We start from the raw sequence: 72,089 nt of genomic DNA on the forward strand, positions 1-72,089 counted from the left end.
TGTCTAATAAACCAGTTCAAAAGGTGACATTCCAATGGCCTTCTTGATTGTTACTCTATCAGCCCACAAGGCTAACTTCAACTTTTGATCCCAAGACCTCTTATTCTCTTCTAGGATTTTCTTGATGATGTTCAAGAGGCTTTTATTACTAGATTCAGCTTGTCCATTTCCCTGAGGATGATAAGGTGAAGAGTAAGACATGATTATTCCATGAGTGGTACAAAATACAACAAACTCTTTTGACTTGAAACTCATGGCATTGTCCATTACTAATTTTGCAGGTATTCCAAATCTAGTTATAACAATGTCCATCAGGAAGTCAATGACAACCTTACTCATAGCTCTTCTTGTGGAATAGCTTCAATCCATTTATTTAAATAATCAATGGCTACTATGATCCATCTATGACCTCTTCCTGATCTCTCAACAATCTTCCCAATAAAATCAATGCCCCATTGGACAAAAGGGGCTTCCACTATGACTGGATTTAGCGGTAAAGGTCCTTCATACTTCAATTTAGATGAAATTTTTTGACATGGGTCACATTTCCTGACATGTTCATGAGCATCCTTGAATAAGGTAGGCCAATAGTACCCATCCCAGATTATCCTACCAGTAGTGGTCTTAGCAGAGTAGTGGCCTCCACATACTCCATCATGCATTTCAATCAACACCCTTTTAGCCTGGAATTCATCCAAACACATTAGCAGTTCTCCATCTCTTTTTCTCCAAAACAGATTACCTTGAATGAGAACATACTTTTGTGACTTGAGTTTCAGATTCCTTCTCTGATTATGTGTCATTCCTTCTAAAAATATAGCATCTCTTAAAAATCGGACTATCTCTGAATACCAAGGTTGCCTTTCAATACTAGTGACTAAAGTACTTTTGATTTCAACTTTATGTATCTCAACATTCAGAAGATTAGATTCAGTCATGAGCTTGGCCAGACCTAAGCCTCTCACCAATTTGGTGATCTTTATTTCCAGGTCAAATTCTTGGATTCTATTGATCCATCTGCACCTTTTTCTAGTAACCTCAGACTGGGACAAAATATCCTTAACTGCAGCATGTGGGACATAAGCAGTGATTTTTGCATTCACTAGGTATGGCCTGAAAGCCTTAACAACTTTAACTAAAGCATAAGCTTGTTTCTCCATGGTTTCATACTTCAATTCTGCTGCTTGCAAAGACTTGCTATAAAAGGCTATGGGATGTTCATATCCCTCATTATCTTTTTGTAACAACACTGCAGCTACTGTATGGTATGAAGCAAAAGAGAATAGAGAAAAGGGCTTACTGTAATCAGGAGATTTCAGCACTGGTGCTTCCTAAATGACCCTTTTAATTTCAGCAAAAGACTTCGAGGCCTCTTGATCCCAACAAAACTTGGTATCCTTCTTGAGCAACTTGACAATGGGCTTCACTATCTCTGCAAAGTTTGCCATGAATCTTCTACTAAAAAAATTTATTTTGCCTAAAAAGGATTGAATACCTTTAACATTCTTCGGTTTAGACACATTGTTTATTGCTTCAATTCTTTCAAGGTCTATTCTTACCCCTTCCTTGGAAACAATATGCCCCAATAATTTTCCTTCGGTGACCCCAAAATGACACTTCTTGGGATTTGATGACACACCAAATTTCAAAGCCTTATTGAACACCTTTTCCAAATGTCCATAGTGGTCATCAGTCCTTTTAGAGAAGCAAGTTAGATCATCTTGATAAACCACCATGATGATATTGATGAATTCTTTGAAGGCTACATCCATAGCTCTTTGAAATGTAGCTCTAGCATTTTTTAATCCAAATGGCATTCTTACATAGACATATGTTCCCCATGGAGTAGTGAAAGCAGTTTTAAATTGTTTAGATTCTCTCACTAACACTTGATTGTATCCTAAAAAACCATCCATCATGGACAAAAGATCACAACCTATTACTCTCTACAGCATAGCTTCCATATTGGGAGAAGAGTAATTGTCTTTTAAAGAAGCAACATTCAAATTTCTAAAATCCACACACAATCTAATGTCCCCTTTTTTCTTTCTTACTGGGACCAAATTGGAGACCCATGAAGAATGTCTTATAGGTTTAATAATCCCCCCTTCTCTTAACTTAGTCAATTCTTGTTGCATCTTAGTTTCTAACAGGGGATTAATAGGTCTCTGCTTCTCTGAAAGGCTTAGCATCTGGAAGTAAAGGAACTTCATGCTGAAAAACGTCTTGTCTATATGCCTTTAGGTCTTCATAAGACCAAGCAAAAACATGTTTATATCTTTTCAATAAATTAATAAGATTAGTTTTGACATGAGGGGGTAATTTCTTCCCAATGTATACTAGCTTAGGGGATGATTCAGTCCCCAGGTTTACCTCCTCCAACTCTTCTAACTTGGTGGTAGACTGCTGATGTAGGTGACTGTCATTGTAACTAAACATGCTCTCTAGCTCTACCAATCCTTTAGGTATCTCATTTGTTTCCAACTGGACCAACTCATTTCCAAACACTGTTTCCTTATTTTCAACCACCTCCACCAGTGCATTGCAATCAATCTTTTGTCCATCATAATCATCAACACATTGGATGAACCTAAGAATATCTTCATCATCAGCAAAAACTTGCCAATTATACACATTATCAGGGATGGCAGGCCTAGATTTTATTTCCATAGTGGAGATGCCAATTAGTGTTACATCATCATTTTTCAATGCAATATTAGCCAGAAAGTCTGCCATAATATTCTTTGATCGCTCTATCCACTTAATAGAAAATGCACTAAAATGCTTAATGACATCCCAAACTGCATGTTTATATCTCTTTAATCTATCATTTTTGGATGTATATTTGGATCTTACCTGAGAGATAACCAATTCTGAGTCCCCTAGAACTTTCAATAGCTAGATTCCATGCCTTTTTGCAACTTCAAGCCCCAATAATAGGGCTTCATATTCTATAGTATTATTTGTGCACTGGAAAGCCAGTAAGAAAGAATACTTAAAAGTTATACCTAATGGGGATACAAAAAGAACCCCTGCTCCAGATCCTTCTTTGGAGCAAGCTCCATCAAAATACATCTTCCATAAACCATGTTGTTGTGATTGTAATTCGACCAAAATGGGGTCAGTATTCTTCAATTGAGGTAAAATTGGTTGTAACCTGAAATTATCAAGATCCACATCAATCATACAATTGAGCATACTAGGATCTACATTTTCAATTACCCTAGGAGCACGTGGTTCTCTGTACAACTTGACCTAATTCCCATTGATTGGAATGGTGGCATAAGATAAATCCAGTTGGATGTTTCCTCCTACTACTGCTGCCCATTGCCTGGACAACAACATACCATAATGGGGTTTAGTGTCAGTAACAATAACATCCATTTTATAAGTTGCCTCAGGGAATGTTGCTATTTTTACCTCAACATCTCTCACTGTCCCTATCATAGGTACTTCCCTATTATCCATAGCATAGCATTTTCCATATATAGTGGTTACCGACAGTCCTAATTCTTTCATAACACCATAGGGCATCACATTAGCAACAACTCCTGAATCTATCATGCAGTTTTTTATCAACCGGTTGTTCACTAGCAAAGTAACATAAAAAGGATCTACCTATGAAGGCTCTTGAGTGATAGAGGTTCCAACATAAACCTCTAGGGTTTGGAGTTCTTGATCCTTTCTAATTTTAGCTGAACTGGTGGGTAGGACTATGTCACTATCAGATATATTAGAAAACAAAGACAAAGCTACATCCCTATGTTCCTTTATTTTCAATAATTCTACTAATGGGATAGTAACCTTCATTTGTGTAAGAGCTTGAGCCATGTCAAATGTGGAACTACTGCTTAAATCAGTATTAGCTCTAACTCTTTCTGCCTTAAGCTGACTTGCCCTTTTTGTTGTGGCAACTCCTTATATATCACTGGTATTTCTATCATCTATACTCTTGGGTACATCTTTAACCTATTCCTTCTTTTCTTGACCGATTTTAGGGAAAGTAGTATCACTACTTGTTGCCCCTTTTTGAGTAACCTCTTTTATGAACATGGAACCAGGTTCACCCTGATCAGTGTCCTTCTTGGTGCTCCTTAAGTTGTAATTGTGTTTTGCTTTAGCAATAGTAGCTTTGGTGAGACTTTTAACTTCTTCCTCACTAGGCCTTCTAAGATGAACTTCTTCATCTTCAATTGTTACCACATTCAAGGTAGGATACCATTCCAGTGTTAGTTGTCCTTGAATAAACCTTTCATTATCCAACACATCACTATATTCACTTTGTATAGATTCCTCATCACTTTCTATAATAGTCTCAAACATGTTAATGTCAGGCTCAGCTTCTTGTCTCATGGACTCTTCAAGGGCTTGAGCTATTGCACACTGATGAGGAGAATGTGGCCCATCACAAGAAATACACCAAGGAGTATTTTCTATATTATGGACATTTTTCCCTTTTAAGGGATTTGGGGTATCCTGATTTTGAGAAATTTTAGGCTTCTCATTTTGGGGTTTGCCATCTTTCTAGTTGGTATTATAAGGCATGTCATGCAGTCTAGGGGGTCTATCTTGCCAGTTATAATGAGGCTTATCATTTTTGTTCACCTTGGTAGTCAGATCCTTCATAGAAATGACCAACTTTTCTATCTTGTCTTCCTCCTTAGCAGCTTTGCTAGGTTGCTATTTTGTTTCTTGCCATAACCTACCATCTGTTCTCCTTCCTAACTTCCCAGATGCTTTTCTATTGCTTTCCACACTAATGGCAATCCTAAATGCATCCCTCAAGTTATGTGGATTTTTATCCCTCAAGATGTAGGCCATCTTAGAATCAAATGCATTATAATAGGTGTTCAAACACATGTTATCATCTAACCTCATCACCTGATATAATCTATGCATGGCCTTTTGAAATCTAGCATTGAAATCAATGACCATTTCATTATCAGATTTTCTGATGTTATTAAATTCATTGAGCATAAAGGTCACATTTTTTTTGTCACTGTATTGTTCTTGAAAACAATTCTTAAAGTCCTCCCATGACACAATGCTATTAACTAGAAGACCTCTATACCAATCTCTTGCATCATCAACCAGGGACTAAACAAACAATTTCACTATGACATCTTCATCCACTATCTCATAATCATTTATTAGGTCCCCAAAAGATTTTAAATGTTCTTCAGCACTAATTGCATTATTTCTAGCAAACTTATGGAGTTTGTCCCTTAACTCAGTAGGAACATGGTTGGGATATCTTGGGATCCCATCAAAGAACAATTGTCTATACTGCTCCAAATTGATAGGTCTCCTTTGAAAAGGGTTGGTAACATTATTGTTTCCCATGTTCATTCTGACTTTTGGAATTGGGGACTAAGATATTTGGCTATACTGATTGTTCACAAGGATTTGACTCATCGATGTTGTATTATAGGCACAGTAGGCTGAATTTTAACTAGGGGAAGGGAAATTTGCTGAGGATCAGGCTTACTAAGATCTTCTGATGGAAAAATGATAGAGGGACCTTTTAGGTAACTAATTTTTCTTTTAACTTCTTGATTAGCTGCTTCCAACTCATCTTTCTCTAGCTCCATTTGTAGATCCTCCTTTTCCCTCCTCATTCTTTCCATCTCTCTCTCATGTGCTGATAGCCTATGAGAAATCTCTTCTATATTTCTAGATCCAATTCCATCATCCACCCATTTTTGTTTCCCTTTATCAACATTATTCCTAGGAGGCTGTGAATCACTAGGCATTTCTCTATTTGGTTGGACTACTGACCTATATGCTGGCTTGGCCTTAGGGATCAGAATTTCTCTGATCACAGGGCCTTCCTCATCACTCTTTTCTTTTTCCTTAGCCAATACTTCAAGATCAGCTATCTGTCTAAGAAGCCTATCTCTCTCCATTAGTTTTGCTTTGACTTCCTTCTCCTTATTTGCTTCCTTTTGGGCTCTTAAAGAGATTAAGTGGCAAACCCTCCTATTTAAATCTTCTATTTCTTGTGACACTTTATCTTCATCAGGGAAATTTTCCTCAAAGTCAGATATATTGACTTGATCTATATCAATCAAGTGGATATTTCCATCAATTGTTCTAGGAATAGAATGTCTGATTGCATTTGAACTAGTCCTATCTCTCACAGACACACTAACATGACATATATCTTGATTTAAATCATGAGAATTATCTATATTTCCAAACAATCTAGAATGGAAACCTAATATATCATGTTCAGAATTTGTGGAAGAAGATTTAGACTTAGCATAAACAACTCAATCAGGTATCTTACCGGTATTATTATTCTTTTGCACCCAAGCAGCATTTGATGGTTCATGAAGCACTGACCTCTTCTGACCTCTTCATGACTATTCAGGAAAACCTTCTTGCAAAGTTTCATGAGGATGCTTCTTCATGAATGATCTGGTGTTTTTTCCTCCTTGCATTATGCTTTTCTTCCCTTTTAGAATTTTATGTATTTCACAAGGACTGGTTCCAAGATAACAGAGTCGCCACCCACAAGACTATGGGAATTATGAAAACAAGCTTAGAATAAAACGTTGCACAACTTCAGACCAAATCAAATATCAATAGAAAATAGAGGGAACTTCCAAAAGGGACCTCCAGACACCACTTCTATATTTACCGAAGCACCAATTGATTTCACAAAAACACAATGATTTTTCCTTATAAATCTAAGCACAAATCTACATTTGGATCCTTATTGTGACTCTCCCCATTCTCAAAATCTGATTCACTTTAAAATCCTTATAATGATATGATAACTCTGTATGCAGAAAAGAGATTAAAGAGAAGGAAACTTTTAGGAAAACATATGACAAGGTTTGATTAACCTTCTACACTTCGAACTTATCCAAAGCTCGGGCGGGTATACCTTTGTGAACTAAATTCACAGTTTTAAAAGATAAATCCATAGCAAACCAGTCCAAAAAATAGTGGATCTAATCACCTTAAAACTAATTGAAACAAAGGAATGAAAATTGTACTCATGTTTAGTATTGATCTACAAGATGTGTAATAGACAACCTTGATCTACACTAGTGCCTTATCCAAGGTCACAGAGTCTCTAAGTTCAAACAATACTTCCACAATCAAACATCTCTACATATTCCATTAATTTGGCTTCTACAGATCCCTATACATGCATGACACACATAAGAATTTATTCATACCATACTAATTTGTATTCATCAAAATTCAAAGTATCCCACAAAGAATTTACTGGTAGAAAACGATTCTTGCGTATTTAATTCCCCTCCTGAAGAGAAAAGCTAAGAAACATATCTACTGAAAGTTGCCTTACAACCCATATTCAAATGAAATAACCCTAGATTACTCAAAATGAAATAGTAAACACTTGCAAACATACTTGAAGATAACACAAAGTTTAAACTCAAAACCAATGGTCTATATATTGATATTTTCTGCAAAAAACATTACAAAAACCTTCGAATATTCTCCATTAAAACTTGGAAAAGCTTAGATAAATTTCTGCAGTGTTTTCTTGCAATTCCTTGTGATCCTTTCTTTTTTAGTCCTGGTATCCATTTATAACAATATGGATGCAAACATAGCTTTGGACTTTCCTAGGAGAGTTTGTTACAATCATTACTTCTTAAAAAGAAGTTACAAAACCTTATACAAATGCAGTTACAAGTCTCTTTCAACATTTGCGGCTTCTTCCTCTTGTTTTTCTGTTGCAACATTTTCTAACTACTCAACATCAAGCACTGCATACTTTCTTGTCCATTCCCGATACACCTCATCAGTCGGCCATGAGAAGTTAATCACTCTTATTTTTGTCTTGGCTAATCTTTTCCAAGAATTCCTCATTTTATTGACCTCTGAATTCAGGAAACCATAATGAGATTTGATTTTCTCAATCTCTTCAATTGTTTTGACAAATATGGAGGCATCCTCTGACATAACAATTCCTTTTATTCTTACAATTCCTTTTATTCTTAGTGACAATTTGGCTTCCAATTCCTTAAGCCATATTTGTTTGTCCTTTAATTGGGTTGGGCTGACAAAACCTCCTGGGAGTAATTCAAAAACTTGATCAATGTACTGTTTCTTGTACAAGTTGATCTTTCTAATTGCATCATCTACTCCTTCTGCCAACTTTACTAAATCCTTTGTCATATCATTTGTAGATTTAATAATGGGGTCAGCCCCTACCTCATCATAGGATACACAAATCAGTTCTATATCCTACTCTCTGGGTCTCCATTTATCAAAAATAGGCATTAAAACAACCTTATCCCCATTTAACTCATTCCACATTTCCAAAATTTTACTCATGTTGTTATGCATTAATGAAGACCCTATAGTGTCAGCAAAACTTAAAATTGTAGCCTTTACTCTCTCTTCATATTTATTTGCATATAGGACCTAAGCCTGTTTTAAATTCTCCAACTCATGGGGAGTGATCTCTACCGACTAAGAACTAGAAAGTGTTGGAGATGGTGGGAACTCAATAATTGGGCTGGTAGGTGGAGGTCTTGCAGGAGAAGAGGAGATCATCAATGTTGAGGACTCACCTTGATGGTATTGTCCTGCCAACTGGCTTTGTAGCTTGGCGATGATGCTATCTTTACCCCTTACTCTTCCTTGGCACTATTGTAAGCTTTTAAAATTGTCTCCAACTTAACTTGGAGATCTGCCTTTTCCTTAGCCTCTCTTTCTACTACTGCAACACTAAACTTTGCAGTCTCGAGAATAGTGCTAGCAGCTTCCACTACCCCAGTGCTCTACACTCTTCTCACTATCATTCCTCCAAGGTAACTTGACCCTGGGGTGTCCTTATTCCTTTTATTTTCATCTCTTTTAAGAGACTGCATGACCAGTGCAACATTATCTTTGCTGCCACATTAGTTGGCATTGTCAACTGTTCAAGGAAATCATCACAGATAGCCCTCTCCTGGTAATTAACCTTTCCTGAGAATTCTCTTTTACGTGCCATCTTAAAAACTATGCAAGCAATTTAATTACTAACCCCAACTGTTCTGTGACAAATCAAGACCCCAATTAAAACACACTGTTAAGTAATTGCCAAACAAGAGTATAAGAGAACCTATTTTTTTCTTGAAGAAATTTGCTCTGCAACTGAAGAAATTCGCTTTGCAAGTGCTTCTCTACAACTACTCTTCAAAATGATGCCTTCATTCAATGGATGTGAAATCATATACGGTAGTCAAGCTCTTAACTGCAACATTGGTACCGCATGCTTCGATCGTCTCTTCAGAATTGAATTCATAGAAGAATTCAAAAATTTCTCTCCGACAGGTCATAACATGCCTGTGTATTTTCCTTTTCGCTCTTTCGCTATTTCATAGAGCATAACATCCTCGCAATTTCACTCAATGAAATCATGCCAGCCATCCCATTCAGATGAGACTTGGTTGGTCTTTACACTGTTTTAATGTCTTTGCCTTTGCATGTGGGCCCTACCTCCTTTTCACCATTTCACAAGCTTTATCCCCCAAGTATTTTCCTTTCACAAAGCTACACCAAGCATTAAATGGAACTCTAACTGCCTGGCCTTTAACCCCTACTCGGACTGTCAACTTTCACTATCCATGCCTCATCTTGACGGCTAACGGTTTTTCACTATTTCGCAAAGGTTAATCCACTTACACCTTCGGGCCACGAAACAACGAGAAGTGTTGGATCAATCTTGAGAAGAACATCTTTTAAGCAAGCCCTTCATTACTTACCCCACTTATTTATTGGTTAACAAATGCCACATGGCACTCAGCCATTAGCTCTGGGAAACCCTTCGGGTTTAGTTTAGAGTCAACCATGTGTCTTACTTCCTGCATAACCGGTAGTTACACCTTGGCGGGTCCTTAAATCACCCTTTGGAAATATGTGTCAATCGACACATCACCATCAAGCTTTACAAGAAGTAACAATTGTCACTCCACATTGTGCCGAGAAGAACCTCTTTTTCTCTTTTGCCATTTCGTAGGCCTTAATATTCATTTGATTTGCAGCCAAGAAACAATGAGAACCCTTGGATCAAAACAGAGTTGATCCTTTTTTACCTTTATGATTTATCTGTTCTTCGGGCCCACTAGCTCTTTCGCCATTTTGCACGCTTTAAAACACAAGCATTTTACCTTCACAAACACATGTGGACTGTTAGATTATATCAAACTTGTTTGATGCTTAACAACCTACTTGAATCCAATAGATGTGGGTTATCTGACTCAGATTTATCCACCTGGTGTCTAGTCATTCCTGAACTAACATGTCAACTTTCTATTCACTGAGAGAAAACATCAGGATCCACCTCATCCTTGCCACCTGTATCTGCTAGGTCACTTCTTATCCCACAGCATGACTCATCTTCTTGGACCCACCTTTTAATCCTTAAATCTGATTCGTTGACCACTTTGATTTTCGGCCACGTGTCATTATCTTACTTGCCATCTCAACTAGCTGGACTGCTTGCTTGGAACACCATGTCATTTTGCTATTTCGTGAAAGCTATCTTTCGAGCATCTTTCTCCCACAAAACTATGTTAGCCATTGGATCTTTGAGAACCTGTGCATCCGTTATGCTTTCTTATAAACCTCTTTTTCCCGGGCCAAAAAAAAACCTTTTGCTGTTTCACATAGGATAACATGTGAGCATCTATTAGCCACGAAACAACGTGAGCCGTCGATTTCTTTTGAACTTGATCACCTTTTAGCCATGGAAAAGTCTTCACCGCTAGGTCCCGCAAAACCTTTTTGCCATTTCATGAAAGGTAATTTACTCACTTGTTTCGGTTGTGAATCAATGCCAGCTATTAGATCTTGAGCGAGATGGAGTCTTATTAAACCAAATCAAATGCACACAGTTGAACATGTTTTTCCTTTCGCTATTTCACATAGCTTAACACACCCACAACTTCGCCTAACGAAATGTCAAAAGCCGTAGATTTGTCTGGAAGGTTCGCAACACTTACTAGACCCGACAACATTAGAAGGCAAAAGACATAAGGCATAGATTTTTTATGATTATTTAGTGACCGTCTAGGTAGATAACAATGGGGGAGACTTCACATGACCCCAAGACTCATTACTTAAGTGAATAAAGTAATGCAAGAATAGAAACCAGAGGGTTTTGATTAGACATTCAAGCGATTTAAAACTAAAACCCTTAGCCCTTAAAGACCTAACACAAATTTGAAGTAGTTAAAAGCATACCTGACACAAAATTTCAAAAACCTAGCCAATCATGGGGAAAGAAAACCCATTTCTTAAACATTGATAACATCAGCTATGCAAAAAGATAAACATATTAAAATTCAAGAGCTATTATCTATCTATGTTACTATTGCTCCAGATGAAATGGATAAGACACTTGAGGTGGCAGACATAAAAAATTTCAATAGAAAACATAGGATAACTAGTCTGATGCTAGGAAGAGTAAATGAAATAATAAAGGAGACTCAAAAAGCATGGGTTAAATTTCTTAGAGAAAATAGGAGATTCTTTTCTTCACCAAAAACCAAGACAAACATTGTAGATACCCCAGTTGAAGGAAAAGGAAAGGGGATTATGGGTATTTCAACCTCATTTTTGAAAAATGTTAAGATAGTGAAAATTGAGCCCCTGATAAATACAGATATACAGACAAATATTGAGATACCGGTTAATACAAAGAGTGAACAAGGTAATATTTTACATGATACTAATATTGAGAATAATTGTCCTCCACTTAAAAATGTACAAGTTGAGGTTACAATTCCTATGGAGGAACCGATAGTTACAAAGACTACACCAAGTGGTGAAGCCACCAGTGCAAGTGAGGAGGTTACAAAGGATAAATATTCAGAGGAGAAGGTAGGGGAATCCAACAAGGAATTAGTTGTTGGTCCATCATTGTTGTCAATTGATACTTCTCAGGTCAAAAAAAAAACATCATAGATATGAGTCCCACTGAACTGATGATGATGACAACACAAAAAATAATGAAGGAGGGATCCATAGATAAAGGGATTATAGATCAATCAATCATTGTTTTACATAGATTGATCCTAAAGGGTAAGATTTAAAATGAAGCAAGCCCATCCGATAAGTTTAAAATAATCACTGAGCATATTTCATAGGATTTTTCAATCGTTATAGCAAATCTCAAACCGGCAAGCACTAGAAAGGTTTACTCAAGCTAAGAGAGTTGCATTTGATTAGGTAATTGAAACTGAGAAGAAAAAGACTGAGGAGAAGCTGATCCTAATAGAAAATTATTTGAAGCAATGTAAAAATATATATAGGGTATGTTGTAACACTGAAATACTTATAGCTAATGTGGATAAAAAGATAAAAGAAATTCAGTAGAATATTGCAAGTATAGCTAATTCCTTTGACGAACTAATTTCATTGACTATATCAATTGATGGTCAAATTTTGATTTTGGAGAACCAAATTTATGTTCTTGAGAAGCAAGGAGACAAAATAATAAAAAGAGCTAGAAGTCTAAGAGGCTTGGTGAGTCCCCAGTTGGATTCACTCAGTGTACATAAGAAAGAATGCATGGATATGGTGGGAAAGCCCACACCGGCAAAGGTAAATGAGAAAGAGTCTTTTTCACATTTATTGAATGGACTTGTATCTATTTTAGACACATTCAAAACTATTTGGGATACTTATCTTGAGTTACTAGAGAAGGCTTATCTAGAAATTTTGAAATTTGTCAAGCTTCGGTAAGACATTTTGGGATATTCATTGTACAGTTCTTTTTCTTTGACATTCTTTTTTTTTTGAATTTTTGGATGGCTTTGATGTCAAAGGGGGAGTAATATATATGTGAAAAAGAATAAAAGGAGTCGTATACATTAGGGGGAGTCATGGAGTTTTGGAGATATGGAGTATTTTGCATATTCAACTCAAGGGGAGCAGGGCAGGATGAAATCAGTAGATGAAACCTTGACCATTTTTCACATGAGTGTTGCCATCAATGCCAAAGGGGGAGATTGTTGGCAATTGACACTCAATTGGTTGGTTTCACTATGTTGTCATGGATGGAAACATGGTATTTTGTTCTAGCTTCATATTTTGGTTCTATGGTGTACCAACAAGCACTTCATAGATACTTCACCGGCACTAGCACCAACACCGACAGGGAAGGAGGATTTCTTTGGTTGCCGGCAATGTAGGCCAACATGGTTTAGTAAATTTTATCAGTATTGGAGGCCAAGATATCTTGGATCCGGCAATGGAAATTGATTTTAACATTTATACATTTATATTATCTGGCCGATGTGTAATTTGATATTGTATATATCCTTGTAAGCCAACATAAGACATGAAAATTTGTATAGGGTATATAGGATAGTTTGATAGATCATTTTGATATAGATAGAGAAATAGACAAGAGACATATGATAGGAGATTATGGATATGCGAATTTAATATGATGCAAAATATATCAGAGAGATCATGTATGTGAGGAAATTATTTTAAGGGTTATTCTGGTAAAGGGTTTAGGGTTTTAGACTGAAACAAATAGAGCTTAAACCAAAACTCTATCCTAGTATAGAAGATGTTATCTCAATAGTTCAGATTTCTTTGAATTGTAGTCTGGAATTTTATGTAGTCAGTGAGGCTCCTTTTGTGATTGAGCAGTGTGCTCTAGGCTGTAAGCCTTCCTGCAAGTGCAAGCCCCTCATATTTTGTATTATCTCTTCATATGGCTAGTGGATTGATATTGTGGGTCACAAATCCCACCATGGTTTTTCCTCTTTGAGGTTTTCCACATATAAATCTTGTGTTATGTTTCTCATTTATGTGATTGGCTTATTGGTTGCTTTACTTCTTTCAATTTTGTATGTACCAGTATATCGGTTGGTGTATGCATGTTTTACTAAGGTTAAAACTTATCATTAGTGTATAACATTGATTCACACCCCCCCTATTAGTGTTATTGGTTTCCATCAATCATTTTTTACAATGGTATTCTTTTATGATTAATCCCCCTTGGGGAATATATGAGGCTTTTTCTCTCTTCCTTTCGAAGATTACCACTTCTTGAGACATGTATTTTATATTTACTAATGTCTTTTCTTGCATCTGTTCATGTAATCTCATTGCACATTTTCTTATTTTTAATCTCTCTCTAGTAGATTTTGTAATATCTTCTCATTGTCCCTTAGCTTGGGGGGAAATGATCCTTCTCTCTCTCTTTTTCTAGGGATCCACTTTGCCCTATTAAGTAGATGGTGTGAGTTATATTACTTGATGTCATTCCTTGTGCACAGTTGTTGGTTGCTGGCTTAGGGATCTCCTCTTATACAAGAGGTGTCAGTCCTTGACTATGAACTCTTTTACACTTGGTAATGTACATCTATGATAAATTCACCCATCCCTTTGGGAGCTAAAAGTGAGCCATCCGTCATCAAGAATCCCTTTCACCTAGGAATAGGAGGAAGGATTGCATTCTTGTTCTCTCCTTTGATTTGTTCTAAAAGATGTTATGTTTATCTAAGACAATTCCTCTTAGGGGTAGATATCTTTTGAACAAGGATCTCTTCTCCTCCAAGGATCTCCTTTACACTTACAACAAGATATCTCTTTTCAACTATATTATCCTTGTTTGAAGAGCATTCCCTCTCTTGCTTGGATTTATGACATTGTTGCATAGAGGATATCTTCTTTGTGATTTTTTTAGGTATCCTTGTTTTGTTTTCCTTAAGATATCAATATCAACCTATGTTTACATCTTAAGGGGGGGGGGCACCCATGCTGTTCCTTTGTACTATACTTCTCTCATGCACTGTATAGTGAGACATTCTTGGAACTAGAGGGTGACCTCTTATGTTAGAGAGTTCAAATAATTGGAAGACAACTGAGACGGGGGGTGAATCAATTATCACAGATTACCAAAACTATTAGAAATTTAAAACTTTAATACTGGAACCCAAAACATTAATACCCGAATAGAAGTTAAACCAATTAAGCATAAATAATAATCATAGAATAAAAACCATCCACATGACACCAATATTTATATGTGGAACACCTGATAAAGGAAAAAAACCATGGTGGGAAGCCTACCAACGGTCAGATAATACTTTTACAGTAAGTATGTGAATTACAATTGAGGGTCCTGCACTTACAGGAAGGCCAACAATCTAGGGTGCATTGCTCATCACAAAAGGAGCCTCACTAACAACATAGAAATTTAAACTACAATCCGGAGAAGTGTTGAACTACAAAAGATACCATCTCCTATGCCTGAGTACAATTTTGGTTAAGCTCAATACCAAAGGACTGACTCCTCTTATATAAACCCAATTCGATCTCCAATGAGTGACCAAATCCTCTGCCTGAATGATATTACATTATTCACACATTACATTCCTTGATCATGACCTCTAACATAACCATGATGACCTACAATGAGATCTTACATCTATATATACAAACCCTCGACCATAAACAATTAGGTCAGACACCAGATAATAAACCAATTACATAATTACAAACTATTTCATCCTTAGACCAAACAAATAATATCCAACACATAAGACATCTTGGAAACACATCAAGAGGTCCAATCCACATGTTACATTAAAGTCAGTCCATAACCTAGATCAACCGGGACCCAGTATAGGTCCACATGCTACAACAATGATCTCCATCTGCCAAGTCTCTAACATAATCACCAACAACATCCTCAAACTCCACCAGAAGCTACACCAATACCACATGCAATTCATCAAAGATCTTCATCAAAAGCTCTGACGGTGAAACCCTCGCTGGAACCAGAAACTAAGCTTCTAAGAAAGAAGGATAGCATCCGATCACAAGACCAAAACCAACTAACCAAAAATGAGCATGAGTATCATGAACAAGCCAATTCCATCACCAACCTATACCAGAGCCTACCAGATCATGTCGGATCCAAAACAACTAGAATCCACTCAACCTACCGGGACCAAAAGGGTGTTGGTAAAGAATCCAAACAACTAGTGTTGGCATCAATGACAAAACATCAATGCAACACATAATCAATTCCACCAAATGGCCAACAATCTCCTCCTTTGGCATTGATGGCAATACTAGATGTGAAAAACATCTAAGCACCAATAAATGCCAAATAAGTCTCCCCTAATGTAAGATAACCAACAATCTCCCACATACAGCTCTGAATGTCAATATCTCTCCCCTTTACTTTTCTTATTCATATCTCTCCCCCTTTGACTTTTTCACATCAATGCCAAAAATCTGACAAAAATATCAAAGAAAAACATAAACCACTGAATCACAAAGTTGACTACTCCCCCTAAGCAGTAGCATCCCACATCAGTGCCAGAGTGGATATTATCTATGATAATGCATGTCAGACTGATGCTAAACCACATTAATCAAATCTCTATCAGAGGGGAAAAACTCTCAATCTATCTCTCAGGTACTCAAATGATTCCTTGGGCAAAGGTTTAGTGAAAATATCTACAATCTGCTTTTTAGTGTTCACATAAACCAGTCTAGCTTCATTTGCTTCCACCTTTTCCTTCAAAAAGTTATAATTGATAGATATGTGCTTTGTTTTAGAATGAAATACTAGATTCTTTGATATATCAATAGTAGCAAAGTTATCACAGTGAATAACTACTGGTGCATCACAATCCACCTTTATATCCTTCATTTGCTTCATCCATAAAACTTGTGTATAGTTAGCAGCAGCAGAAACATACTCAGCTTTAGCAATAGATAAATAAGTACATGACCGTTTCTTGCTGATCCATGAAACCAACTTCCTTCCAAGAAATAAAGCTCCATCAGAAGTGCTTTTCTGGTCATTAATATCTCCAACCCAATCAACATCTATATATGCACATAAAGTAAAGTTATCATCCTTAGGGTACCACAAACCATATTATGTTGTACCTTGCAAGTATATAAAAATCATTTTCACCACAATCTCATGATTTTCTCTGGGATCACTCTGACATATTGAAACAATAGAAACAACATTCATAATGTCAGGCCTAGTCTGAGTCAAATAAAGAAGACCTCCAATCATAGATTTATATCTTGTAGGATTTACCGGTGTAGAAACATCTTTTCTTGTTAATTTATCACTTGTAACCATAGGAGTACGTACCAGTTTAGAACATCCCATACCAAATTTCTTCAATAGTTCTTTAGCATATTTAGTTTGACAAATTAAAATACCTTTGTCAGTCTGAGCAATCTGTAAACCTAAGAAAACTTTAATCTCACCAATCATAGACATCAAAAATTCTTTCTCCATATTCTTAGAGAATTCTATGCATAACTTATCTTCACCTCCAAAAATAATGTCATCAACAAATACTTCAATAATCAGTATATCATCATCAGTGATCATATAATATAAATTACTGTCAACACTTCCCTTAGTAAAACCAAGCTTTAAAATATATCTATCCAACCTTGCATACCAGGCTCTAGGTGCTTGTTTCAATCCATATAGAGCTTTTTTTAACCTAAAAACCATATTTGTATCATCTGATAGTGAAAAACCATCAGGTTGCTCAATATAAACTTCCTCATCAAGATCCCCATTCAAAAATGCACATTTAACATCCATGTGATAAACCTTGTAGTTTTTATAAGCAGCATAGGCAAGAAATAATCTTACAAATTCAATCCTAGCTACAGGTGCAAAAGTATCCATAATCAATTCATTCATTTTGAGAATATCCTTTACAAACCAATCTAGCCTTATTCCTTATAACTTGACCATCCTCATTCAATTTATTCCTAAAAACTCATTTAGTTCCAATAACATTTTTTATTTTTAGGCTAGGGATCCAAGGTCCATGTGTTATTTTTCTCAATCTGATCTAATTCTTCTTCCATAGCTTTCAACCAATAGTCATCTTTACATGCCTCAATTACTGATACCGGTTTGACTTGTGAAATTAAACATACCTCATTAGTTGTTAGTCTTCTTCTTGTAATCATTCCATTTCTCTTATCCCCAATGATTTGATCTTTTGAATGATTCAATCTCATGTACCTAGGAGTCTTCTGACTTTCGGTTCCTCTTCCATATTCTTCAATTACTATAGAATTCTCTAATACTTCCAGAGTAACTAGTTCAACACTCTCTTCTGGTAAAGGTTCTACTAGATCATATATAATCATTTCCACTGCCGATTCCTTCTCATAAACTCTTATTTGACTTTTGTTCATCTCATTTACTTTGACATTAGCACTCTCCACAATTCTATGCAATCTCTTATTATAACATCTATATGCTTTGCTTTCATTATAGTAACCAAGAAATATGCCTTCATCACATCTAGGATCAAATTGCCCAATTATATCATCTCTCTTAATATAACATTTACTACCAAAAATTCTAAAATAATTAACTGTAGGTGTATTGCCAAACCATAATTCATAAGGTGTCTTACTGATTTCTCATTTGATATGTACTCCATTGAATGCATAAACTGTTGTGCTCACTGATTCTCTCCAGTAGATATGAGGTAGACTAGCTTCCATCATCATTGTTCTAGTAGCATCCAAGATAATTTTGTTCTTCCTTTCCACAACTCCTTTCTACTGAGGTGTCCAGGGAGCAGAAAATTGTCTTCTCATACCATGCTTCTCACAAAATTTATTAAACTCATCAGATGTTAATTCTCCACCATGATCTAACCTCAAACATTTAATCTTCAATCCTACCTCAGTTTCCACTTTAGCCTTAAAGATTTTAAACTTTTCAAATGCTTTAGATTTCTCTTTTAGAAAAGTAACCCACATCATTCTAGAATAATCATCAATGGTTAGCATGAAATATCTATCACCTTGAAAACTTTTAACTCTAATAGGGCCACACAAATCAGTATGAATAAGATCAAGAACATCATTTTATTTATCTTGTATACTCCTAAAAGAGGTTTTGAACTGTTTACCCATTTGACATTCTTTACATACTAGCTTATAGGGCCCCATAATCTTAGGTATATCCCTAACTGCCTTAGTTGAACTGATCTTCACAATGCAATCAAAATTCACATGACACGACCTTTTATGCCATAGCCAACTCTCATCAATCTATGTAATCAAACATGTCTTCTCACCAGAGTTCAAATGAAATATATTACATTTTGTCTGTGTATCGGTTGCAATCTCTAAACCAGATCTATTAATGATTTTTTCATTTTCCATCCTTGAACTGTAATTGAAATCCCTTATCTACCAATTGTCCTACACTCAAAAGATTATGCCTCAAGCCTTCAACATGATAAACATTGTCAGTATTGTTCTTACCATTCAATGATATAGTTCCTTTTCTTTTGATCATACATGCTTTGTCATCTCCAAATATAACTAGATTGTTAGAATCAATGATCATCCCATAGACACTGAGAGGGGGGTGAATCAATGTCTAACCAGTTAGCAGAAGATTTAACCTTATTAAGAACTTTGCATCCCAAAACAATGTACCGATAAATAAGAATTAATGCAACAAATAAGAATAATAGAGACAGCATAGAAAACACACCATAACACAAGATATTTAATGAGGAAACCCAGTGTGGGAAAAACCTTTGTGGGATTTGTGACCCACAATATTCACTCACTGGCCAATGAATAAATATTACTTATAATGAGGGGCCCGCACATGCAGGAAGGCTAGCAGCCTAAAGCTCACTACTCAATCACAAAATAGAAGTCTCACTGACTTACAAAATGGATTATCAAAATCCAATACAATGTACTGCTTAAGATTAGCGTCAACTATGCCAGGTTTAGTACTGGTTTAAGCTCAGTCCACTACTAAAACCTTCACTGTCAACTATATCACCTTGTACAAAAGTATCAACTATCATGTATCATCCTCTTTCATATATTACATACAAAATGACCTATAAGATTTCATAGATATATATGAGTCTTTTACAATATGCCATGTCGACTTTTACAAAAGATAATAACAATATAAATAGTAAACAAAAGTTTATTCCATGTCGGCTTGAGTGTCGGTATCCATTATTGTCGTTGTCGGTGAAGTGCCTGCTGGTGTCGGTAATTGCCAGTGGGCTGACAGATAATTTATAGTTGGTTGCTAGTTGGTTTCCATCAATGAAAACATCAACTATTCTTATAAAAGTGTAGAATGCTAACAATCTCCCCCTTTGGCATTGATGGCAACACTCATGAGAAAAATCCAAAACTATTCCAAAAATTGAAGTCCAAAAAGTTTCCAAAAAGATGTGCTCCCCCTGAGAAAATGATCTCCTTTGAATAATCATTTTTCTCTCCACTACTCCCCTTTGACATCAATGACAAAGGTTGTCAAAAATTGTCAAATGAGTGCAAAAATAAATAAATAAATAAAATTCACCTCAAGGTCTATAACCGGTTGGTTACAATCTGAAAGATATCTGCTAAAACCAAATTAAGACTTTGCATAAACCTTTTCCTTTCATTTAAGGTTGCCTCAGTCTGTTGGATCATGTTGGTGAGATGATGCATGCACTCTTCCGGTGATCGTTCTCCTTGAACTAATGCCTTGGATATTTCAATTCTTTGAGATATAAGATTGTCCAGTTTTTGACCAAGTTTATTTTTCAATTCTTTGATTTGAGACCTTATCCTTGCCTTTTCTTTCTCAAGTTTCTCTAGTTTTTCTTCAAAGCCTGCCATTTCTTGCTCAATAACTGATATGTGGCCGAATGAGCCAATTATGTTATCAGCTATGTCTTCAATTTCTTTTTGCATTTTACTGATTTCCTTGTCAATATCCTCTGTTAGAATGTGTGGTTTGTATGTTTCTCTATAAGTCTCTTATATTCCAAAATTGTAGAGTTCAGTGTCGGTAATAATGTATTCAGGTGTTCAGTGCACTTCTTTATGGTGTCATCAAATAATTTGTTCTTCTCCTTTTCAACTCTATCCTTTATTGTGTCCTCATTCACTTTACCAGCCATTATTACATTATCAACAATGAATTTGGACAATGTGTCCAATTTACCTAAATAATCCTTTACATGATCTATGTTACATTTCGGTGCAATCAATTTAAGAATTGGTATAGTGTCATCAATTGATTGTAGGCCAAAGCATTGAAATCTATTATCTTGTTGATTGAATCCAGGAGTACCTCTGTTACATTAGTAGGTCTGAATTCACTTGATGATTTTCCAAATGTCTGACCAATTGCCTTTAATACCTTTGTGATTCCATCAGTAGTAGCCATTTTTCTTGTGTTTACCTCTGGTGGATTAGTTCGTGTTTGCATCTCAACTAATAAGGGTTTCTCATACTGCCTTGATGTCATAGTGACTATCAGTTTCTCTGCCATAGTATGTACCTTTGCCTCATTAGGTTTCTCTGTATGCTCAACTGTCAGTATCTCAGTCTCCGGTGGCCTTGTGCCAGCATCTGTTCCTTTAGTAGGTTTCTTTGTTTCTAATGATTGCTCTGTTTTGGTTGGGATCTCAACCTCAACAGTCTCTATCAGTTTCCCAACCATGTTGCCACAGTCAACATTGTCATCCTTAACCTCTGCACTATTCTTGTCTACAACAATATTCACTTTATGAGTGTCCACATTCATGGTGAATAGTATCTTAGATTCAGGATTAGTGTCATCATGTGTGACACCTTCAATGTCAATAACCGGTGGATCATCAGTATGTACTGATGCAGTATCCAAAGGTGGTGGTAAATTTTTAGTGATCTTGATGTTTGGAATACCACCAACTTTACCTTTCCCCTTGTCCTTATCCTTCTGATACACTTTGAATGTTTTCTTTGGCCGGTTCATTTACTCTTGTTTTTCCTTCTCCACAAAGAATATATCCCAGTTATCAGCAATTTCATCTGTAATCTCTGTTACTCTACCTGCCATTAAACTTACTTATCGGTGATGACTAGCAAAAATAGATTAGTTAGCCTCTAAGATTAGTTCATCAATTTTCTCTTTTGAGTTTACCGGATGTACATCTAGAATTTTTTCAACTTTTAGTTTCTTATCTAATTTCATCACTGCAATCCTTTTTGCCTCCAATCTCCTATATAGATCATTGGGTAAGTCGTCCACTACTTCAATTAAAACCTTTTTGTATATATCCAGATGTAAAATTATATTGTTCTCAATGCTTTCTTTGTCTAAATCATTAAATGTGTTATACAGTTTGTGTACATTGGTCAAGTTTCCATCATCAATTATTTCACTTAGTAAATCATTTAAAGGGGTGACAAGTTGTTGTTTCTTCTTTGGTGTTAATTTCTTTAGTGGTCCCCTTACTGCCTGTTGTTTCTTCCTTAAAGTCCTTGTTCTCTTGGGTGAAGGAGAGGGTACCGGTGAAGGTTTTCTCTTCCTCTCAACTCTTCAGTACCTAGTTCTTCTATATTGCAATGTATGTAAATCCTAGGGTCTTCAACATAAGCTACATCTTTAGGAATCTTTGAAAATGCTCCTGTGGAATCATCTTGCTTAGCTACTTTGGGAATTATTTTAAATACGGGCCTAAGGCATTTTATGATTTCCACAATAGTAGGGTTCACAATAAACTTGGGAGAAAAAGAAGAAGCCATTGAAAAATACCTTTAGCTACCTTAAAGTATTCTGAATGCTTGAAAAGATCACTTCACACCTTCGCCTTGAATGCCTTTGCTCTTTTTTGCACTCTCTACTAATTTGAATGCTTGTTGAATCAAAAATGAGGGAAATCCGATGATTTATAATGACATTTCTCTTACCAACCACATTAAATGCTCGTTAGTTAAGTGAAAACTTAACACATCTACCAGTAAAGAAGAAATCTATCTTCTCACCATCGACCAAGGGTAATCTGCATGAAATTCAATTTACTGCAATACTCCCAAAGGGTTACTTCTTAGTTGGATGAAGAATCTCCTACAAGTAGAGGGTTACTATGTTCTACTGGTATTGAGATAGTCTCATCAACATTCTGATCTCTCTTCCTAACCCATTGTTTTGAAAATTCTTGCTTTACCTCATCTACCTTTTCTTTGCCTTTCAAACTGGATCCTTTATTATTTATCGATGAAGTCTTTCTTCTACAAAATTTTGTAGTATGTCCAATTTTGTTACAAGCATAACAAGTCACATTATTCCTCTGAATAGATTTTCCATATCCTATGCTAGTTTGTGTTCTGCATTGATTAGATAAATGTCCATATCTTCCACAAACATAACATTTCACATTCATTCTGCAGTTTTCTAAATTATGACCAACTTTGTTGCATTTGGAACATTGATTGGTGGGTGCATTAATATTTTGATTGTTTCTAAATCTACATTGATTTTCTTTATGACCATATTTGTTGCAATTGAAATATTTTCCATTAAATTTATAAGCATTAGGTTGTCTTACCGATTTGTCCTGATCTATATTGTTTGCAGTATCGAAACTTTCTCCAACTTCAAATTCAATTCCATTTGTATATCCATTAGGTTTCTGACTTTTTAGCATGTTATCAAGCTCCTCTAAACTTTTCTTGAATATCACTTTGTGTTGATTTGCAGTAGCCAACTCATCTTCCAGAATTTCCTTTTGTCTCATAAGCTCAATTTTATCATGTTGCATGTGAAACAGATCAGTCTTCAACATATAATTTTCATGACTAAGTCTTAGATTTTCATTTCCAACATCATTGAGTCTCCTAGTCAAGTCATCTTCATTTTTCTTTCTGTCTTCAATGTCTTTATAAAACCTCATAGTCATATCTTGCATTTCATTCTTCATAGTACTATTTTCTTGTCTCAACTTCTTTGCAAGTTCTCTAAGAGTTTCTTTTTTATCATCCTCATTTTGCATCTGCATATGAAGTTCTTTTCTTTTGTTCTTTGCAATAACTAGGTTATTTTGAAGTGCCAAAAGAAATTCTTGAGCAATTTTAAGTTCTTCCTCCAATATGTTGTTCTTCACTTTTTCTGCATCATAATCTACAAGAGATCCTTCCAATTGTTTCCTTAAGTTCTCCATCTATACTAGTGTCAGAACCTTCCTCAAGCTATTAGGATTTTGAAAATAGAGGACCATGCTCTGATACCAATTGTTAGAATCAATGACAGTCCCAAAGACACTAAGAGGGGGGGTGAACTAGTGTCTGACCGGTTAGCAGAAGATTTAACCTTATTAAGAACTTTGCATCCCAAAATAGTGTATCGGTAAATAAGAATTAATGCATCAAATAAGAATAATAGAGACAACATAGAAAAAACACCATAACACAAGATATTCAATGAGGAAACCTAGTGTGGGAAAAACCTCGGTGGGATTTGTGACCCACAATATTTAGTCACTGGCCAATGAATAAATATTACTTACAATGAGGGGCTTGCACATGCAGGAAGGCTAGCAACCTAGAGCTCAATGCTCAATCACAAAACATAAGTCTCATTGACTTACAAAATGGATTATCAAAATCTAATACAATGTACTGCTTAAGATCAACATCAACTATGCCAAGTTCAGTATCGTTTAAGCTCAGTCCAATACCAAAACCTTCATTGTCAACTATATCACCTTATACAAAAGTATCAACTATCATGTATCATCCTCTTTCATATATTACATACAAAATGACTTATGAGATCTCATAGATATATATGAGTCTTTTACAATATGCCATGTCAGCTTTTACAAAAGATAATTACAATATAAATAGTAAACAAAATTTTATTCCATGTTGGCTTGAGTGCTAATATCCATTATTGCCGTTGTTGGTGAAGTGCTTGCCGATGAATGTACAAGTCTATTGCCGGTGCCGATAATTGTTGGTGGGTTGATAGATGATTGCCAGTTGGTTTCCAATTGGTTGCCATCAATGACAACATCAAATATTCTCATAAGAGCTTAGAATGCCAACATAGACCTCCATCAAATTCTTGTAAAGATAGAAACTTCCTTTTATCTCCAGTCATATGTTGTGAACAACCACTGTCAATTGCCCATTCATCCTTGTATTCAATTTTAGAAACAAGTGCCTTCTCTTAAGGTACATTTACTTCTAGTGCCAGATAATCTTCCTTGATAGCTAGGAGCACTGATTCCTTCCCATTGCTGAAACCACTAGTAGAGTCTTATGTCGGTTCATCATCAGAATGAGTAATGCCTTCCCCATCCGCTATGTAGCATGATTTGTCTCTATTTTTCTTGTGCTTATACTTGTTCTAATATCTAGGGTTAGGCTTAAATGATCTTCTATCTCTTTCTTCAAATCTTGAATTCCTTTCAGGACATCTAGATGCAAAATGACCAATCGTATTACATGAAAAGCATTTAAACATGTTTCTCCTTCATACTTACTTCCTATCAGTCCTTTAGGTAACCTTATAGCAAATAGTGCTTCAAGTTTCTCAAACTCATCATCTTCTCTCTTCATATCTTCTAATTTATTTGCATACAAATCTTTCCAGTCTTTCTTACCGGTTGTAGATGTCGATGCATGAAAAGAAGGTTTAGACTTCAGAGCTTCAGAAGGTCCAAATTCTTCAAGCTCAAAATAAGATAGTTTCCAAACCAAAGTATCTTTGTTGAAAGATGTATTAGCCATTGTTCTCAACTCATTAATAGCAGTAGCCTTCATTTTGTAAGCCAATGGTAAGGATCTTAGAACTTTAGACACAATTTCATCTTCGCTCAGAGTTCCACCACAACATTGAATTCCCATAACAATCTCATTTACCATTTCCATGAATGCAATAACCCTCTCATCTTCTTCCATCTTTAGGTTTTCATATCTCACCCAGTAACCATCATGTTTAACAATCTTCACTATAGGGTCACCTTCATTAAGAGTCTCCAACTTATCCCATATATGTTAGGATTCCCACAGATACTGAGAGGGGGGGGTGAATCAGTATCTAACCAGTGATAATAATTTTATAAGTTAAAACATGTCTAACATAAAATAACAATATACCAATATGCAAGAATTAATGCAATAAACAGAATCAGAAACATCCACATGAAAAGAACACCATAACACAAGATGTTTAACAAGGAAACCCAGTGTGGGAAAAACCTCGATGGGCTTTGTGACCCACAATATTCACTCACTGGCCAATAAGAGAATATTACTTACAATAGGGGCCTGCACATGTAGGAAGGCCAACTGCCTAGAGCTCATTGCTCAATGAGAAGTCACACTGACTTACAATAAGGATTATACTAATCTAATGACTTGTACTGCTTTACAATAGCATCTCCAATGCCAGATTCAGTACCGGTTCTTGCTCTATTCTTTACATATACCCTTGACCTATAATTCGCACATTAGGTTTGCCTAGTAATTTTATTTTTGCTTGCTACATTACCTCTCTAAATGTCTACAATGATCTCCTTTATATACAAGAGTCATTTTACAATTTTCCAAGTCGGCTTACAATAATAAACAAAATATTACATATCAAAAATCTTGTCAGCCTCTATGCCGGTATACATCTTTTCTTCTATGCTGGTGCCAGTGTCGGTGTAGAGTGATCTTGTTGATGTCGGTGCATTGTCTTGCTTGTGTAATGCTTTGTCGGTATGATGTCTTGCCGGTGCCATAGGATTGCAAGGTTGCCATCAATGACAAAACCTTCAATCACATACAATGTCTCATTGGAGTGTCCATATGCCAACAATCTCCCCCTTTGGCATTGATGGCAACACTCCTGAGAAATTTCAAAAAGTGTCCAAAATGTGTAGTCCGAAAATGTCTACCAAAAATATGAGGGCTCCCCCTGAGCATATGATTCCTGTCTTTGAACTTTCTCATCCTACTACTCCCCCTTTGGCATCAATGACAAAGGTTGTCAAGATGTTAGTAGAGTTTGTAGTTACATCTATCCATATTCTCAACCCTATAGTTGCGTATTTATTATCTAAAAAAGATTTCCCAAAATTAAGTTTATACTATCCATAAAATTTTTGCTATCTTGTATTGTCATTTCAGTCCTCTTCATAGTACCGGTGAGATGCTATAAATGCTTTGCCGGTGTTTTTCTTCCCTATGCTAATGCCTCTGAGATTTCCTTCTGCAGAGATGCTAAATAGTCCAATCTTGGACTCAGTTTATATCTCAAGTGTTTTGCCTTGTTTATTATTCTTTCTTTCTCTCTTTCCTGTTTGAGCAATTCTTCCTCAAAATTTGCTAACTTTTCTTCAAAAACAGATATTGAATCCGGTGAGTTGACAAAATTGTCTACAAGTTTATTTATCTCATCCTGTGTCTTGCTTATTTTCTTGTCAATATCTACAGTCAAGAAGTTTGTTTTACATGTATCTTTATACAGATTTTTATACTGTTTCAACAAACTACATAGTTCTGGTAGAAGTGTGTCAAAGTCTCTGTTACACTTCTTTATTTCTTCATCAAAGAATTTTTGTTTCTCCTTTCCTACCATGTCCTTTACTAATTCTTCCTTTATTTTCTCAATATTTCTAGAAATGTATTTACATAATGTATCTAATTGTCCTAAAGAATCTTTATTATCTATATTACAATTAGGAGAAACTAACTTCAAAATTGGTATTGAATCATCTATTGCTTTATAAGCCTGTGAACTGCAGTCAGTTATTTTCTTAATGGATTCAAGTAATACCTCAGTCACATTTGTTGACTTGAATGTTGATGATGACCCCACAAACTAAGTACCGGTGGAAGTGACCCTGCTTGTATTGACCTCTGGTAGGTTAGTTTGTGTTTGCATTTCTTTTAGCACTGGTTTCCCTGCTTCACTTCTTACCGATGGCACTATTTCCTTGTGAACCTATTCCGGAGCCTTTAGCTCTATTGGTTTCTCTATATGTGCCTTAGATTCCATCTTTTTCCCTGTATCCTCTGTCGGTTTGTCTGTATCTCCTATTACTGGAGGCTCTTTAGCCATATCTAATTTGTCAGTTGTATTTTTATCAACTATTATGTTGATCTTTTGGGTATCAACATTTATAGTGTATATGACTTTAGGATTTGGATTGCTATCCTCTACATCCATACTTTCAGCTATTGGTTGTTCTTCAGTGGTTGTAATTTTCACAGGTGGGGGTAGGTTGTATTTAACCTTTATGCTTGGAGGTCCACCAACTTTGCCTTTCCCTTTGTCCTTATCCTTTTGATATACTTTAATAGGCTTAGGGTTCCTATATTCTTCTTGTTTTTCCTTTTCAACTAGGAATATGTCCCAACTATCTTCTTATTCTTCTGTAACTTCAGTAACTCTTCCTGCCATTAGTGAAATATGCTAGTGTGTAGTAGAGAATACTATCCAGTTTGCTTGAGCAATCAAATCATCAATTTCCTTGGGAGAGTTTACCGAATATACAGCAAGTATTTTTTCTATTTTTATTTTCTTGTCTAATTCAATCACTGCTTGCCTTCTGGCCTTAAGTCTTTTGTACAAATCATCAAGAATTTCATTGACTACTTCCATCAAAAATGTTTTGTACATGTCCATATGTAGTATTACACTTTCCTCAACTTGCCCTTTCTCATCAATAGATAGAGTGTCATAAATTTTCTCTATGTTTTTCAGTTTTCCTTCCTCTGTGATCTCATTTAGCAATATGTCTAGAGGTGCCAAGTCAGTTTTTGTCTTTTTCTTTTTCTTAGGGGTTAGCTTTTTCTTTGGTGTGACCTTTCTAACTGGAGATCTCATAGCTTGTTGATTCTTCCTCATCCTTCTAGGTGAAGGAGTGGTTGCCGGTGAGGGATCTCTTTTCCTAACAACTCTTTTAAAAGTTGCTGGCATGTCACCTTCCAAAGAAGTACCTATCAGTGATAGATGAGCTTTAGGTTGTGGGGCTACCAACTCATCTTCTGTTATGTTGGTTTTCTTTAATACATCTTCCTTAATGGCCTTTGCTTGTCTAGATCCTTTCCTCACAAATGCCTCTACCTTCTTTACTCTTTTCTTAGACTGTATTTGGCTTTCTATGGTCTCAGCACTACCAAATACTTCATTTGTCTCATAGCCCATTTCGGTTACCCAGATTGTCCTTGGGATGACTGCTTCCATACATGTTTCATCTTTCTTAATAACAAAGCATATGTCATCTTTGTATTTGTCTACTATTTTCTAAGATAACCTTATTCTTTTCTTCATTTTTGTCTTCAATGCTTGGAAAAAGTCATGAATGTTGTTTTCCTTATTCTCACCCATGGTATTAAATAGTTCTATCAATTGCTTTCCTACCGATATGTCATATCCTAGTTCTTTATATCCTATACCGGGAATCGATTTTGTTATATGAAGCATTAGGCATACTAACAGATTTCCAAATCTGAAAGTTCCTTTCTTATCCTTCTTTATCTTTCCAAGGTTGTCTATCAGTTCATCTTTTAACCATTCACAAATGTCAATTTTTGCATTGTCTATCACCATATCATACGCACTCTTAATGCATAAACTTGAAACTGAGTTAAGTCTATTAGCATGAGTGGCTTTGTAACCTAATATCATACTTATGAATCTCACATTGATATCTTTTACATCGTTAACCCTTAGAGATCTATTATCGAATGTTGCACCTATTAGGTCTATGACTAAATCATTGGAAACCTTCTTGTTTTTGTCTGGTCTCTTACCGGTGGTCGATAACCCCGTGACAGCTTTTACCGCTTCCTTGGTGATCTTATGAATTGCATCTAGCCAGAAAAATTCTCCATGAGCTCTGCTTAATACTATCCTAATCACATCCTTAGGAAATTCAGGAATGCTAAGGATTTTTGTGAATCCTAGGGTTTCAATAACCTTGTGTTCAGCTTTAACATTGCCAGTATCATCACATATCTCGGTTTTATACATGGTTTTGATTTCCTCATCTCCTAACTCTTGAATGTTGCAGTGGATGTACATTCTAGGGTCTTTAGCATATACAACACCTTTAGGAATTTGAGAAAATGCACCTAAGGTATCATCCTTCTTTGCTATCTTGGGGACTAATTGAAATATGGGCCTAGGTCTTTTAATTACTTCCACAATAGTAGGGTTTGCTATGTATTCAATTGCAGAGGTGGATGCCATGATTAAATACCTTTTTCTATCTTGGATGGATGAATTCTTGGAGTGTGCTTTCTTCTTTCTTGAAATTCCTTAGCTTAGAATCTTCACGCTCTCTAAAAGTTTGAAATCACGGTGAAATGAAATGGAGCCAAAACCTTATTTTTATAATGTCTTTTTTGCCATCTACCACATTAATTACATGACAGTTAAGTATTCACTTAACATTATTTTCTAGTAATAAGTAATTTTCAACTTCTTATTTCTAACCAAGGGAATAATAGCACATGTCATTAGATTGCCAAACCCTCAAGGAAATTTTCTTCAATTAGATGAAGAACTTCCTACTGGTGGAGCACTGCTCTGTCCTGTCGGTGAAGCATCACTCTGTCCTGCCGGTGGAGCATTTGTTGGTTCTATCGGTGGAGGAGTATTCCCAATATTTAGATCAGCTTTTCTAAACCATTGCTTTGAGAATTTTTGCTTAACCTCTTCAACCTTTTCTTTACCTTTCAAGCTAGCACTTTTGTTGTCTACTAGTGTACCTTTACTTCTACAAAATTTAGCAATATGCCCAACCTTGTTACATGCATAACAAGTTACAGTATTTTTCTGAATAGCTTTCCCATAACCTATGCTGATTTGTGTTTTGCATTGATTAGATAAATGTCCAAATCTTCCACAAACATAACATCACACATTCATTATGCAGTTTTCAGAGTTATGACCAATTTTGTTGCATTTTGAACATTGACCGATGGATGTATTGATATTCTGATAATTCCTAGATCTACATTCATTTGCCCTATGACCATACTTATTACAGTTAAAGCATTTTCTATTGAATTTATAAGCATTAGGTGGTCTTACCAGTTTGCTGTGATCCTTAGTATTTGTAGTATCAGAGCTTTCACCAACTTCAAAGCCAATTCCAGAAGTGACACCTTTAGGTTTTTTATTCTTCAATAAGGTACCAAGTTCTTCTGAGTTTTTCTTGAATTTTTCTTTGTGTTGATTTGTAGTTTCCAATTCCCTTTCCAAGATTTCTTTTTGTCTCATCAGTTCATTTGAGTCATTCTAAGTATGCATCAGATCTATCTTCAACATGTCATTTTCATAGCTAAGTCTTGTGTTCTCATTTGCTGCATCACTTAGTCTTCTGGTCAATTCTTCTTCATTCTTCTTCCTATCCTCAATCTCTTTGCAAAATCTCATAGTCATATCCTGCATTTCATTTTTTGTTGTCATGTTCTCTTGTTTCAGCTTGCTTATCATTTCATTAAGTGATTCCTTTTCATCATTCTCATTTTGCAATTTTTCACAAAGTTCTCTTCTCTTATTTCTTGCAACAATAAGATTTTCTTGAAGTGCCTGAATGATATCTTGAGCTACTCTTAAATCATCTTCTAATTTGATATTTTTCAACTTCTCTGCATCATAGTCTGTAAGAGCTCCTTCAAGTTGCTTCATCAGATTTTCCATCTTTATCAGTGTCAAGATCTTCCTCAAGCTGTTAGGCTTGTAAAAATAGAGGACCAAGCTCTGAAACCAATTGTTAGGATTCCCACAGATACTGAGAGTGGGGGGTGATTCAGTATCTAATCGGTGATAAGAATTTTCTAACTTAAACCATGTAGAACATAAAATAACACTATACCAGTATGTAAGAATTAATGCAATAAACAAAATCAGAAACATCCACATGAAAAGAACACCATAACACAGGATGTTTAATGAGGAAACCCAGTGTGGGAAAAATCTCAGTGGGCTTTGTGACCCACAATATTCACTCACTAGCCAATAAGATAATATTACTTACAATAGGGGCCTACACATGCAGGAAGGCCAACTGCCTAGAGCTCACTGCTCAATGAGAAGTCACACTAACTTACAATAAGGATTATATTAGTCCAATTACTTGTACTGCTTTACAATAGCATCTCTAATGTGTACAGGTTCTTGCTCTATTCTTTACATATACCCTTGACCTATAATTCACACATTAGGTCTACCTAATAATTTTCTTTTTGCTTGCTACATTACCTCTCTAAATGTCTACAATGATCTCCTTTATATACAAGAGTCATTTTACAATTTGCCAAGTCGGCTTACAATAATAAACAAAATATTACATATCAAAAATCCTATCGGCCTCTATGCCGGTATACATCTTTTCTTCTGCGCCGGTGCCGGTGCCAGTGTAGAGTGATCTTATTGATGTCAGTGCACTGTCTTGCCTGTGTAATGCTTTTCAGGTATGATGTCTTGTCGGTGCCATAGGATTGCAAGGTTGCCATCAATGAAAAAACCTTCAATCACATACAATGTCTCATTGGAGTGTCCATATGCCAACAATATATCCTTCCTAGATGATTTGTCAGTTAATCCCATTATTTGGTAATCAGAGAGTGCACATAAGAGGGCTTCTCTTGCTCTACAATCATTCTCAAGATCCTTGTCCAGGTTTGCCAGAGGAGGATTTCCAAATCCTGGATTATAAGGTGTGATACCATTCTATGTGATCTCCTAAAACTCCTTGCCAAGACATCTCAGATGAGTCTCCATCCGAATCTTCCATACTATGTAATTTTTTCCATCAAGCCTCAGAATATCCCTCCAAAATATATCTCCAGGAGAACTAGATGAACTTGAACTATTGGTCACCATAGGATCTTCCTCAAGTGGTTAAGATTTTTGCAGAGAGGACCAAAACTCTAATACCAATTGTTAGACAGTTCAAATAACTGGAAGACAACTAAGACGAGGGAGGGGGTGAATCAATTGTCATAGATTACCAGAAGTATTAGCAATTTAAAACATTAATACCAGAGCCAAAAACATTAATACCCAAATAAAAGTTAAACCAATTAATCATAAAAAATAGTCACAAAATAAAAACCATCAACATGATACCAAGATTTATATGTGGAAAACCTGGTAAAGGGAAAAACCATGGGGGGAAGCCTACCCACACTTAGATAATACTTCTACAGTAAGTATTTGAATTACAATTGAGGGGCTTTCACTTGCAAGAAAGCTAACAGCCTAGAGTGGACTACTCATCACAAAAGGAGCCTCACTTACTACATAGAAATCTAGACTACAATCCAGAGAAGTGTTGAACTACAAAAGATAACATCTCCTATTCCTGAGTATAGTTCTGATTAAGATCAATACTAGAGGATTGAATCCTCCTAAATAAACCCAATTCAATCTCTAATGATCAACCAAATCCTCTGTCTGAATGATATTACATTATTTGCACATTAAATTCCTTGATCATGACCTCTAACATAACCATGATGATCTACAATGAGATCTTACATCTATATATACAAACCCTCGACCATAAACAATTAGGTTGGCCACCAGATAATAAACCAATTACATAAATACAAACCATGTCGGCCTTAGACCAAACAAATAATATCCAACACATAAGACATCCTGAAAACATGTCGAGAGGCCCAGTCCACATGTTAAATTAAAGCCGGTTCATAACCTATATCAAGCGGGACCCAGTATAGGTCCACACGTTACAACATTGATCTCCATCCACCAAGTCTATAACATGATCACCAACAACATCCTAAAATTCCACTAGAAGATGCACCAGCACCACTTATGCAATTCATTAAAGATCTTCATTAAAAGCTCTACCATTGATACCCTCGTCGGAACCAGAAACTAAGCTTTTAAGAAAGCAGGATAACATCTGATCACTAGACCAAAACCAACTGACCGAATGTGAGCATGAGTATCATGAACAAGCTAATTCCATCATCAAACTATACCTGAGCCTACCAGATCATGCTAGATCCAAAACAACCAGAATCCACTCAACCTATTGGGACCAGAAGGGTGTCGACAAAGCATCCAAATAACTAGTAGTGGCATTAATGATAAAACATCAATGAAACACATAATCAATTCCACCAAATGGCCAACATCTTAGAGAAAGATGTCATCACTTTTCTTGTATAGTGAGACATTCTTGGAACTAGAGGGAAGCCTCTTAGAAAAAGATGTTGTCACTTTTCTCTTGAACATTGGATCATTCCTAGAACTAGAGCATAGACTCTTAGAGCAAGATGATGCCACTTTTTCTCCTATGTAGGGTGATTATTCTTAGAACCAAAGCATAGACTCCTAAAGCAGGATGTCACACCTCTCTTGACACTTGTACTATACATTCTAGACAGGTTGTAGCATACTTGGGCATAAAATCCTATGAGGCCCTACGAACCTCACTTGCACACACACGTGCTTGGGGTTGGGTGGAACTAATGATCCTTACATGGATCACCTAGACAAGCTCTAGCGGTGAGATTTTCCTTGTCCTATCTCCATGGATCACCTAGTTATAGGGGCGAGACATCCATGGTTTCTTTCTTCTTTGCCTTTCTTCTCATGGATCACCAAAGTGTATATTCATGTTATCTCTCTTCTTCCTCTCACAAACTCATAGTTTTACTATTGATGGTTCTTGGATGATGTTATCTTTTCTCTCATGAACTTATAGTTATGTGAGTTCTTGTGTTTATGTGATGGCATTGGTCTTTGTGTCTTGATTAGTTGTTGAGACATCTGAATATCGAGGTCTCTTCGGCTAGTTGGTTTGTCATCTTGTATCTTGTTCTTATCGTGTGTCTTTTGTACTTTGTCTTTGTTTTGTGTGTCTTGTTACTTTTTGTTTTGTGTTCTCTTGCATATTTGGTGTGAGTTGAGACCCTAAGATTGGGGGATTTTTGCTCCTCAATATTAGTGATGTCTTATACTCCTTGAGGTATTTCTCCACATCCCTCATCTTCATCTTTGCTTTTCTTCTACTTTACCGGCGGTATTGGCATAGGCCATACTCCCGCTAAAGTGGGAGCTAAATGTAGTATCATAAAATTGCAACCCCTACAATTTTAACCACATTTTAGGTCCTCACCTCGACAACGATATCTTCTTCCCCAACCAAGACCTATTTAAGTATTCTCGCCCCTTCACCCTTCCTCCTGTAAGACATGTGGCTTCTTTAGACCCTGTCCAGGCCCCAAAATAGGGAAAGATAGGGGCATTGCCCCACTGTCCCCCTAGGATAGGGGCATGGCACCCCTATCCCCACCCCTTAGCATGGCCCTAAGTTAGGTTTTCTTGGTCTCCTATGCTTAATTTGCCTTTGGGTTTGTAATTCCTCTTTTTGGGCCTTTGGCGGTTGTAAATTAATCCTTGATGCATGTATAAAAGGGGATTCAATTCCCTCATTAAGGGAGGATGATAGGCATAAGTATAAGATATGGGATTTCAAGGTTGTCATCAAGCATTCAAGAATTCAAGTCTTCTTCATTCATCCATTAGAGAAACATTACAACATTCATTTGCAAGCATGTGTGTGTTAGGGTTTTGTCATGTTACATGCTATTTCATGCAACATTTGTGGTTACATTCAAGAAGCAAAGCAGTCATCATCAACAGGTTGCAGATCTACAAGGTATACATTTCCATTGTTTACATTCAAGAATTTGCAATTACTTTCTTTCAAGGTTGATTCCTCAACTGGGGTTTGACTAAGGAAAACCCCTATCCACAAACATTCTCTCTCTATTTTATGTGGGTATGTTGCATATGTGCAACTGTAATTGCAGGTATGGGCTTCATTTGTAGAGATGGAAGAAACCTTTTCATTTCGTGGATTTTGCGGAGGACCATGTACATTCCCGCCACAGTCCCGACGACTTTTCTCCAAATTTGCAGGGCAGATCCTTATCAATCTATTTATCTTACATTTGAAGTTATAGTGTGATCCCAAACTAGTAGCTCCTCATTTCACTCATTTCCTCTCTTTTCCATATAGTCAACAAGTCAACTTTCTCATTTACAAAAGAGGGTAAATTCACTTCAACCATTGCAATCGACTTGGAATTCACATCCTTGTTTCCCTTGGATTTAGATCTAGTAGATTCAAGCCCCTCTTTTGAATGTAAAGTTCCTCCAAGTGAAAATAATCCTAGTGACTTCCTTTCTCTCTCCTAGGTGGGGAGTCACTAGGGTCCAATTTTCCACTTTACAAATAGAAAGTTCATAAACTGGATAAAACGCTTCCTCTGCAACTATACATATTTTGGCTTGGGGTTGTCGATTTCATTCATGATGCTGTCGATATACAGATCAATAATATCTTTTGTGTTGTTTTCTTCGATCTCATAGTGAATATTGGCCCATAGATCATCTACATGCAAAACTCTGTATGAAATGAAAGAGAAATCTCCAACCCAGTCGACCTACATGCATTTCTAGGGGTGCTTCTTGAACATAGGATGGGTTCTATCCTTGACCTCAACAACCAGCGGAGTAGAAATGGAAGAAGAAGATGCCATTTTCAATTTTCAAAAAATTGAACTTAGAAATGCTCTTCAAGAAATACCTCAACTGATTAATGAGTGCCCTAGCTCTCTTGCGGGATCGCTTCTAGCTCTCGGATCACTTGGAAGTCTTGGTCTCCTTATTCTGCAACTTGAAAACTCTATTCGTAATGTAAAAAATAACTCTATTATTTTCCCTTTTAACTTCGCAAACCCTTATTTCTCTTTGAAATAAATGCACCCCAGATATCCAATCAGATGCCTTATGAAACTACCGGATGCCAAAATCAGCCATCTGAATCCTGGAATCAATTGAAATTCGATTCCTACCATCTATAATCTATCAACTATAAATCTCATCAAGGGGTAATGAAATATTTGCATGAGTTTTCCTCCCCCTAAGGCCAAAGGCCCTAGTTATCGGATGAAGGTTCTGCACTGGATTCAGGTATAGATCCACCATCTTCCTTAGATTCATCCTTCTTTACCTACATCTTCTTATGTTGATCTCTAATCTCTTCTACTTTTTCTTTTCCCTTTTCATATAATTTGTTTTTGTTCTTGCTTCTGCAGTACTTTGCAATGTGACTGGTTTTGTTGCATGCTCTGAAAACAACATTATTCTACATAGGTATGAAGTTCATTTGATTTGGTCTTGTCCTATGTTGATTAGAGATATATCCAAACATTCCACAAGCATAACATGTTTTGTTCTGAAAGTTATTCATTACTTCTCTACACATATTTGACTTATGACCAAAATTGTTGCATTTGAAACACTGACCGATAAAGGTAGGAACATTATTCATTTTGTTCATCATATTGTTATTGTTCATCATTCCATTATTCATCCTACTTCTGCATTGACTCACCATATGACCAATCTTATTGCAAGTAAAAAATATACCATTGAAAATTAAGAGCATTACGTTGTCTTACAAAAGGATTCTTGCCTTGTCCAGTTCCGGAGGATTCACCTTTCTCAAATCCTAGGCCTTGCATATCCTTTCCATGTCTCTGACTTTCCAACATCTCATCAAGCCTTGCTGAACTAATTTTGAATTTGTCTTTGTATTCATTGGTAGTAGAAATTTCATCTCTCAAGGTAGCAATATGTCTTTCAATTTCTTTACCATTATTCCTTGATTGTGTCAACTCAAGCTTTAACTAATCATTCTCACAGGTAAGACTAAAGATTTCATTAGCTCTCTCCTTCAATGATTGTGCTAGATTCTCTTCATTCTTCTTTCGGTCCTCAATCTCCTTACTGAGCTTCATCACAATGGATTGCATCTCATTCTTCAAAGTAGCATTCTCTCTCTCTCAAGCTTGTTAACTTCATCATCTTTATCCTAGTGTTCCATGATTTGATCTTCTTTCTCCTTCAACTTGTCCATTAATTCCTTCCTCTTCTCTCTACAAACGCTTGCTTGATTCTTTAGGTCATTAATAAAATCATCAAAATCATTTAGGTTCTTCTTGAAGGCACAAATATCATTTCTAGTGGCATCAAGATCATCAAGTGCCCTATTAAGTTATCTCTGCAAACTGAATCCATTGAATCAACCTCTCGGATCTTCCTCAAGTGGTTAAGCTTTCTCAGATAAACTAGGCTCTGATACCAATTGTTAGAATCAAGGATCACTGGGAGGGGGAGGTGAATCAGTGATCTTCCAGAAATCAAATGCACAAACTTATTCTGTATCTATTAGTTATCAATGCATAACAAAAAAGAACATAAAAAAGCAATAAATAAACCACAGATCCACAACACTAGAATTTTTAAGTGGAAACCCAAAAAGGGAAAAATCATGGTGGGGCTAGAACCCACAATATTCATATACTATGACCAGGAGTATATAAATATTATATAGATGGGGAATGTGCTTGCATTCAGGATCACTGCCTAGAGCTTACTACTCAAAATATATTTGTCCAGAAGGCTACAACCTTCAGGGAAGTCTCACTAACTTACAATTTGAATACAATGAGGAAATACAGTGAAATGAACTCTGAAGTAGCATTTGACAATGCAATAATGAGTTTTGGTTAAGAACAAGATATCTGACTATACTCCCTCTTCAAAGACTCTTTTTTTGTCTCAGTCAACTACCAGATTATCTATGAGCCAAATACGCATGTGAAACTGCACTCAATCACACCAAAACAGATTGCCACAAGAGTAAGTGTAACAAAAACATCGCCAATTCAATTTTATATTTCCAATCTTAACAAAAATAATCTCCTTCAAGTCGGCTTCCAAAAGTGTAATGTGTAGCTTCAAGTTAGCTTCAATGTCTAACAAAACATAGCACTAGACCAAAAAAATATAATCACACGATTCCTAAGGATCTTCCCATACACCGCGATCACAAAATCAATCACCAAAAACACCACAATCATCAGAAATCTTAACAGACCAAAACATTATCAAGATAGACCTATTTAATTAGTTACATCCTTCTTCCAGATAGGACGAAGCACGACCGCCAGATCTAATCTCCAAGAATATTTTCCATCAATGACAAACCTAGACCAATAAGAAACTACCTAAAGTCACCAAATGAGTGTCAATTTCAAATAGTATCATGAATCAAATGCATAACATCATCTTCTCTACAAATGTTTTGATAACTAAGATAGGCTCTAGGAGAATAAGGTTAATCTAAAGAGATTGAAATGCCGGTATCTTGATCTTGCCCCCCTTGCACTTGGGTGTGTGTATGAGAAGTAGATGGTGCCATATTGTTCTATAAAGCTTTCTCTGCATTAGAGAGATCATTGATAGGAGTATTAGCTTGTTCTTCATTCATACTAGATACCCTAGGATAGGTGCAAGCATTACGTTTTCCATTAGCATCTCTAGAATTGAGATATACAAAATCTTTAATGTGATCTACATATAAAATCCATTTCCTTGAAAAATATCATCATATAATTACATGCACTATCTAATTGACTAAAAGGGAGCAATTTTGAAATTCTAAAAATACAATATGTCAAAGTGCTATGAATGAAAAGAAGCAATGTGAAGCGAAAGAAACCATTATCCAACACATGATATTGATAGATGTAAGTGAAAATAAATGTAATCATATGTGAAATAGAAAATATAACAGATCTATTAAGTGCGATTATGAATTTCCAAAATCAGATTTGAAAATAGATTTTAAAAATTATGCAACCCACAAATCAAATTAACCAAAATAAATTAGGGTTTTTGTGAATTAAATCTCTAAATTTATGAAATTTGATTAAAATAAGATCTATAGATGCAAAATTGAAATTTTAAATGTTCACAAATCAGATCTGAAATAATCAATCCAAATTAAATAACCCAGAAGCTCAATTTTAGAATTAAAAATTAGGTTTTTTGTTGATTTAACCTCTAATTTTTGAAATTCAATTGGGAATTAAACTTGTAAATGTAAATTTAACTTTTAAATTGTATAAACACTCATATCCGAGAACATAAGTCAAAATTAAGGGTATAATGAGTTGGGTTCACCAAAATGTAATGGTAAAAAAATAGGACTTTCACCTAATAAAGGTAAAAACTGCTAATTTCAGACCTATGCACCACTACATTAAAGTGGGGTGAACCCAAGAGATCTAGCAAGAAATCATGAAGGATAGGGTTATTCTATTGGATTCACTAGGGTTGAAGATTGATTCCCTCTTTTAATTTAAATTGTTGAAATGCTAAAATTAATGTAAATATGTTGGAATTGAAGTAATTATGCACAAATAGTAAGTGACATTCATCAGATCGAGCCATGAACTTAGATCTGAGTAATATAAGAGTGTTTATATCTATTTCGAGAAGGAGCTCCTAAAATGTTGGGACCATAATGCCCATTGCTCTGATCCTTTGCACTTTCTGTTGTCCAAAGGGGAACCTATCCATCTCTATAAATAAAAACAATTCTGAAGATCACAACTTCATACTTGTACGTGTGCACACTAGAGAAGGGAAATGGGCTAGGAATATGGGTTAGCTTAATTGAAACCCTAGTTTTGGAATTAACATTGAATGAAATATTGCAAATACTAAAATAAATAATGGAAAGGTATACCTCAAATCTTCAATTGTTGATGATTATGTTTTTCTTCTTGAATGTAATCATATATATTGTATTAAATGACATGAACATGATAAAACCCTAATCAAACACACATGCTTGCATATGAATGATGTAATTTTACTCCATAATGGTTGAATGAAGAATACACTGATGAATACTAAGACGGGGGGGGTGAATTAGTATACCAAAAAATACTATAAACAATCCTTTAAATGGTTTAGCAGATAACCGGTACAACAGATTTACTAATAAACCGTTAAGATAAATGCAAACCAAATAGAAAAAAAATCATTCACCCACAAGAGAACAATAACCATAACACAAGATATTTGATGTGGAAACCCAAATGGGAAAAACCACGGTGAGTAGAAACTCACAAGTAACTATCTACAGAATAGAAACCAAACTGGTTAAGGTCATACAATGTTCTTCACCAGAATAGATCCTATTAGGAATCTAGATCTCTGTTAGGAGATAAGTCCTATTAAAGACTACCTTGTTAAAGGATTTCAAATCCATAGTTGTGAACCACCTTGTTAGAGGATTTACAAAGGCTTTGTTGGGCCTACCCAGTTAAGGGTTTCAGACTTGTCGAAGATATTAGTAATCAACAAGTGAATGATCTAGATAGTAGCACAATATGCTTGGTTAGATCCTTGACAGCTCATTGTTAATGCATTTCAACATTACTTTAGTCTTCAATATCTGCACACTCTATCTCTTCACACAGACCTAATATTCTCTTCAATGATCGCACATAACCTTTTCTATCACACATCTCTCATACATGCAAACCCTAGACATGATGTCCTTATAAATGAATCTGATTTCATGTCGGTCCAATAGGATTAGACTACAAGTTCCTAGGTTTAGTGCATCTAGATACATTTTGTAGCATGACACAAAATAACCGCCAAAGTGTTAGTGGATGATAACTCATCACACATTACAGTAATACCGATTGGTAAAACATCACAGAGTAATATCAGTTAATACAATATACCGATTACCAGTTGTCAAAAATGAAGACTGGTAGATCAAAGTGTTCTGATCAAAAGTTAATTACTGTTTGAGGTCTTCATACCATTTGGGATCTTCAGTCAATCTGTGACCGGTAAACTATTTTTTGCAAAACACTGATAGTCTAGAGACTATACATTCAATAATACACAATACCGGTTGGAGCAATTACCTGTTGAGCATAACTCATACATCAAGAAAGTGTGTGTCCATCAATGACAATCAAAACATCATCAAAATCCCAACAATCTCCCCCTTTGGCATTGATGGTAACACTTAGGAAAATTTTGACATCTAAGTGTTTTTACAACAAAAATGCCATAATCAAATTACTCCCTTTAAGCATATACACTATCCCTTTTGCAAAAATTACAATGTACACTACTCCCCAAAGTGGTAACATGAAAGTACATGAAATGGTAACATTCACCAAAATTTTAATGTACACTACTCCCCCTTTGCCAACAATGACAAAGTAATGCAAAGTAAGCCCTTTTTGCATATATAATAAAATAGAGTAGATGTTTATGACAATAAGGAATGAAATTTCTCAAAAATAGATTTAAAGTCCTACACAAAAGTTTTCATGGCCAATGTCCATGACTCAAGTAATGAGGTAGCAACCTCACTTTCAGTCTTCATCTGGAATACTAGTTCTTCCATTGCATCAATAGTACTCATCTCTTGAGTTACCATGATAGCTTCCAGGTTGAGAAAACATTTCTGAAGAATCTGCAGTCTTGGCAATAGGAGCAATTGAAGCTCCTGCAAATCTTTAGTCTGGTTGCTAATCTTTGAGACCATATTGGAAGTTTGAATTTGATAATGATGAACCGTTTGCCCATATATAGTGAATGAATCATATGACATCTTGAAATTGTTGTTATAAGCCTATAACTCTGATTCAAGTTGAGTTTTTTGTTTAAGCACATCATCACAAATAGATGGGGTTGGCAAATTTTAATCAACAATAATTTTCCTTCACCCATAGCAACACTAATATCATTTTGTTGCTTTAGTAGTTGTGTCCAGAGCTCATTCATTTGCTTGACTAAGGCCATATTGAGTGCCTTTTCATGGTTCTTCTTTGCAATTGCTTCAACAACATCTTCCAAGCATTTTACCTGGTCCTCCACTATGGTACACAAGAGTTTAAGCTTCGATAGAGAGAAATCGGTACTGGGGAGGTTGGTACCAGGAATTAGACCGGTAAGGGTGTCAACCGCAGTTTGTATGATATACTATTCTTTCTTTCTTCGCAATTCCTCCAGTCTCTCTTATGTAAGTTTGATGCCTCGTAGCAACTCAGACTCATATGTTGATTGAAGATCAATAAGACTAGTGGTATCAACCTATTTGGTTTGATCACCAGTTGCCTTAGGAGTCTTCGCTTGTTTGTTCTTCTCTGCTTCCTTATCCTCTTCTATTTTTTTCTTATCCTCTTCTTTCTTCTTTTGCTCCTCTTCTTGTTTCTTCTCCATTTCTTCCTTCTTCTTGTCCTCTTCCTTCCTTTTCTTCTCTTCCTCCTCCTTCTTTTATTCTTCCTTCCTCTTGTCTTCTTCTTTCTTCTTCTCCTCTTCATTCCTCTTTTCCTCTTCTTTCCTCTTCTCCTCTTCTTTCCTCTTCTCTTCCTCTTTTCTCTTGTTTTCTTCCTGCCTTGCTACCGATGGCACTGCTTTGTAGAGGTAACCAGTGTAGATACTGATGGCACTGCTTTGCTATTTTTCTGTTTTGGGTCTTCAACTGGTGTGACCCTCTCCATGTAGGTACCAGTTCTCTTTTTCTTTGCATCCAATGGTGAGGCAAGTAGGGTAGAGGCATACCCAGTCAACATGTCATTCAACACTTCATACCCCATAGGGCCAACTACTTCTTTTCTTGGTTCCACTACCTCCATTATGCATTCATCTATCCTTATTGTGAAGCAAATGTCATCTTCACACTTCTTCACAATATCATCAGATATCCTCATTCTCTAATTCATCAAAATATTTATTCAAAACCTCAGGATAGGTAGTTCCCACTACTTGTAGACTTTTCTTAATTTGTCTAGAGACCAGTAGGTCAGTAGACCATTGAACATCACCTACTCTAGGGAAATAACCTTGAAAACAAAAGAATAAGCCAACCAAAAGTTGGCCAAACCTGAACCTTAGAGAATTGTCCTGTTTGATGGACTTCAGATTCAACAACAATTGCTTCTGTAGATAGGTACATAGGTCAAATGTAGTGTCTTCCTTGATCATTCTGTAAGCGGCATTCACCGCAGCAGCAAGGACAAAATTCATTCTGCTGGCATAAAACATCCGGTAGCCAATCACCATGCAAGCATATTTTACAAGATCAACAAATATGGTGTTGACGGTCATCTCCCATTGGTCACTTCACAGAACCGGTGAGCTTTGTCATTTCAGTTTTGGTAACCTTTCGTAGAGCTGGTACCTCTCCAATATTGATAACTCAATGATGAATGGATAGTACCAAACCAGTACTGAGAGGGGGGGGGTGAATCCGTATAGACAAAAATCACAATCTTAAACCGGTTTGTCAGTAAACACTATGCTTTTACAGACAAATAGTAACCCTGGTCTTAAACAAAGTACAACTAGCAAAACCCAGAATAATTGAGACAAGCATAAACCAGTTGATACTTATCTTCTCACATAATCTAATACTTCATTTCCTTTTCATCCTAGTGTATGAACAGGTAATCTATCATCAGAGATATATATATATAAACAACTAGATCAACATGATTCACCGCTTGACAAAAAACAACATATCATCACATGAAAAGGACATCACATATGCCACACATATTTTTCACATGGAAACCCAACTAGGAAAAACCATGGTGGGGATGAATACCCACAAGTTGTTTTTGAACTCTTTAGAAGTCTGCTCTGTTAGGAACCTTGTCCGATTAAAGCCTGATACAACAGGATCTATTAGGAACCGATCCTATTAGGGATCACCCGGTTAAGGGTTAAACCCTGTTAAAGATTACCTTGTTAGAGGATTTCAAGAACTCAATAGTTTTGAGTCAACCTATTAAAGGATTTACAGAAAGTCAGTTAAAGCTACCCTGTTAAGGGATTTCCCAATTGTTGAAGTGGTTAGAGATCAACAGGCATTACAATGATCTGGTAACAACACTCAATGCTAATGCAGATTCGCTTTAGCTCCTCTTCACCTTTTGCACTTACAATCTGTAGGTACCACTTCTCTCTTCTAGTCTGGCAAGAATCACATATCTCTTTACTTGGATACACACATACAACTTTTTGCCAACAACCTCAGAAAGAAACACAACATCAACCTTATAGGAAACAAATAGGTTGGTAGCATAAACCCTAAACCCTAAACCTGTTAGGTTAACGAGTTCAAACAGTTCAATCCTGACCGTTGAGCATATTGCATTAAATGCAACAATCTTGATCCAATCTCAAGACATTCTCCATCATTTGTTTTCCACTGATTTCATGGCGGCTGATAACCCATCACACGTTATCACCATTTACAGAATTTGCACATTCCCGAGGTAGATGGGAACAATCTCCTTCATGCAAGATCCTTCATGCGCCCAAGTCTGACGTGGCAACATGATCTGTTCTTTGTTACCATGTTAACTCATCATACAAAGTCACCAGTTGAGCCACACAGGCTTGAAGCACTTCAACTGAAAAACCCTGAAGTTGAAACTACCAACCGGTAGTCATAGAAAGCTTCCATGTGTCGGTTCCCATAACCATATGCCAGTTCACCTTGAACAAACACACCGCTTCACTTTGGCACAAATACCGGTTCACCGTGTTATACCGGTTCTCTTCTCTTCAGCATATTGACATCAATGACAACATACAATGTCATTATGTCCTCATACCGATTCACATAATGCCAAGAATCTCCCCCTTTGACATTGATGGCAATATGCAAAGATATCTCTCCGCTTCACATCTTCTCCCCCAATTTCTGCATATATCTTCTCCACTTCTCCTGCAGATATCTTCTCCACTTCTCTTCTTCTCCCCCTTTGAAAACAATGCCAAAGTGGAGGCACAAGCTTCCTTGTTCCATTATGCTGCTCCTCCTGAGGAGTAGCATCCTTCAACACATCAATCCGGAAGAAAAATTTGACTATGCAATACCTAACTCATGTGGAGCATATACCTTTAGTTCACCTCTTGAAGGGTAGCACCCCTAATTCACCTCTTAATTACATAAATGTAGCCTTTGGGAGAGGCTTGGTGAATATGTCTACTAACTGCTCCTTACTGGAAACATGTTCTAGTGAAATCTCTTTGTTCTGAACCTTTTCCCTCAAGAAATGATACTTAAGCTCAAAGTGCTTGGTTCTTGAATGTAAAACCGGATTCTTGGAGATGTTAATTGCACTAGTATTGTCACAAAATATACTTACTGGTTCAAATACAAGAACTTTGAAGCCATTTAATACATGGTTCATCCAAATTATCTGAGTGCAGTTCATGAAAGTTGCAACATACTCTACTTCCACTATAGATTGATAGATACAACTCTACTTTTTACTCATCCATGAGACCAATCTACCACCGAGAAAGAATGCACCACTGGTTGTGCTCTTCTGGTCATCTACATTACGAGCCCAATTAGCATCTGTGAACACTCTCAGGTTAAAATCATTATTGTATGGATACCATAACCCATAGTCAATAGTTCCCTTCAGATACCTAAGAATCTGCTTGATTGCAACCAAGTGGGATTCTCTTGGACTTTTCTAGAACCTTGAAGTAATGCCAAATGCATGTGCAATATCTGGTCTGCTATGCACTACATAATGCAACTTACCAATCATTGATCGGTATTCCTTCTCATCAACCAATGTTGAGTCATCCTCCTTGGATAATTTACAACCAGTCACCATCGGTGTACCAACTTTTTTGCTATCTTCCATGCCAAAGGTTTTCAACACCTCTTTGACATACTTGGACTAAGTGATAAAGATTCCATCTTTCATCTGTTGGATCTGCAATCCAATGAAGAACTTAATCTCCCCTATGAGTGACATCTCAAACTCTTTCTTCATCTCATCTGCAAACTCATGACTCATCTTGTCATCTCCACCAAAGATAATGTCATCAACAAATACCTCACAGATCAGGATCTGATTTCCTTAAGACTTCAAGTAGATATTGCTATCTTCACTTGTTCTCTCAAATCCAATCTTCACAAGATGGGAATGCAGGCGTTCATACCATGCTCTAGGTGCTTGCTTTAGACCATATAAGGATTTATGTAGACTACACACCATGTCACTGTCTTCAAATAGGGAAAACCCATCTGGTTGCTCTATATACACTTCCTCTTCGAGTAAACCATTTAGGAATGCAGATTTTGCATCCATTTGATATACTTTGAATCCTTTAAAAGCTGCATATGCAAGAAGCATACAAACTCCTTCCAATCTGGCTATAGGAGCAAAGGTTTCTCCATAGTCTTCTCCTTTTTCTTGGGCATATCCTTTACACACCAGTCTGGCTTTGTTTCTAATCACTGTGACATCCTCATTCAGCTTATTTCTGAAAACCCATTTGGTACCAATGACATATTTATGCTTCGGTCTGGGTACCAAAGACCATGTACCATTTTTCTCTATCTGGTCAAGTTCCTCTTTCATTGCCTTTATCCAGTCTTCATCTTTATGTGCCTCTTTGAATGATTTAGGCTCAAATTTAGAGATCATACATGAGTTTTCTCTAACCTTTCTTCTTGTAAGAATTCTAGCATCCTTATCTCCTATGATCTGCTTAGGATCATGATTTAGCTTGACATACCGAGGAATGGTCTTGATAGATTCCTCTTGCTTTTCTTCTTCATCCTCATCTCCATCAATATCAACATCTACATCTACTAGTGTAGGAACACTGTTACTGCTACTTGGTTGACTAACAACTGGTTCCTAGAAGGTTACAACCTGTTCATTTACTGCTTGCTCACTATTGGTTTCCTCATTTTTCTTAGAGGTTTCATCAACTCTTACATTGATGCTTTCCCTGATTCTCTGAGTCCTATTATTGAAACACTTGAGACCTTTGCTCTTGGTGGAATACCCTAGGAATATTCCCTCATCACATTTTGCATCAAATTTTCTCTGGTGTTCACCCCTCTTGATGTAACATTTGCTACCAAACACTCTAAAATAGCTAACCATAGGTGTCTTATGGGTCCAATACTCATAAGGAGTTTTATCCTTACCTTTCTTAATGAGTACCCGATTCATTGTGTAGACTGCAGTGCTCACTACTTCTCTCCAAAAGGTGTGAGCTACCTTTCCTTGAATCAACATGGTTCTAGCTACTTCAACCACAGTCTGGTTATTCCTCTCTGCTAGGCCATTCTGTTGTGGAGTCCGGGGGGCAGACAGTTGCCTCTTGATGCCATGTTCTTCACAGTACTTGTTGAATTCACCGGAAGTGAATTCCCCTCCTTGATCAGTTCTCAGGCACTTGATCCTTTTACTGCTTTCCTTGTCCACTAATGCTCTAAAAGCTTTGAAATTTCCAAAAGCGTCAGACTTATCTTTCAAGAATGTGACCCACATCATTCTTGAGAAGCTATCAGTGAGAATCATGAAGTACCTATCACCCTGCATACTCCTAGTTTTCATAGGACCACACAAATCAGTATGCACAAGATCAAGCAAATTGTCAGTAGTGAAAGGTTTACCTTTAAAGGTTGAGGAAGACATTTTCCCCAATTGACATTCTCTGCACAAGGTATTATCTGGTTTGCTTAGCACCGGCAACCCTCTAACTACCTTGATCTTACTAGCCTTCACAATATTATCAAAGTTTACATGGCAGAGTCTCCTATGCCATATCCAGCTGTCATCAAATTTAGCCATAAGACATGTACTTATATTTGCATTCAGCTCAAATAGGTTACCTTTGGTCTGCATGCCAGTGGCCACCAATTCGCCATTCTTTCCTTTGATTCTGCACACTCCATTCTTGAATTCTAGAGTGAGACCATTGTCATTCAATTGGGCAACACTTAGAAGGTTGTGTTTGAGACCACACCACCATCAAACTCTTCCAAGGATAGAAACTTGCTCCGGTCACCAGTCATATGGTGAGAATAGCCATTGTCAATGATCCACTCATTGGAATTATCAAACTAAGAGACAAGAGCCTTCTTGTCTGACACATCTTTCTTGACAGCAACAAACACAATATCTTCATTTTCTTCATCTTCTGATTCATCATCTGTGACACCTTCATCAACTACCACAAAATAGTTTCTCCAGTTTCCTCCTTTGAATTTCTTGAACCTTTCCGGTTTGTCCTTGTTGTCACCATTAGGATAGTTTACAGCAATATGTCCTATCTGGTTACAAGAAAAGCATTTCAAAGGGAGCTTACCTCTATATTTGTCGATTCCTTTAGGAAGTTTCCTGGCAAGAAGAGCTTCAAATGCCATCAGAATCTCCTCATCATCCATTTATCTGCTCTGTCTTGGTTCACCACTAGTGCTAGCTTCTTTTCCTTTTCTGGATGGTATAGCAGAAGCTTTAAAAGCTGATTCAGTCTTTTGAACACTACCATCAAAACTATTTAGCTCATAGGTTGTCAATTTTGCAATGATGGATTCTAGAGATACCTTAGTCTTGTCTATTGATATCAACTCTTGAATAGCAGCAACCCTTATTGCATAGACTAGTAATAAGGATCTCAGGACTTTGCTTACCACAGTGGAATCTTCCATTTTACCACCTGCAGTCTTGATATCTCCAACAATAGTTTTGATTCTTATTCCATACTGTTGAATGGTCTCACCTTCAACCATTTGCATGTCTTCAAACTTTTCTCTAAGTCTTTCTTCCTTAGCTTGTTTTACATGCTCATCACCGCCATAGATATTTTCAAGAGTATCCCATACCTCTTTGGGATTTACCTTATCTTAGACATCAATAAACTCAATGTCAGATAAACTACTAATTAGGGCTTCCATGACTTGCCCATTCTCCTGCATCTCTCTCTTTTGATCATCGGTGAGAGTATCGATAGGAGAAAAATAGGCATTCTCAACATAACTCCAGTATTGAGCACCCATGCTTCTGATGTATATCTTCATTCTGTCTTTCCATATACTAAAATTTTCTCTGTTGAACTTTGGACCTTCCCTCTTCATCATTAGATTGGTATCTTTACCTCAAGCGGTTAAGCTTATAACATAGAGGACCTGGAGGATGCTCTGATACCAATTGATAACTCAATGATGAATGGATAGTACCAAACTGATATTGAGAGGGGGGGTGAATCAGTACAAACAAAAATCACAATCCTAAACTGGTTTATCAGCAGACATTATGCTTTTACAGACAAACAATAACCTCGGTCTTAACAAAGTACAACCGACAAAACCCAGAATAACTAAGACAAGCATAAACTAGTTGAAACTTATCTTCTCACACAATCTAATACTTCATTTCCATTTCATCCTAGTGCATGAATAGGTAATCTATCATCAAAGACATATATATAAATAGCTAGATCAACATGATTCACTGCTTGATAGAAAACAACATATCATCACATGAAAAGGACATCACATATGGCACACATATTTTTCATGTGGAAACCCAACTGGGAAAAACCATGGTGGGGATGAATACCCACAAGTTGTTTTTGAACTCTTTATAAGTCCACTCTGTCAGGAGCCTTGTCCAGTTAAAGACTGATACATAGGTTCTATTAGGAACCGATCCTGTTAGGGATCACCTGGTTAAGGGATGGCTAGAATACCCAGTTAAGGGTTAAACCCTGTTAAAGGTTACCTTGTTAGAGGATTTCAAGAACTCAATGGTTTGGAGTCACCCTATTAAAGGATTTACAGAAAGTCGGTTAAAGCTACCCTGTTAAGGGATTTCCCAACTGTTGAAGTGGTTAGAGATCAACAGGTATTACAATGATCTGGTAACAACACTCAATGCCAATGCAGATCCTCTTTAGCTCCTCTTCACCTTCTACACTTACACTCTGTAGATATCACTTCTCTCTTTTGGTCTGGCAAGAATCACGTATCTCTTCACTTGGATACACACATACAACTTTTTGCCAACAACCTCAGAAAGAAACACAACATCGACCTTATAGGAAACAGATAGGTCGGTAGCATAAACCCTAAACTTGTTAGGTTAAGGAATTCAAACGGTTCAATCCTGACCATTGAGCATATTGCATTAAATGCAATAATCCTGATCCAATCTCAAGACATTCTCCATCGTTCATTTTCCACTGATTTCAGGGTGGCTGATAACCCATCATGCATTATCACCATTTACAGACTTCGCACATTCCCAAGGTAGATGGGAACAATCTCCTTCATACAAGATCCTTCACACACCCAAGGCTGACGTGGCAACATGATTTGTTCTTCGTTACCATGCTAACTCATCACACAAAGTCACCGATTGAGCCACACAGGCTTGAAGCACTTCAACTGGAAACCCTGAAGTTGAGACTACCAACCAGTAGTCATACAAAGCTTCCATGTGTTGGTTCCCATAACCATATGCTGGTTCACCTTGAACAAACACACGGCTTCACTTTGGAACAAATGTTGGTTCACAGTGTTATACCGGTTCTCTTCTCTTCAGCATATTGACATCAATGACAACATACAATGTCATTATGTCCTCATACCGGTTCACATAATGCCAACAAATATTGCAAAAATTAGTGATGACATAAATTGCTTCCGGTGTGATGTCATGGATCTGCTCGAGATACATCTTATCACCATGTACTCTACTAAGGATGATGTGAATATGTTCTTCTGTGAACTCTTCCAAAAAATATACTGCATTGTGTAGTTTCGTCTTCTCAAGGACACTATACTCAGGTTTGATCTTCTTGTCATTCCCACAGAACAAACTTAGCTAGGAATGAATCACTAGGGATCCTAGGTCTTCCAATTTATAGTCAATATATCCTGAAATATCTCCCTCAACAATAACTCTGGTGGGTATTTGAGATAGGGCATTATACTTCATTTTATTTTGGAGAAATTCGGCTGATTCTTCAAGAGCACTAGAACTAGACTGTGATGTAGAAGCCATGATAAAAGAGAATTTCAAGAAATACCTTCATAATCCAAAATTTAGGGTTTTCCAATGTCTCCCACAATACACCACTTTGGTTTCTAGATTACCGCTTAGTGTTCTTCATTGATAGATTGAAAAAGATCTTTGGATTCCTCTGCAAGATTTTTGAATTCACTTTGAATCGCTTAGATGAATTTCTCTTTGTCGCCCTTCTCTTGAAAATTCTTCTCTCAAAAACAGATAAGTGAAAAATGATGACGAAAACCCTTTTAAACAAATTCTCACTTACCATAATAAATGCATCACCGCTAGGGCATAAACCCTAATTTTGCCTTTTACCTCTTCAAATCTTTTGTCGATTGACAAGTAACATATACCGGTTAAGGTCTTCATCGATATAAACTGGGGGTTCAAAATATTTTACCGATATGTTCCCCCTAATCTTTTGTGAAGCTCAGTTTTCCACTCCAGAGACTTCTACACTAGGTGCAGAAACCGGTTCTCTTCTGATTTCTTTTTCCAAGTTTTATTCATTTCCATTTGAATGGTTTCAACATCAATCTTCCCTTCTGGAGTGATTGGTATATCATCCGATAGGTTCTTTCTTAGTCTTCAAGTTCTGGTAGTGTGTCTCAGTTTGTTGTAATGATAGCATACCATTCTAGGTGTTCTCTATGGTCCATTATTCATACTTCCATTCTTCCTTTAGCATGTTGCAGCAGTGTGACCACTACCATGATAAATCAAACAAGCTGTTCTCCAACTACTAGCTGCTTGATAATCACCTGACCAATGGTTATAGGTATTATACCGATTGGGATTCCGGTTCACAAAAGGTTCCAGGATAACTCCTTGAGTCTTTGGAGGATATCTCCCAGTGTTGTGCAAAACTGACCTGCATTCAAATTCTCTATGCCCAAACTTGTTGCATGCATAACAGTTTCCATTGAATCTATTGGATCTAGGCATATTGTTTTGAAAATAAGGAAAATTGTTGTAGGCCATGCTTCTACACATAATAGCAGAATGTCCTTCTTTGAGACAATTAAAGCAAACATGTTTAAATTTTTGCTTACCTTTATCCTTGGATGTCAATTGCTTCTTTGATGCTTCATCTTTTGTTCGAGAGGTCTCACCTTCCTCATACCCAAAGAAACCAAGTCCAATGGTATTCTTTACTTGCTTTGCCAATTCTAGCTTTTGTTCTAGCTTAGCAGTACTCTGATTGAATTTGGCAAGTATCTCCTTTGACTTAGTAAGTTACTTGGAAATAGTAGCATTAGATTCCATCAAGGTTGCATTCTTAGAAATAGCCATGTTTATTTCACCTTGCATTTTTTCTTTTTCCACTTTACTCTCTTGGAGGTGAGCGGTAAGGGTACTAATTTCTTGCTTCAGCTTGGAGACCTCATGATCTTTGTCTTTTACTAGATCTTCATCTTTCCTTATATTCTTAAGCTCTTGACACATTCTGATAGTCAATCCTTCCAACTCTTTTCTCAGATTGGCTTTAGATTCATTCAGGTTTTCAACTTCTTCAACTAGGGCATCCATGTCTACTTCATCAGAAGAGCTATTTTCAGTAAGTTCCATCATTTTCTCAGCATGCTCTCTTCTCTTGGCCAAGGAGGATTTATACTTGACTTTGAGTTCATCATAGCCTCTCTTAGTCTAAGTGAGATGATGAGTGAGTTCCCTCACACTGTATTCCCCCATATCTCCTTCCAAGTGGTTAGACTTATAGAAAGGTTGGCTTTGATACCAATTGATGAATACTAAGAGGGGGTGGTGAATTAGTATACCAAAAAATATTGTAAGAAATCCTTTAAACAGATTACTAGATAACCGGTATAATAGATTCATGAATAAACTGGTAAAGATAAATGCAAACCAAATAGAAAACAAAGCATTCACCCACAAGAGCACAATCACCATAACACAAGATATTTGACTTGGAAACCCAAATGGGAAAAACCATGGTGAGTAGAAACTCACAAGTAACTATCTGCAGAATAGAAACCAGACCGGTTAAGGTCAGACCGGCTAAGGTCATACAATGTTCTTCACTAGAACAGATCCTATTAGGAATCTAGATCTCTATTAGGAGATAAGTCCTATTAAAGATTACCTTGTTAAAGGATTTCAGATCTATAGTTGTGAACCACCTTGTTAGAGGATTTACAAAGGCTTTTCTGGGCCTACCCAGTTAAGGGTTTCAGACTTGTTGAATATATTAGTAATCAACAAGTGAATGATCTAGATACTAGCACAGTATGCTTGGTTAGATCCTTGAAAGCTCATTGTTAATGCATTTTAGCATTACTTCAATCTTCAATATCTCCACACTCTATCTCTTCACACAGACCTAATCTTCTCTTCAATGATTGCACATAACCTTTTCTATCACACATATCTCATACATGCAAACCCTAGACATGATGTCCTTGTAGCGTCCTAAAATTGTGACACTTGCAATTTTGACTGCATTTGGGTCTTCACGATGGCGGCGCAACATTGAACCTTAATGGAGACCACGAAACTTGTTTACAACACCAAAAACTGCATTTTTCTACACCCTGGCCTGATCCCTCCTTACACCCTGCTGTCTTGGGAGGTGGGACCATGGCGCCCAGCGCCCTGGTCCCTGGCCCTATTTTGGGCCCAGTCTCTTTTGGGCATCGGGTCTTTAAGTTTGCAATTTGGGAAATAATGTTTCCTGGTCGGCCTAAGGTCAGAAAAATTAGTCTATCAACCCTAATTGACAAGTATATAAACTACTTTTCCTCTCCTAGAAAGGGAGAGGAGGAAGGAAATAAGCAAGAGCAAGAGGCAAAAGTGATATTCAAACATTCAAACATTCAAGCATTCAAGCATTCCTTCAAGCAATTGAGCATTCTAAGTCTCCATTCAAGGCTAGGTGTTGCATTCAAGACAAGGATTCAACCATTGAAGAGGAGATCACATACAACATACAACATACAACATACTACATACATTACACCTTCACATGTAAGAATACAAACATTCTTACAACAAGGTATCAGTACTTGTTTACATTATAAACATTTACATTTACAACATTCTCATTTCTTGGTTAATTCCAAAACTAGGGTTTGACCTAAAGGCAAACCCCTAATCCCTAACCCCCCAATCGTCCTCTCTTTTCTGTGTGTAGGTTGCAGGTACGCGGCTATAATTGAAGATCTGGAATCCTTGTGCAGAGACTAACAGATCCACCTTCATTTCGTGGATTTTTCGGAGGACCGTGTGCATGCCGGGTGCCATCGTCCCATCAACTTTCACTCAAATTTGCAAAATAGCACTGTCTCGACATTTTACTGCTAATTCCAGGTTCCTAGCTTCATCCCATATCCCTATCTCTGTTTACAAGCGAATCTTTCTTACTTTACATACATTCCTAGTTCAATCATTCTATCTATATTCTTTACAAAAGAGGGTATGCTTGATGTCACAACCCTTAGAATCCAATCTTGCATTGCGTGGGATTGGATCTTGTGGGTTTCAACCCCTCTTTTGAATGTAAAGTCTCCCCTAAGTGAAAACCATCAACCCTAGTGACCTCCCTTCTCTCTCCTTGGAGTTGGGGAGGGGAGAACAACTAGGGTTCGATTTTTCCACTTTACATTTTGGTGAACCCGACGTGAACATCCTCATTCTGATTATTCATGGTTAGATCTGAAAATTTTGTTTCCTTAATTACATTTCCATGTTTGATCTTTTGCAAATTTTAGAGGTTAATTGCATAAAAACCCTAAAATTTTCTTTTTAGTAATTAAACTTGTGGAATGTTTAATTGTTAATGCTTGTTTCAGATCTACCCTTCTATGGTAAATTATCAATTCATATTTGTGCTTTAATTCTGAAAATTAAGTGGTTAAATGTAAAAACCCTAATTTTTAAGACCTTATTGATTCAATCTTTGACTGATAATTTCACTGATCAAAACACTTCCAAATCGGCTATAACTTTAGATTCCGCAATAAAATCATAGTATCTCTCATCCCTAAAAATTTGGAAAAAAGTTGCGAGGACCATGTGCACCCCGAGCGCCATCGTCCTCGACATTTTTTCCAAAATTTTGGGAGCTAGATCTTACTGTATTTTTTTGCTAAAATCCAGAATCTTGGCTGATTTTATCAATTTTAACACTTTCAAAATTAAAGTCAAAGTTGGTCTAGCGATTGCTTGGATTGAGGCTTCTAATCATTCAAAAATTGTTGAAATTAAAATTCATATCAAAATTGTGTTTCTTACTGTCCTAAATCTGAAAAGTGTGTTGGCATTCATTCGAAATTTCAGTGCTTTATTCAAATTTTTGCAGTTTGTGACTTTTGAAATTAAATGTTTAATTGCAACAACCTTGATTTCCACTTTCAAAATTGAATTTTGCATGAAATTGAGTCAATTTTTAAAATTTCAAAACTTGCATTGCTTTTAGTATTCCCTCTAAAATCATAAAATTCAAAATTTCAGTTTCCCCCTCTTTTTCAAAATTCAAATTTTACATTTTTCAACAATCTTGGTAGGGTTCAATTTTGAGATTGCAACTTTAATTTGGCCTATCTACAGATCATAAAATCACTCAATTTTTTCAGATTAGCTTTAAAATCATCATAACTTTCATCCTTGAAAATTTTGAAAAAAGTTGCAAGGACCGTGTGCACTCCATTCGCCATGGTCCTGGACATTTTTTCTGAAATTTTGGGAGATTGTCTTGATTGCCTTTAACAGCTTAAATCTAGGAGATTGGCTAATTTTATTGAAATTTGCTACCTCTAAAATTCAAAATCTTCTCTCTCTCTTTAGTGCATGAGTTTTACAACAATAAGCCCTACTTACACTATTCCTGTTAGACGAAGCCTTAGAATTAAGTCTTTCCAAGGTTTAATTACTGAGGATATGGAACCTAATTTGAATGGCCTTTTTAACGAGGACATGGGTAATTCCTCTAATCTTCTTAATGATGAAGAAGCTCTCTATGAGGTTTCTGTAGAGCAACTTTCAAAATTGGATAACCAATTTGATGATTTTCGATAATGGATGTCTCAAGAATACCCCGATAGTCAAGCTCTTTCATTAATTGAGGGTCTAAAACGTATGATTCAAAGTGATAAGAATGGAATTGATATTCTGCGTGGTATTGTACACATTGTGGATTTGAATGTGATGCCTATGAAGAGTTGTGCCGAAACTTTAGGTTACACACAACCTCCTACTCAAGTTAATCATTCTATTCCTTTGACAACTCCTATTGCTAGTATACCTACTTTTACATCAAACATAATGACTACTTCAATACAAGACATTCCTCCTATGATCACTAGTCATGGGGGCAATCCCTCTTCTTCAATCAACCCTCTTCCTTCATTCAAGCCGACTTCTTCATTCATTCCTTCAATAAGTGTCCCTATTACATCTCCACAAATGAACATGACGCAAGGGGGCAATTCATTTAACCATTCCATTCCTCCTTGTAGTGTTCCTCCTTTCCAATCATCATAGTGTCCCACCACCTTACTCTCAATCAATACCTTCTTTCAATAACATAATACCTCCATCACAATCTAACATGTCTAATATGAACTCTTCGACTGAAGTGACCATTAACAATCTTGCACAAACTGTTTCTTCTTTGCAGCAACAAATTGCCTCTATGAATCAATCTAAGTTTAGTGTGCCCACATTTGATGTCGCGAGCCCACTTTCTCTTGACATTGTTCGAGCTATTCCCCCTAAACATGTTGAAATTCCGCATTTGGAGCTTTATAATGGTAAGGGTGACCCTCTAACACATGTTAAGACCTTTCAAACAATATGTACCGATTTTTCTTATGACCAAAGGTTGCTTGCAAAACTGTTTACTAGAACATTAAGAGATAAAGCCCTACAATGGTATTGCTCGTTGCCTTCTTATTCTATTACTTCTTTTGAGCAACTTGCAAATGCTTTCATTCAACAATTTCAAAACAATATAAGTCCTAAAGTTACTTTGATTGATTTAATGCATTGTAAACAAGGTGTTAAAGAAAAAGTGACTAATTTCATTGGTAGATATAAGCATTTGTATGCTCAAATTTCTTTTCCAGTACCTGACAATGATATTCAAAGAATCTTTATTTCTAATTTACAAAAAGATATTAGAGAAAAACTTCTATTTTCTGAGTTTACTTCTTTCCAACAGTTGTGCACAACTCTTCACAATTATCAACTGACTGTGAGTCAAATGGAACAACCAAATCCTATGGCTCCGAGTGATAAGGGTGATAGTAGTCAACAACCATTTGGGAAGTTTAAACCAAACAGAGAGTCTATTAAATTCAATGAAAACATCATCAACAACAATGTGAATACAGCATCAGGTGTGCCTCCTATTTCTAAGTTTTTCAAGAAAGAAAGAAAGTTTACTCTTTTGAATGAATCATTGCATAGTATTATGAATAAGTTATTGGAACAAAATGTGCTTACTCTTCCTCCTATAAAGCAAATAGATCCTACAAAGATTAATTCACCCTATTTTGATAACAAATCTTTTTGTCAATTTCATCATCAACCTGGGCATGATACTGAAAAATGTTTTGCTTTAAAGGGTAAAATTCAAGATTTGATTGATAATAATACTATTTTTGTTTTTGGAGTGAATGATAAAGGCAACACATCTGTAGCTCCTCCTAACCAAAATCTTCAGATTTTTACCGATCCATTACCTTCTCATACCTCTAATGTGATTGATACTAATACATCCTCTATCTCACCTGATGATCTTGTGTCCATGACTCTGAATGTGATTAACTTTGTAGAGCAGCAGAAAATCCTTAAAGAACCTTCCATCACATTTGATTCCAGTGAAACTATCAGGGCACCTGATGGTCCTTTATATATAGTTGCAAAAGTCAAAAATACACCTTGCCGCGGAGTGCTTATTGATCCTTCTTGTATGGTTAATGTCATTACTGAACAATTTTTATTTACTTTGCAATTGAATCAAGTGATCTATGATGAAACAAATGTGGTTGTGAAATTACTTGATGCATTTTCTTCTCCTGCAATTGGTTCTATTACATTACGTATTGAGGTCCATAACAAATCCCTTGATGTGGACTTTGCTATTATTCCATCATCTGAACAATTTCATGTGAAGCTAGGCTATCCTTGGCTATCTTCCATGAAAGCTATTGCTTCTCCTATTCACAAGTGTTTGAAATTTGCCCATAATGGTGAAGTTGTTACTGTCAATCATAGTCTCTTTAAACCAGCTGAAAGAACTTCTAGCGTTCCTATTGATTACTTTTGGCCTAAGCAATTCCAATCTCTTCCTCCGCGAAGTGATCATCTTTTTAAATCTTATCAAAAGTGGAAAAAAGATATGATCCTATCTCTAAGTGAACCTAGAACACCCAAACTTGATATTCCTATCGTTCTTGAGAAGGAAGTTCTTCCTTTGAAAGATAAAACTAATGTCTTTCCTCAAGAAGATTCCCAACCCATCCCTATGAATGTGACTATGCCTATGTCTAATAAACTTCCTAAAAGTAGACCTATACCTCCTTGTCATGATGGGCTTGGTCTCCTTCCTAAACCAAATATTCCTCCCTTATATGGAGCAGTTCCTCCTCCTTCCTCTTATGGAGAGAAGAGACCTTCCTCTTCTCCTATTGTTCAACCTAAGAGACCACAACCTAAACACCCAAGTGATAAGGATGAGAACATTCCTCCTCCTCAATCTTCTCAACTTCCTACTAAAACTAGACGGAATCATTTTGCACATGAACGCCGATGAAAGCGTCGTCTTAGAGCTCAGGCAGCTGCTTCTCAAACTTTGCAATCCCCAAAAACACCTTCAGCTAGTATTATTCCATTTCTTCCTTAGCCAACGATTGAGCCGAAATCTCCTAAACATAAGATGCATGATGGTCTTGATCCTGTGTGAGTTAAAGATCCTATTTTTATAAATCTTGATGATGATATAGATGAAAATGTTATTCATGATGAAAATGTTACTCCTGTTCATTCTGATAGTGAATATGAATATGTTGATGCTGATAACCATTTATCTAACAAATTTTCTAAAGCACTTATCCTAGCTCCTAGACAAGAACAACGTGGCTCGGAACATGAACATAGCCCTTGTTTGGATCTTGTGATAGCTCCATCTGCTGTGTTGGATGTTCCTCCTCTAGCGTGTTTCCTACCTTCCTAAAATATTGATCAGCAAGATCGGGGGGTAGATGACGTGCTAGACTAGTTCATTAGCATAGCAGACTCTTGCCTCCTCTCTTGATCTCTTTTGTTACTTCTTCTATTTGTTATTCTCATTCTTCTATTTGTTGTCCTTAGTGTTGTCTACTTGAGGACGATGTAAAGCATTGAGATCTCTTTTGGTCTCTCTAATGTTGACTCAAAAGACACATGTGTTCCCTTCTTCTAGGTGACCTTCCTTGATTGGGGAATGAAGAACAATTATGCATACATACATATGATATACATGAATTATCATACAGCATACTGACCCCGAGGAAAGCAAAGTCACCTTGTGCTTTGTGTTTTGTGTCTATTATCCTTGGGCTTATCTCACACTTGGGGGCTAAATCCTTGTGATAACGTGCTCCTTTCCCTTCTCATTTCTTATATGTATCACTACCTTAAAGCAATCACCCCCGATAAGGCATGTGCGATCGCTTTAACATAGGGGGGCATACATCCCGTTCATATCTTTTCAAGATACTTGAAAATTTCTTGACAAATTTAGCTTTGCCGTGAAAATTTTTGATATCTTTCTTGCATGACTCATAGTGAGGGAACCTTACTACTGACAGTCATGGTTCTCCCTCGTGATCTTCCCTTTTACTTTGTCAATCTAATTCATAAGATCCTTAGTCCACTGGGGGCTTGGTGTATCTTGCCTCCTGACGTGGTGAAAGTTTTTCAAAGTTGTTTCCTTGTACTTTACCGGAAGTATGAGCGTATGCTTATACTCCCGCTAAAGTGGGGGCTAAATGTAGCATCCTAAAATTGTGACACTTGCAATTTTGATTGCATTTGGGTCTTCACGATGGCGGTGCAACATTGAACCTGAATGGAGACCTCAAAACTTGTTTACAACACCAAAAACTGTATTTTTCTGCACCCTGGCCTGATCCCTTCTTGCACCCTGCTGTCCCGGGAGGTGGGACCATGGCGCCCGGCACCCTAGTCCTTCAGGACTAGGGTGCCCAGTGCCCTGGTCCCCCAGGACCATGGCGCCCAGCGCCCTGGTCCCTAGCCCTATTTTGGGCCCGGTCTCTTTTGGGCATTGGGTCTTTAAGTTTGCAATTCGGGAAATAATGTTTCCTGGTCGGCCTAAGGTCGGAAAAATCAGTCTATCAACCCTAATTGACAAGTATATAAACTACTTTTCCTCTTCTAGAAAGGGAGAGGAGGAAGGAAATAAGAAAGAGCAAGAGGTGAAAGCGATATTCAAACATTCAAACATTCAAGCATTCAAGCATTCAAACATTCCTTCAAGCAATTGAGCATTCTAAGTCTCCATTCAAGGCTAGGTGTTGCATTCAAGACAAGGATTCAACCATTGAAGAGGAGATTACATACAATATACAACATACAACATACTACATACATTACACCTTCACATGTAAGAATACAAACATTCTTACAACAAGGTATCAGTACTTGTTTACATTACAAACATTTACATTTACAACATTCTCATTTCTTGGTTAATTCCAAAACCGGGGTTTGACCTAAAGGCAAACCCCTAATCCCTAACACCCCAATCGTCCTCTCTTTTCTGTGTGTAGGTTGCAGGTACGTGGCTGTAATTGAAGATCCAGAATCCTTGTGCAGAGACGAACAGATCCACTTTCGTTTCGCGGATTTTTCGAAGGACCGTGTGCACGCCGGGCACCATCGGCCCATCAACTTTTGCTCAAATTTGCAAAACAGCACCGTCTTGACATTTTACTGCTAATTCTAGGTTCCTAGCTTCATCCCATATCCCTATCTCTTTTTACAAGTGAATCTTTCTTACTTTACATACATTCCTAGTTCAATCATTCTATCTATATTCTTTACAAAAGAGGGTATCCTTGATGTCACAACCCTTGAAACTCATTTAGAATCCAATCTTGCATTGCGTGGGATTGGATCTTGTGGGTTTCAACCCCTCTTTTGAATGTAAAGTCTCCCCTAAGTGAAAACCATCAACCCTAGCGACCTCCCTTCTCTCTCCTTGGAGTTGGGGAGGGGAGAACAACTAGGGTTTGATTTTTCCACTTTATAGTCCTTATAAAGGAATCTGATTTGATGTCAGTCCAATAGGATTAGACTACAAGTTCCTAGGTTCAGTGCATCTGGACACATTTGGTAACATGACAAAAAATCACCACCAAAGTGTCGGTGGATGATAACTCATCACACATTACATTAATACCGGTTGGTAACTCATCATAGAGTAATACCGATGAATACAATATACCGATTGCCGATTGTCAAAAATTAAGACTAGTAGATTGAAGTTTTCCAATCAAAAGTTAACTACTGCTTGGTTCCTTTGTACCGCTTGAGGTCTTCATACCACTTGGGGTCTTCAGTCAATCTGTGATTGGTAAACTATTTTCTGCAAAACACCGATAGTCTAAAGACTATACATTCAATAATACACAATACCAGTTGGAGCAATTACCGGTTGAGGATAACTCATACATCAAGAAAGAGTGTGTCCATCAATGACAATCAAAACATCATCAAAATGCCAACATACACAACCTTGAAGATCTCTAAAAATGTTGGATGATGAATGCATGAGCACCTTATTGCTAGCTTGAATAGATAAATTGTTAGGATGAAATTAAGTTGATAAAATGTCTTTGTATAGGGGGTCCTAGGTCAATTTATCGATTAGGCCAACCTCCAATCATCATGTTGAATTACCAATTTAATTTCCCACTAGAGAGATAGGGTACATCTCACACTTTAAAATAGGGCCTAACCAATGGGGACCAAGGCACTGTGTGCTCTATTTTTAGAACCAAGGTACTATCACCTTGGTCCTTCTTAATTAGGGACCTCAATAAGCCCTAGGGAGAGAGATATTCCTCTAGGAAATAAGTTGACAGGTACACATGGCATCAAAAATGGAATTAAGGCATTGAATGGACCCATATAGGAGATGAGGAGGAGACACGCTAAAGTAGGGGCACAAACATGAGGTGTAAATTGGCTCGGTGGCAATTTATAGTGCTACAATTGCATTTACATCTGAGAGAATAAGGAACTCCAATTACTAAGAATAGGTGGGAGTTACAAATGTCTTTTATAGAAAATGAAGTATGCTTTCATAATCACTTCTTATTATAACCTAAACAAGCTTAAATGTTTGTGTAGAAAAAATAATTATATATTTAAACATAAAATAATAGACTTACACTAACACCAATTTTTTTTGCATATCATCCACCAGATTCCAAGCCCCTTAAATAGGATTTTTTTTGCATGTTGTTGAGATTTTATTTTAAAAGAGGTGACATATATTTTCAACACATGTCTCTTATAGAAGATGAAATATGCTCTCATAATCACAACTAATTATAATCTAAGAAAATTTAAATATATGTAGAAAAAAGGTAGACTTCAATATAAAATAAAAATTTATACTAAGACCAACTTTTTTGAATGTCATCCACTAGGTCCTTAGATCCTTAAATAGGTTTCTTCTTTGTTGAGATTTGATTTTCTATAAATGGGTGCCTAATTAAAGGTGACACATTTCTTCAATAATCATAGCCTTCTCTATATAAGGGGTAATCCAATCTTTGTTGATCCCATTTTATAGCAAATAAATTGAGAGACACCAAATCAACAATTTATGCATGTAAATAATTGTGGGAAGTTAATCAGAATTATGCTACTAAATTAAGAAGAATATGTTTTAGGGAAAGGGATGTAAATACAAAAAATAAGTATATATGTGCACATATAATTTCTTATTCATTTAACACAATAATTTATTAAATTCTACCACATACTATTTACTTTCACCATATAATTTAAAATCTAATCCTTCACATTTTTATCACTTATACTATATCTTATTGACATTTTATAGAAGATTATATGATGTCCCAACATGCTAAAAATTATATATATATCTGTATGTGTGTGTGTGTGTGCGCGTGTGTGTGTGTATGTAGTATGTATATGTATGTATGTATGTATGTATGTGTGTATGTGTGTTTGTATGTGTGTGTGTACATATATGTATAGATACATACATACATACATACATACATACATACATACATACATGTTACTATTTACTAAGTTGTCATTAGTCTTATATCCAAAGTCATCATATTTACTCTAGTCGGTTATTAGTATCAAAATATTCAGTCGATATGTACTAAGGCTGTCGGTTACAGAAGAAAGGCTAGTCACCGAGATGAGTTATACTGAGCTACCTACCGAGTAAAGTTCCTATGCCTACCAAGCAACAAAGAAGGTATACCGAGTTAATCTAAACTGAGTGGAAATGTGTTACCAGATTCAATGAACCTGGACACATATGTGAAAACGTGTTACAAGATTTGAGAATAGGGAACCGTTACTACATAGGGAATTGAACTCAAATATTTTGTATGATTTTGAGGAAGTTTATCCAATCAAATAATTTCTATGTTTATTCATTTGAAAAAACATGTTTGTATGATCGATGTATGAACAAGATCACCATCTCAGAGATCTATATATTCAAAGTGATTTTTGAGTATCTAAGTGAGAGAGGGAAGATTGATGAATTTATGATTTGAAAATGAAAATCATGAGAGAAGATAAGTGAAAGAGATATTTAGAGGTCACCGAGAAGGTTTTTCAAAAAATAGTTTAAGGGATAGAGTATACAGAAGAGGTCACCGAGTTGATTTATCAATTATCGAGGGATGCTATGAGCAAGGTAATTTCATATTGAGCACATAGAGTCTACTATAACATTTCAAGATGTAAAGTTGCAGATATTTGTAAAGATTTTGATTGAATTATTTTGAGTTGTAATAGAAACCTTTAACAGGGTAAAAGACTCTAACAAAGTCTATAAATTGTAAAGCCTTTAACTAGGTACAACATTTTGTAAAAGTGTTTGTAAAATCCTTTAGCAAGGTAGATCTAAAGATCTTGATACTCCTAATAGGGTAAGCTATCAAAAATAGCTAACATGTAGCTCTAACCGAGCAACCTTTATTATTGCAGTAGTGAAGTTGTGGGTGCCATCCCCACCGCAGTTTTTCTCTCTAACAAAGAGTTTCTGTGTAACCAAAATATTTGAGTTATGGAGTGAAATTTGTATGAATGTTATTTCTATGATTATATTTTAGCATTATATATTATGAGATCAGCTATACACGGTTTATGTTTATCAGTAAGATTGTTTTAGAAGAAAAGATTTGAAGTACTGATTCACCACTCCCCTCTCAGTACATTAGCTTTCCTAGTTAGACCTAACAATTGGTATCAGAGCTACTCTCTTGGAAAAAGGTTTTACTGCCTAAAGAGAAAGATCCAATCAATGGAAGGCTATAAACAATCACGTAGAATAGTGAATCTCCAAGAAGAATTGGATCATGCTAATCAAGTGATTGCAGACATGCAAAGACAAATGCAAAAATCACTGAAAGTCAGAAGAAGATTGTCTAATGATTGACAAGACTCACAAGAGTTGGTGGAACAAATTGAGACATCATCTGAGAACAGCATATCAGAAGAGTCTGAAGAAATGATTGTAGAATTGAAAGAAAAGAACAAAACACTGAATGATCAGCTAAAAGCAATGAAAAGGGAACATGAGTATTTTAGCACACAGATGACTAAAAATCTTGATGCATTGAGAATTGTTGAGGATAACATAAGAGATTTAGAAAAAGAAAAACAACAGCTAGAAGCATTGGTGTCTGAAAAGAATGATGAAATCACAAGGATGACTGGAATCCACCATAATCTGTCTGATCAATTGGGTTATGCATATCATGAAGAAAAACTAAAAGAAAATGAGAATCAAGCATTGAAACTTGAATTATTGACTGATGAACTTGAAGCAAAAAAGAAGTCAAAAGAAACACTGAAGAAAAGTTATGAAGCATCAAGAATGTTGGATGAGCAACTAAACATAAGATCACCCAACAAATCTCCCGGACTCAGTTACAAAAGAAACAACTCTATCGACAAAGGAATCAACACTACCGAGAAGGAGAATCATCAAAGAAGGCTGGACATAAAGATAAACTGAAAGATAAGAAGCCTATTTGTAATTATTGTGGAAAACAAGGACACACTGCCAACATGTGCCGAATAAGAAAAGGTAAGAAACCAAATGTCACTAGGTCTGATGGTTATTGCTACAATTGCAATAAGTATGGTCACACATCTAATCAATATAGGACAAAGTCTGTTAGCAATTTTCAAAAGGCAAAATTCAAGGGGTTTTGCAAAAACAGCAATAGATATGGACACAATACCAAGAAGTGTTGGTTTAAGAAGAAAAACTATATGTGGTCTTCATACTGAGCAAATACTAGAAGCTACCGAACTCACACAGATCTTAACCAACAATATACTGCAGTACCATGAGATTACAATATAAGGATATGGTGTGAATGCTATGGAAGATATGGACATATAAGTTCCAATTGTATGATAAGGTTTGGATTGAGCAATTGGAGATCATGGAGAAATCCTGGAATGCCATGTTCTCATTGTCACAAAGTTGGATACTTGGCTAAAGATTGCAGAGATCAACCCAAAGGAGATACTGAAGAGATAAGAATCAAATTACAAAAAATCTAGAAAAAGAAGGAAAATGGGTCAAATAATGAAGAAAGCACCTTACCTACCGAGTTAGGTGCATCTACTTCAAACTAATCATAAAGGTATGAAGGGACTGTGTTTTCTCAAAGTTAGATCCTAACAGTTCCTATTTAATCATGAACATAATTCCAAAATCTGCATACCTAAGATGCAATAACATTTCTAAATACTATCTAGTCTATTTGAATTACTAGAGAAGCCAGTAAGTGCAGGAAACCTGTCTAGTCGGTAAAAGCATAGAAGGAAGATAATTGGTTTAGTGGAACCGAGTGCATTTAATGCTTATCTTACCTAGCTGCATGAAGCCTGATAAGGTAAAGGGTGTATTTAAAGTTGTGTGTGCGGTCATTTCACACTTCCTAGTTTTCAAAGAGCAGAGCTAAGTGAATCAAAGGTGATCAAACATTTCCAGAGCTAATTTCAAGGTATTTTCCAACAATCTTAAAATGCATTTTCAAGCAAGTTAACCGATCAATATCAGTTGTGAATATTTGCATTATATTTACTAAGTTGAAAGCAGTTTTTGGTTAGTTGAAACCCTAGGCTTTTTTGTTAGTAGAAATCCAAGTTTGAAATGGCTCCCAAGATGCAGAAACCTGTTGTAGTTGAGACTATTGAGAAGCCCTCACTAAAGTATTCCTTACCTCCCAAAGTGGCATCTGAACCCAATGAGAAAAGTGCACTTCCTCTTATTTTGAATAGGGTTCTATTGGTTGAAGATGTCAGATTTTATACTAAGTCTCATGTTGAAGAGCTAGGTCATAAAGAAATTAAGGACATGTATGATGAATTATGCACCGATAGAATCCTAGATAGTAAGTATGAGCATATCAAAGTTAAGGGATTAACTGAAGCCCTAACCTATCCTCGAGTTTTCAAACCCCAATGGGTCAAATTTGTCTTGAGCAGAGTGCATGACAACTTTATGTGGTTAGAGGAGCAACCATTCAAAATCACCAAGGAGATTATTCACATAATAACCGGATACCCTATATTCGACCATGCCTGAGCACATAAGATGATTCACAGAAGGAATTGATAACTTTAACCAGAGTTGAGTCTGATTGCAGAGGTCTTAAGTTGAATAATGTAATAGATGCAAAGCTAAAGTTCGCAATTAGAGTCATTTGTTATTGTTTCTTTCAATCGACAAGAGAAAACAGTGTACCATGTGCAACTGTGAACTTGGCCTATAAAATTGTGAAAAAGGGTATGAAAGTAGGTTTGTGTGAAGTATTGTTGAAGAATATTTTTGAAAATCTCAACACAATAAGGAAACCTAAGAAGAATAACACTTCTAACACACTAAAGTTTGGGTCACTCTTAGTGTGTATGTTCTTCTATTTTCAAAAGTTCTTTCCTTCAGTCGGTAACATCATTTGGGAATTACACTAACCAATCACCCATCAAATAAATGATTTTATCAATCAGCTAGGTGATAATTTCAATGAGATAATGGATGATTACTTTAACAAATTTCAGGACAAGATACATAACAGGTACAGGATCCCACCTTAGCTAGTGGAAAAATATAAGGATACTATATGTTTTGAAGTGGACATCGACTACTATTATGTCAATGTAGTAGAACCTAGAACTCAATCTTTACCACCTATGGGTTATGAGATTGATGTTGATATTACTCAACAATAGATAGATGCCTTTTTGGCACTTCCAAGGCACTCGACCGAGATCAGGTATGGTACCTATGAAGAGGTAAAAGAAAAAGTAAAAATGAGTATTGTGGTACCAAAGGCTACCAAGAAAGCCACTAAAATGATCAAAGATTTAACTGAGAAATTTGGAGAAGGTTCTACCTCCACATCTACTAAGCCAGCAGGTAGGAAAGATGATCAACTTTCAATTGAGGAAGAATCTGAAGCTCAAGAAGTAGCAATTACACTAAGCACCGAGTTGCCAAAGGGCAAAATATTGAAAAGAAAGAAATAGGACACAACTAAGGTATCACCGACTCCACCAATTAAGCAACCTAACACTAGATCATCTGCAATGTTACCTGGTAAGAGGCAGAAAAATGTTGAATTGCCTAAAGTTACAAAGACTTATAGAAAGTCGACTAGGAGACTCATTTTGAATAAGGAGTCAAGTGACACTGAATCTAAATATCCAAATAAATTTCAGATTGTTAAAAGCACAAAGGAAGATGTACACAATGTTGACAATTTTTGTGCAAAATTGAAACAATATGGAGGATTTGGATCATTTAGGTATGTAAAATATGACTCCCAAATAGAAGAAGAAAAGAGGCAAATAGAGGAGTCAGTAGTGTGTACACTTCTCAAATTCTGAGTAGTTCCATTGGAAGTAACTAATTTTCTTCCAAAAGCATTGTACTCTCATATTGACAACAGATGGAAATATGCTATGGACTCGGAGAAGTAGATAAGAGAAAGATTTTTGGTACATCTCTTTCTAGACATGTCGGTAGATGATATAAGAAATCGTTTGAAAAAGTACCAGACAAATTTTCAAGTAAAGCAAAGGGCCTTGAAAATGATGAATGGCCTTTATCTTGAAGTAGAGAAGGAAACTAAAGAAAAATGGCAAGAAATTTTCAGAATTCAGACTGAAGAGACTCAAGGTGAAGTGGAAATAGTTTACATCACCAAGCAAGATCCTGCTTCAACTATTCAACAATATGAGGATGTCATGGACACTGAGGCACAAGAAGAAGAAATGATAGACGTAAATGCATATACCAAACTGGTATCAAGTGAATCAGTCTTGGAACAAGTTAAGTCCTATCCTCCGGTAACTCAACAAGTGCCAACCAAGAAACCTCAGGACACAGAACAAGGCAAAGAGGATCAAAAGGCTACACAAGGTGAATCTACCTCTCAAGCCCCAGACGAGAAAACTTCTCAAGCTCCTACAAACACTAAAACTATTGCCACTGAGACCCCAAGCAAGGAAACACCAAAGGATACAACAGAGGCTTCAGAAACCAACAAAAGTGTTGCTCCCATTGAGCAACATACCAAGGAAGATCAAGCCTCCAAAGCCATTGTACTCATTCAACTGGTGAAGGTATCATCATCAAAGGAGAAAAAAGCAAAGAAGCACAGTTTCAAGATAGATCTATCAAAGCCTATTGTGCTGTTGAATGTTGACATTTCAAAACTAAAAGGGAAAGCACTTATTGAATTCAGAGAGCTTTGTAAAGCCAAAGCAGAATAGGAAAAATAGATAGCTATTCAGAAGAAGAACCAAGTACTTTAGAAGGTTAAAGAATTATTGATAGACATGCTACCTGAAGCTACCATGAATAAAAATGCTACCATCCATATGCAACTAGATGAACTACTCAGTCAATTAGAAGCATTAGGAGTAGATGCATTAGAATTCCTTAGCAAATTAAAAGAAAAAGAGCTAAATACCAAGATGATTGAAGAAGTGCAAAAGGCAATTGTTATAGGTAAAGTCAAGCTTGTTGGATTCATTGCTGAGCTGTCCCCTCAACTCAAGCACATTATTTATTTATTCCAGAAGTTATGTACATTTTCACTCTTTATTAAAGATATCAAGTATAAGATTGAAGTCATCGAAAAAGAGATTACCGATCTCTCCAATAAACTAACTACCGAGCCAAATTCTATTCAGAACTTTTATACAAAGCTACAAACTCTTATGGCTTAGTAGTTAGAACTTTGAAATGAAGAGCACAAAATAAGGATGGATATCATGACTCTTCAAACATTATTTATTCCCCATTTATCATCCATTCAAGAGCAGATCAACCGGGCTACGCAATTATCCACTCAACCAGAGGGAAGCACTTTAGATGATTTGATTTCACTATCAGCTGATATTACAGCTCAGAATTCTTTAATGGAAAGTGTCAAGGATGCACTTACCAATGCTCTCATCATCTCTCATACTAAGTATAAATATATTTTTGACCAGTTGCCCCCACCTAATGGTAACTAGTTTTGATGTTTGTCAAAAAGGGCGAGTGTACCAAGTATACAGAGTATAGAGTTTATAGAGTGTATACTATCTACTGAGTGTATAGATGGCATTGACAGGTGGAGCATGGAACATCAGCAGCATGCAAATCAAGTTATGTACAACATATTGATAAGGGGAGTATGTACTTGAAGTATGTATTTGAACAAATGTATATACTATCATTTCAATCAAATTTTGTAAGTATATAGATTTTGTGTTATGACTTTGAAAGGAGTTTTGTCAAACATACCAAACTAATGTCAAAAGGGGAGATTGTTACCATTTACTAAGTTGTCATTAGTTTTATATCCAAAGTCATAATATATACTCTAGTTGGTTATTACTACCGAAATATTCAGTCGATATGTACTAATGCTATCGGTTACAGAAGAAAGGCTAGTCACCGAGATGAGTTATACTGAGCTGTCTACCGAGTAAAGTTCCTATGCCTACTGAGCAGCAAAGAAGGTATACCGAGTTAATCTGAACCGAGTGGAAATGTGTTACCAGATTCAATGAACCTAGACACATATGTGGAAATGTGTTACAAGATTCAAGAACATGGAACCATTATTACATAGGGAATTACACTCAAAGATTTTGTATGATTTTGAGGAAGTTTATCCAATCAAATAATTTCTATGTTTATTCATTCGATAAAACATGTTTGCATGATCGATGTATGAATAAGATCACCATTTCAGAGATCTATATATTCAGAGTGATTTTTGAGTATCTAAGTGAGAGAGGGAAGATTGATGAAATTATGCTTTGAAAATGAAAATCATGAGAGAAGATAAGTGACAGAAATATTCAGAGGTCACCGAGAAGGTTTTTCAAAAAATAGTTTAAGGGACAGAGTATATAGAAGAGGTCATCGAGTTGATTTATCAATTACCGAGAGATGCTATGAGCAAGGTAATTTCATATTGAGCACATAGAGTCTGCTATAACATTTCAAGATGTAAAGTTGCAGATCTTTGTAAAGATTTTGATTGAATTATTTTGAGTTGTAATAGAAACCTTTAACAAGGTAAAAGACTCTAACAAAGTCTATAAATTGTAAAGCCTTTAACTAGGTACAACATTTTGTAAAAGTGTTTGTAAAATCCTTTAGCAAGGTAGATCTAAAGATCTTGATACTCCTAATAGGGTAAGCTATCAGAAATAGCTAACATGTAGCTCTAACCGAGCAACCTTTATTATTGCAGTAGTAAAGTTGTGGGTGCCATCCCCACCGTAGTTTTTCTCTCTAACAAAGAGTTTCTGTGTAACCAAAATATTTGAGTTATGGAGTGAAATGTGTATGAATGTTATTTCTATGATCATGTTTTAGCATTATATATTATGAGATCAGCTATACACAATTTATGTTTATCAGTAAGATTGTTTTAGAAGAAAAGTTTTGAAGTACTGATTCACCCCTTCCCTCTCAATACATTAGCTTTCCTAGTTGGACCTAACAATGCACACACACACACACACACACACACACACACACACACACACACACACACACACATATATCTTTGTGTGTGTGTGTGTGTGTGTGTTTGTATGTGTGAAAATTATCATTGCTCTATATTGTTTATTACTAAGTTGATAATTTATATTTTAGTCTTTTGGGATGGGATGCGATCTAGAGAATTGCAAGTCTAATTGTAAGGCCCAAATTTGACTATAAACATTCTTATCAAGCATTTTTTTCTTGATGGTTACCCATATTCAAATACTAAAGA

Source organism: Cryptomeria japonica, chromosome 6 (genome assembly GCF_030272615.1).
Source record: "Cryptomeria japonica chromosome 6, Sugi_1.0, whole genome shotgun sequence".
In the NCBI taxonomy this organism is placed as follows: Eukaryota; Viridiplantae; Streptophyta; class Pinopsida; order Cupressales; family Cupressaceae; genus Cryptomeria; species Cryptomeria japonica.